Source organism: Pelophylax lessonae, assembly GCF_965119305.1.
Source record: "Pelophylax lessonae genome assembly, chromosome: 2".
Classification (NCBI taxonomy): Eukaryota; Metazoa; Chordata; class Amphibia; order Anura; family Ranidae; genus Pelophylax; species Pelophylax lessonae.
The window spans coordinates 264,896,456-264,968,544 of NC_138769.1; the positions used below are offsets into that span (position 1 = coordinate 264,896,456).

General features: G+C 43.9%; 1 protein-coding gene across 1 annotated transcript; it reads left to right on the top strand.

Moving 5' to 3' along the window:
- The first annotated feature begins 3,505 nt into the window (after positions 1-3,505).
- On the top strand, positions 3,506-50,019 carry NUAK2 (NUAK family kinase 2). The gene is made up of 7 exons (XM_082245678.1): positions 3,506-3,739; positions 26,991-27,111; positions 32,904-33,055; positions 33,259-33,324; positions 36,396-36,515; positions 48,446-48,578; positions 48,738-50,019. The coding sequence occupies exons 1-7, from the start codon at positions 3,590-3,592 to the stop codon at positions 49,688-49,690; spliced, it is 1,695 nt and encodes a 564-aa protein (XP_082101804.1). The 5' UTR covers positions 3,506-3,589; the 3' UTR covers positions 49,691-50,019.
- Positions 50,020-72,089: the final 22,070 nt, after the last annotated feature.

Here is a 72,089-nt window from a genome sequence, read left to right on the forward strand (position 1 = left end):
ATTGTCAGTTAAAGCAACGCAGTATCTTATTGCAAAAAATGGCCTGTCATTAAGGGGGTAAAACCTTCCGGAGCTGAAGTGGCTAAATATATAAAAATGATGCACTATATTCAGAAAACCCAGTTGGGTATTACGCTTCTAGATTGTAAGCTCTAATGAGCAGGGCCCTCTAGTTCCTCCTGTTTTGAACTGTATTGTCTTCCTTCACATTGTAAAGCACTGCGCAAACTGTTGGCGCTATATAAATCCTGTATAATAATAATAACTACATAAATCGAAACAAACTCCAACAAGAGACTCAAACCTCAACTCTAGGTAGGCATTAGCAACATAACAAAGAAAAAACAGATGCTAGCATGTTTCGAGGGTTATACCCTCTTTTTCAGAGCTACCCCTCGAAACACATTAGCATCTGGTTCTGCTTAGTAATGTCGCAGATGCCTATCTAGAGCGGTGGCTTGAGTCTCTTGTTAGAATTTGTTTTGTTTTATGTATTTATATCCAATGCCCAACTGGTTTTGTGAATATAGTGCAGGGATCTCCAATACTTTTCTAAACAAAGGGCCATTTACTGTCTTTCAAACTTTAGGAGGGGTTCGGACTGTGAATAGTGGGACTAGAAAATGACCTAGCATCAGTGGGAGTAGGCAGTTCCCCATCCTTGATATGGGGGGGGGGGGCTGCCCCATCCTTGGGGTCAGTGGGAGGAATAGCGCCCTGTTGTAGGGGTCAGTGGAAAGAATAGCCCATCATCATTGGGGGTCAGTGGAAAGAATAGCCCCATCCTTGGGGTCAGTGGGAGGAATAGCGTCCCGTTGTAGGGGTCAGTGGAAAGAATAGCCCCTCACCATTGGGGGTCAGTGGAAAGAATAGCCCCTCATCGTTGGGGTCAGTGGAGAGAGTAGCCCCTTATCCTTGGGGTCAGTGGAGAGAGTAGCCCCTTATCCTTGGGGTCAGTGGGAGGTGTAGCACCCCATCATTGGGGTCAGTGGGAGGAGTAGCCCCTCATCATTGGGGTCATGGGAGGGGTAGCGCCCCATCGCTGGGGTCAGTGGGAGGATTAGCGCCCCATCACTGCATTGGGTCAGTGGGAGGAGTAGCACCCAGTTTAAGGTGTCAGTGGGAGGAGTAGCGCCCCATTGTTGGTGTCAGTTAGGGATGGGCTCAGGCGTGTTCAGATTGTAGTGAAATCGTTGAGGTCAGTGAAAGGTGTAGCCCCCTCATCATTGGGGTCAGTGAAAGTGGTAGTATCCCATCATTGGGGTCAGTGGGAGGAGTAACGCCCCATCCTTGGGGTCAGTGGAAGGTGTAGCCCCTCATCGTTGGGGTCAGTGGGAGGAGTAGCCCCTCATCGTTGGGGTCAGTGGGAGGAGTAGCCCCTCATCGTTGGGGTCAGTGGGAGGAGTAGCGCCCCATCACTGGGGTCAGTGGGAGGAGTAGCGCCCCATCACTGCATTGGGTCAGTGGGAGGAGTAGCGCCCAGTTTAAGGTGTCAGTGGGAGGAGTAGCGCCCCATTGTTGGTGTCAATTAGGGATGGGCTCAGGCGTGTTCAGATCTTAGTGGCCACCCACGTGAGTAATCCCACGAGGAAGCCGTCACTGGACACTGCCAATCATGAGCAACGTTGTGTATGTACAGCTGCAGGCTGGAAAATGCCTAAGGCTGGCCATACACTATACAATTTTCTTATTCAATTTTCTTTAGATTTACCTTAAACTATGTAGTGCAAGGGCATGCCTGATTGAATACAAATTGAAAGCGTTTAGGTTTGACCCTATATTACATGGTTTTGGTAAATCTAAGGGAAAGTTGAACAAGAAAATTGTATAGTGTATGGCCAGCCTAACTGCCTATGATTGGTGGTGTGCAGCGAAGTTGGGACTACGATCTGAACAAGCCCATCGCTGGTGTTAGCGGGATGACGAGTGCCCCATCCCTGGTGTCAGCGGGAGGACGAGTGACCCATCCCTGGTGTCAGCGGGAGGACGAGTGACCCATCCCTGGTGTCAGCGGGAGGACGAGTGACCCATCCCTGGTGTCAGCGGGAGGACGAGTGACCCATCCCTGGTGTCAGCGGGAGGACGAGTGACCCATCCCTGGTGTCAGCGGGAGGACTAGAGTGGTAGAAACTATGGACCACTGTTGCAAACAGTAGGGGGAATAATGCCCCAACGGCTGAATAAAAGCAAACAAAGGGCCACATCCGGCCCTCGAGCTGCAGTTTTGAGACCATTGGTATAGTACATTGTTCTTATATATTCAATAAATGGCACCTTAAATAATGGTCAAGGCTAGCGCATCTTTCTTGTGTCCTTTCCTTTGATTATACCTGAGATCACCTCTATCCACATGTGAAAAAGAGTACCCAGGATCTGATGGCCCCTGAGGTCCGGGTCACACTTGTGCGATGCGGGAAGGCTGCGAATTCGCAGCCTGTTCCCGCATCGCAAACGCACCCCTGGCAGTTCACACTGCCATATGCGATACGCTGGGGGTGTCAATGGAATGTTAACGACACCCATAGTTTGATCGCATATCGCAGTGCGATCTTTACAGTTCGCACAGGATCGGATCGCACAAGTGTGAACCACTGTGCGATCCGATCCTGATGCGGCTGAAAAAAGGGGCCTGTGCGTCTTTGCTGCGGGTGCAGTGCGAATTTAGCCATACAAAGTGTATGGCTGAACTCGCACCGCACAGCCAATCGCATGTAATGAAGGAGCAGTGCGCTCCGACATTACATGCGATCGCCGCAGCCGCAAGAATGTGAACCGGCACTGAAGCACAATCCGATTACTATGTGCTCCATACATAGGGAACAATAGGGCATTCATTTCCATGGGCTGTCCTGCGCACAATAAAGTAGCTCATACACCTTTGCGTGTTTTGCCAGGTTTGGGGATGCCACGATTATTGAACGGCACTACAAGCAGGACACGTTTTTTGCACATTTCATAAACATACTTATCCACAAACCACTGCAGTGTGAACGCAGCCTGGAGGAACGAATTTCCCCAGAACAGGTACCTTCTAAAACAAAGACATATTATGCAGAGTCTTCCATAGCTTCCAGCTACAAACCACTCAGGTGTAAATGGGGCCTGACTGGCCAGTATGTAAATACACAAGGTCACTACTGCTCCCAGACATTTCCTGTAAACTCCCTCAATCCATTGTTATCAGCTGAATCTGAATGTCTGTCCTTTTGGCAACGGTAATGGGGAGCGAGATAAAAAGCCATTAGCAGCGTTCTTCCTGGTCAGAATCCCCCACCGGTTCCAACACACCTGTCCTCCTCTGAGAGATGTGACGTCACCGCCATCCTGCTCCCGCCCTCACTCCACCAAGCAGGAAATGTGCACTGTAGGAAAGCCCCGCCCCCTCCTCTCACCTGGCGCTTTCCCGTAACACAGTGCCTGAAAACCAGTAAACTGCTACTGGAGGAGGAGCTGTGCAACATAGGTGACAGAAGGAACCAATCGCTGCCACATGGGCGGGGCGGAGGTGAGCAGCGGTAAGCGCTGTGTGTTTTACCTTACAGCATTTCTCAGGGACGTAGCGGACGGTGGAGTTGTCGCTTTTGGACACATGGAGCTGAGGGAAGCCGGGCTTCGGCGGCAGGCGGTGAAGAGACATCTACATAAACATAATTTAAAGCACCGCTATGAGTTCCTGGAGACGCTGGGGAAGGGGACGTATGGCACGGTGAAGAGAGCCCGGGACAAGCAAGGGAAAGAGGTGAATAGCGTTGGAAGTGCTGTGCGTGCGTTATGTGAAAGCGACAAACCTTCTGTAATGCTCGGTGGATGAATAGCCTGTGGGCTGTGTTTAGTGGCACCGTGTGTGCTTGTTTATAGTTTGTGGGCTGTGTGGCACCGTGTGTGCTTGTTTATAGTGAATGCTCATGTTCTCTTTGTGGGATTAACCACTGCAGCCCCAGGAGGTTTTATCCCCTAATGACCAGGCCATTTTTTGCGATACGGCACTGCGTTACTTTAACTGACAATTGCGCGGTCGTGCGACGCTGTACCTTCATAACATTTACGTCCTTTTTTCCCCATTAATAGAGCTTTCTTTTGGTGGTATTTGATCACGTGTGCGGTTTTTATTTTTTGTGCTATAAACCAAAATAGCTGCAATTCTGAAACAAAACCCCCAATATTTTTTACTTTCGGCTATAAAACATTCCTAAAAAAAAAATGAATAATCAATTTTTTTTTTTTTCAACATTTTAGACCAATATGTATTCTGCTACATATTTTTAGTAAAAATCCCAATAAGTGTATATTGATTGGTTTGCGCAAAAGGTATCATGTTTACAAACTAGGGGAAAGATTTGTCATTTTTTATTTATTTTTTTTTTTACTAGCGATCAGCGATTTTTAGCCGGACTGTGACTTTGCGGCGGACAGATCGGACCCCAAAGGTCTCCTTCACACAGGCGATCCGATCAGATCCGCCTGTCAGTTTTTTAGGCGGATCTGATCGGATCCTCCATGCAGCGGATGTCAGCGGAGACACCTCCGCTGCCATCCATATCCGATCCTGTCCGGGAAATCTGGACGGATGGAAACCCTATTTTTCCATCCGTTCAGGGATCGGATCGGATGAGAGCGGACGCCGGACAGGCGGTCCGCTCTCATCCGATTCCCCAATAGAGAGCAGCGGGAGCTGTGACGCCTCCCTCTTCGCACTGCAAGCAGAGACGGAGCTGTCATCCGCCGGCTCAGCGGGGATCAGCGGATCGATCCCCGCTGAGCAGCATGGATCCGCCTACGGAGGCGGACCGTGTGAAAGAGCCCTACCTGACACTTTTGGGGGGACCAGTGACATTACAGTAATCAGTGCTAAAAATATGCACTGTTACTGTACTAATGACACTGGCAGGGAAGGGGTTAACACCAGGGGCGATCAAAGTGTTAAATGTGTCCTTTGGGGGGGGGTTTCTAATTGTCAGGGGGATGGGCTTGCTGGATGAGCACAGATAAGAGGAATAAATAAGATGAACACTGGATCGCTGTGTTCTGTACTGACAGAAAAGTAGTCTGCCGTGTTTACATCTGCAGACCGCCGTTCTCTCTCCACAGGGACCGATTGCGGTTGCCCGGTGGAGATCGCGGCTGCCGGGCCCACTGATTGGCTTCTCCTGTGCCCAATCCGTGCTTGCGCATGCCCCCTCTAGCTGTCCTGCGAAACAACGTACAGTTATATCGTTTCGTGGGACAGATCCGACCTGCCGCAGTATAAGTATGGCAGCTGGTTGGCAAGTGGTTCATTTTATTTTGCTTTATTATAAACAAAATAGGGCTGGAGCAGCTTTGCATAGTAACCAATCCGCTTCTAGCTTCAGACCCCGTTCACACTGGGGTGACCTGGTCGCCGTAGGTCGCCTGCCATAGAGAAGCTGTGGACCCGTTCTAATAGGAGCGACACAAGTCGCTCCGACTTAGAAAAAGGGTCCGGAGCTTCTTTGGGGCGACCTGCATTGACTTCAATAATATGAAGTCCGTGCCGGCTGCTGCACGGTGCGAACTGCGCACCGCGACCTGTGAGGTCACCCCGGCAAGTAGCGTCGCCCCAGTGTGAACGGGGTCTAAGTCTGTTCAGATAAGCTTTCAAAATAAAAGCTAGAAAGTAATTGGTTGCCATGCCCAGCTTCTTCAGCCTTACTAAATCCCCCCTCAAAACGTGCTTCCCTGCCCTGCTGCACATTCTGCTGATCTGTGATCTCTTCAAGAGCCTGGAGAATCCTCTCCATCCTACAAATTATTACATTTTGCCCCCCCCCCCTTCCACTGCAGGGTGCAGGAACAACAGTGCTTAATTTTTCTGGTATAATCAGGCTTGAGCATTATGGCGAATGGAAAGCTAGTTACCAGGATGTGGGATGGTTGTTTAGGTTTGAAAAATGCTCAGGAGTAGATAAAAGGTAAGCTCTGGAAGACAGCAAAGAGCGGCTGCGTGGTAAAGTATAATACGCATGGCTGACTAGATCAGTGAATATGGCCAGCTGCAGACGGGAAGCTTGTACAGATAAGGACAGGCTGACATGGCTTGTAGCAGTTCACATGTAATTGCACATGAAGCAGTTACCTGTGGATGTGATAGATGGGCTCTCCTGGATGCAAGCAGGGCCCACATTCATCCCTAAATGTAGGTAATCCCTCCAGGTGCCATTGCACGTAAATAGATATGGACAGTCTCAGCCTGTCATTGGCTTGTACAGGCTTCTTGGCTGCAGCTGACCAAACCTATTACAGAAATACATTGATCTGGGTGGTGTATGCCCTAAAGCTTGGTACACATATATGCAAATTTGTATATTTTTTGAACTGCGAGCCGCTTGCATTGTGAATTCAGAAAGGGTCTTGTGTGTGTTTTTTTTTTTTTTTCTTCAGCTTTGTTCATGTGCATTTTCAGTGTCAAATTCGCATTTTAATTGCATCTGAGCCGCTGGATGGAAACTGCACCAGACCCTCATAAATGTGAACCCAGGCTAACAGGTAGTGTGCATGATCCCTTAAAGTGGTTGTAAACCCACCTTTATAACTTTTACCAATAGGTAAGGCTTACCTATAGGTACTACATTTACATTGCATGCAGCCGATGACATCATCAGCGCATGTGCTCCGAAGAAACGGCCGCCCGTGCCGTTTTCTTCAGGGCCCTGTGCCGTAACCGGCGGCTCCGGCATGCATGCCGCTCCATCCAGCAATACAGCCGGAGTCCGCAGACCCGAAAGAAAGGCGGGCGAAGATGGATGCGGGGACAACACGGGCTTAGTTTACAGGTAAGTGTCGCATAATGTGCTATTATGCGATCCATACTAGCACATTATGCATTTACTTTGCAGGGAAGAAAACCATGGAAAAAAAAGTTTACTACCACTTTAAAGGTATTGTAAAGTCTAATTTTTTTTTTCTTTATTAAAATAACAAAAATGTCATACTTGCCTGCTCTGTGCAAAACCAGCAGGGGCCCTAAACCTCCCCTTATTGGGTCCCCTGCTGGTGCCCCAGGCTCCTCCTCCTCTGTGCCTTCTATGGGGGGGGGGGGGGGGGTGCACACATGCTCGTTTCAGAGCTGTGTGTGTCTATGGAGCCGCGTAGATACACAGCTATAGCTTTTCCCTGCCCCTCCTCACAGCATTTAACTGACAGCAACAGGAGCTGCCAGAGGCCCTGTGAGAAGATGAGGTAGAGACGACTGCAGCTGGACACAGTGGTGGATCCCTGACAGGCTCAGGTAAGTGTTTAGGGGCAGGGAGGAAATAGTGTATGCAGGGAATGCATTATGGTAAAAATCTCAGCCTTCAGAACCAATTTAAAGTGGACCTAAAAGCTGATAACTGCAAACAGGCAGTTTGTAATTGCAGAAGAGACATGCAATGTCTCTTCTTTAATAAAATGCACTATAATACGCATGCATCAGCAAATTATGATGGCCAAAGATCCGCACCCACAAGAAGCCCAGGAGATGATGCGGACATTGGAATAGTTAGAGAATAGGTGCGTATCCCTGACTTTAGTTCCGCTTAAATACGAAACAGGTTATTGCAGTATGTAGTTCCTGGTAAATTTAGAGGAGATTTTGTTTGTTTATTCAGACAGTATGGCTTCCTTCACACAGCCGATAATTTGCATACCATAGATTCTTAATCACAGGTGTATGCGAACAGCTGCTGCTACTCGGCTCATACAAAGCAATGACTGGCTAAGAGGAGCCATCGCTGATCGCTTCAGGAATGAATATCCGTGTATCTGTCTGCATCCAAGGTTGCTCATCTTTCCTTAAAGCAGTTATATACCCCACTTGGTGATTTTTACCCACAGGTAAGCCCATAATAAGGCTTATCTGTAGGTAAAATGAATCAGTGATCGACCGATTATCGGTGGAGCCGATATTCACTTTTTATTTATTTTTTTAAGTAATGGTATCGACCACAAACTTGCCTATATGACCGATATTTCTTCAAGTGGTTGTACCAGAGTGATGCCTGCAGCTAGAGGCATCACCCCGGTACTGTTGTTCAGAGGCGACGGTCAGTTTTCTTGCAATGACAACCAATGCAGCTGAGCAGCCGCTCGATTCTCATTACAAGAAGCGGGAGGGGACATCCCTCACCTCCCACGCCTTCCGTGGCTCGCCCACATCTCCCATCCCACCAGAAGACCCGAGCAACCAGCTGGTACGTCCACCAACTGGCTGAAGATCCGAACAAAGCTGCATTCGGCTCTGATCGGGTCTTCAATGTAAAAACCCAGAAGTGATGTCATGATATCACTTCCAGGGACAGCGGCGCATGCGCTCTGAAGGTCCGGCTTACCGTGCCGGAATTTCAGAGCTCCTGGCCCGAACAGAGGGCGCGTGGGAGCGACGTTATTACAGCTCCGGCCACTCGCAGCGCTGGAGCCCGCGATCCTGGAAGAAACACTGTGGGAACATGTCTGCTCCCTCAGCGGTGAGTATTTGATGCATACTAGCACATTATGCTATTGTCTTGCAGTTTTTTTTTTTTTTTTTTTCAGCGGTTTACTACCGCTTTAAAGGGGTTGTGAAGGCAGAAGTTATATATATATTTTTTTTATACTAATGCAGGCTATGCATCTCTGCATCTATCATCCCTCCTAACACTTACCTGAGGTCCATCTAGATCCAGCGATGTTTCAGGAGTGCCTCGGCTGTCTGGGACTCCCCTCCTTATTGGCTGAGACTGCCGTGTGACGCCATTGGCTCCTGCTGCTGTCAATTAAAGTCAGTCAGCCAATCAGGAGAAAAAGGTGGCGGGCTGCGGCTCCGTATCTGAATGGACATAGGGAGCGCTGGCTTGGCTCAGGTGCCCTCCTAGCAAGCTGCTTGCTGTGGGTTACTCAATAGGAAGGAGGGTCCAGGAGCGCTGAAGAGGGATTTTTTTTTTTTTTTTTAGGCTTCCTCCTTTCAGCTCTTCTTTAAGGTTATGGGAAAAGTATGTTGGTCTGTTTAATAACTGATTTTAAGAGTTAAATTTAACAGGCAAGTTTATATTTGGTGCTACTGGAATGGTAACCTGATCAAATTAGCTGTTTATGTATATGTTTATAGGGTATGATATGGTTAAGTGTGAAGGTAGGGGCAGCATGGGCATTGAATGATAAGGGTACATGCAGACAAACTACACTTAAGCCCCGTACACACGTAGCGATTGTCGGCCGTAAATATTCGGCCACCGACCGATCGGCCGATTGTCGGCTTGTTAGTATGATGCTTCTGACAACCGACTGCGACTTTTCGGCCGAACAGAATCTGGTGTGCAGGCATTAAAATTTTTGTTGGCCAACACCAGAACGGCCGATTGTTCCTCAGTCAGTACAGAATTCGGCCGACAGACAGCAGATGAGCAAGACTGGGCATGCTCAGAGAAGAAAAAACACACGGAAAGTTAACCATCACATGACATCACTTCTGCAGTCGGCTGTTGTTGGCCGACAAAATTCGTGTGCAGTCTTTAGCACTTTTCAACCGACAGGACAGCACCGGACAAAAGACGGCCGATCGTTCGGCCGATATTCGGTACGTGTGTACGGGGCTTAATTCACTGTGTTTTTGTTCTAAATGAAAGTTTGCAAGGACTCACTGGAGAACAATTTCAGAAGTAGGATATTAAAATTTCAGCAAATCGCAGCTGTGATAATTGGGGTAGAAAACAGCATGGGGGTGTGAAGTTTAAATTGGGGAGCCAAGCAAGGTGAATAAGTGTACTTTGTTTAAAAACACACCTATAGATTTACATTTTGGTGCAAAATCACTGCTTCAGGATCGATAGTTCCAGGCGTCGAGCTGATATAACAAGAAAGGCAGGAATATATTTAAAGGTAAAGTAGGAGCACTATGTGTGCTTTAAAGGCTGGCATTTTACATTTCTTTTTTTTAAGTGACTTCACTTCAGGAGAATTTCTGTTCAAAGCAGATAGTTCACTTTCATTACATTTTTATTGAGTTGTTGTGTAATAAGATAAAGAAATATAAATGGAGCATCTGGAATTTTACATAGGGCAAGTCATCTTTTACATTACAGTTTCACCACATAGTCTCATATAAAGAGGATGAAAAAAAAGTAATAGCTCTGCGTATAAAAGTATTTTGGGGGTTACAAAAAATGATTGTGGACAGTCTATTTGCTTTTAGAAAATCAACCCCTATATATCCCTGATTTAAAAATGTGACTTTTTTTTTTTTTTGCCTTAAACATTTTGTTGTATATGAAGCCTGATTATTGAACTCCCACTGTAAAAGGATGGTAAGTCTACTTTTCTTTCTCAAGAGTGTCTGATGGTGACAAGAATAGGATTCCTTTTAGAATTTGCTCTTCTGTTGCACGGTTACCCACAGTTGGCTTGCAAACATTTTCAGTAGCCAGTAATCTCTGGATAAAGGCTCTGCTTCCTTTATAAAGCAAATTCCAGGCTGTATCCTGGCCTACAGTCACATGCTGTCTGCTTTTAACCCATACCTAACCATTTCATAAGGCACAATTTCTGAAGTAACAAAATGCTATGGTTAGAGTTGCTCCAAATTGAAGGATTGGATTGTTTATTGATAAATGTCTCAAACTGCATTGAACTTTCCTGTGGAGAATTAGGCAGTGACTTATAATTATTTGTGCAACTGTGCATGAGGATACGTGGAGACTTTAGGGATATCCTTTGTTTACAGAAACTCTTTTGTCACATGCCCCTTTGTGTGTCATCGTCATTCATTTGAAATTCCCCTGTACAGTTGTCTGCTATGTCAACAGAATGGTACATTCCCAGGGTAAAACCACGCTTACTGAAAATGAGTTATTTGGGTTTTTTTGTGCGCATAAAGGGGACTTTATATTCTATAGTTGCCTACTTTCAAACCATAGTTATATTTATAGCTATTGGAACAAAAATGATCCAAAGGCTTCATGTACTCTGCCCTACACTTACCGTGGCTGGGGGAAAATGCAAAACGCTGCAAAATTGTACCTCGATTTTTACTGTGCTTTTGTATTTTCTCAAGGCAGGTGGTCTAAATGTTTCCATCCTGAACGCAATTCTTCTGTGTTCAGAAGAGGGAGGCTAAAGCTCACCTAAATACTGCTAAACTCTGCTAAAAGCCTATCTGTACATTGACACGCAGGCTTTTATGGAGTTGAGTTTAGGAAATTTGGCAAAAAAATGCCAAAAGCTCCTAAACTCCATTTTAAGGAGTTGCTAGTGTACATAAAGCCCTAAAATAAAAGTTTGGCCTAATCTACTCTCGGCCACATTCTAAAACAAATCTATCTAACCCTGTAAAGAAGAAGCCGCCATACTTGTCTGTTCTGCAGCCGATCTGGTCCGGTCTCCAGCGGTGGATACTGTGTACAGGAGAGAACCGACAACACTTGGGAAATGTCTGGGAAGTGATATCGCCCATAGAGTTACTATGGGGCATCAATTGTTGGCTGCCTCTCCTGCACACTCCACACACCTATTCTGCTGCCGCTGACAGCTCAGCCTGGGACCGGAACAAAGTGGCTGCAGAATAGGCAAGTATAGTTTAGATGGATTAGGCTTAGAATGTGGCAGAGTAGGTTAGCATTAGATAGTTTTTGGCTCAACTTTTACTTTAAAGTGTATCTAAATCCAAGAACAAATAGTCATATATTTACTGCAAAATGTAATCGACAGTCTGCAGAGTAAAGTGATTCTATTTTAGCTCCGCATCTTATGTAATGTAGGAGAATGGAAAAGCTCAAAGAAAGCTTATTCCCTTTTCCTTTTTATTTTAGATTTTTACATTAAGGCTCCATTCACACCTGGGCGTTTTCAGCTCCAAAAAACGCTCAAAAAAAACGTTTCCAAAATGCCCAACAAGTAAAATCCCATTCATTTAAATGGCCCCTGTTCACATCTGAGCGTTTTAACGCTTGATGCAAAACGCCCAATGCTCAAAAAAGTACATGAGCTTCTTTTTGGGCAGATTACAGGCGTTTTCCATTGTTCTCTATTCAATCTAAAAACGCCTGAAAAAACACCCATAAAAACACCCGAAAAAACGCCTGAAACAAAAACGCCCAGGTGTGAATGGAGCCTTAAGGCCTCGTTTACACTCGCTTCCTACACGTGGCAGTAGAGCCGCATTTTTGAAGCATTCTGAATGCCAAGCAAAGCACCTCCTCACTAAATAATAAAATGGTTCGCTTACAATCCTGTACATACGGGTGACTGTCTTCACTGCTTTGCTTTAAACTTTTTTTTTTTTTTTACCCCATGTCGCTTTTATTGTGCTTTGCCACATCTCAAAAGCCCCATAGAAGTCAATCCTAGTTCTCCGTTCTAGTTAGAGGTGCGTATCCTCACGATTCGATTACAATTATGTCAACGTTTCGATTCTGCAATGCATCACGATTGATGCCCAAGGATTTCATCAAAAAAATTCAAGCAGTCAGAAGAACTTCCGTTTTTTTTTTTTTTTTTTTTTTTTTTACTTTATTTTAGCTGTTCTTAAAAAAAAAAAAAAAAAGCCTAAATCCAGCAAACAACAACTTAAAAGGAGCTCCAGGCTCCCCCTAAAATGCTGCAGGAGGCGGCCAGGGACTGCAGACGTGCTGCAGGAGGCAGCCAGCAGGGAAGTATGATATCTTTTTTGTATTTTACAGAAGAATAATACCCTTTTAGTATCACTTTAAAAAATCATTGGTAAGTCTTTTGGCAGCAACTTAGAATGCAGGTCAACATCACTTGGGGGAAAAAAAGGAAGGTAGGCATTCTATCTGCAAGTATACTACTTTCAGAAGAGTGGATGTTTCCAGGTGGGAAAGTTTTTTATAGGGAAATCTCAGGAAGAACTAGACAGAAAAAAAGGCCCAATGTGATAGGTACACACAGTACACACTGACTGGAGGTACAGCAAAGGTTGGGGATGTGCCACATCTATACACTCGCCCCTTACTTACAATAACCATGTCAGGCTGGTCTCACTTTCGGAGCACTCCTACCACCCCTCCTCCTCTCCTTGCAGCTCATTTCCTGAAGCAGACTCTGTGTCTCATCCCAGGGATGTGATGATAGCTGTAGTGATGTGTGTGTGTGTGTGTCAGCGGCGAGCGGCACGGCACCCGCCCATCGGGGAGTTGAGAGAGCTACAAATCCCGAGGCAGGGGGAGAGCATGGGTGGGACGGCACGCTGACGTGCTGCAGCGCCCACTTCCTGAGGCTACACCATCCAATGAGGGGGGAAAGGCGCCAGATGCAGACAGGCAACCATCTAATTTCATTCCAGTAATGACACTTCTGTGGAGGAGCCAGGATGACTTCACGCGCAATCACGATTAAACTGGATTCCGTATCGATACAGAATCGTAAAAGGCTGCATCGCAATGAATCGATGCGCCAATCAGTTTCAACACCCATAGTTGTTGAGGAGCACTTATTTAGAGCTAGCTTCCCTTTTGTATTGAAGGTAGGAGATAACAGTCCCTTCCGGTTCAGGTGTATTAATCCTGGGAGTGTCTGCTGCTGATTTTACATTTGGTGTGCACTGGAGAACAGCAGGAATGGGAGCAGGAACCAGTGGGGACCATAGTGAACAAACTAGCAGGCAACATACATAGTACACACCATGGGAATGCTATAGAGCAGGGGTGTCAAACTCAATTTTATCATGGGCCACATCAACATTATGGTTGCCCTCAAAGGGCCGGTTATATCTGTAGGATTAGATGTCCAGAGCACCTCATGCCCACCCTTACATGAGATGTCAAGAGTCACCCACCCCCACCCTTGCTTACATCACAACGCAACCCCCTTACCTTGTGCTGCTGCCAGGAAGAAGATGTGGTTGGATCTGGGAAGAAGTGCAGGGTCTGGAGGAGGGCTGGAGTCGGCTTTCAGAGTCTGCTGAATACTGAGACCAGGGGAGGCAAAGGCAAGGTGTTGCGGATGCACAGAGAGGTGCAGGATCTGTAGGAGGAGTTCTGCCTCAGACTGCTGAGAAGGGGGGCAAAGACCAGCCTGCAGGAGAGGTGTGAGGGCCACATGAAATGGCCTGGGGGGGGGGGGGCACATTTGGCCCACGGGTATTGTTTGACACCTGTGCTATAGAGGAAGGTGAGTGGGGACCAGAGAAAGAGATAGGACTGAGTAGCAGAGGATCGGCGAAGCTGGAGTGCCAGAGTGGGAGAAATTAGTAAATGTCACGTGGTGCACAGCATAGGCTAAATGAGTGGGAGGTGAGCAGTAACCAGGGAGAGAGGAGGAGAAACAAACTAGAGGATAAGCAGAGCTGGGGGATCAGCAGTCATGCATACACGTACTTGTGTGATGTTGGTGGCACAGAAGATACTAAAGCCAAAGCAACTTGCCTTTTAAAAAGAGGCCGCAATGGCAGCTGGACTTTTTTCTTAGGAAAGCTTTACATTTAATTTGGTGTTGAATTCATTCCACTGGAATTATTTATTTATTTTGCATAAGGTGCTGAATTGGGATACCCACATGCTTGTGTGGAGATTGGTTTTTATGCACTAGAAACATCAAGCTTCACAAGGGCACGCAAAACAATTGTTTTCTATGTGCCCTGTTCAGGCTTAAATGCAGAGTTTGAATGCGCTCTCAATGAAGTAAAAAAAGTAAACCTATGTTTTGTGCTTTAGAAATGCTGGCCAAAACTCCAGCCAGAACTAAAACTTTTGCAACATTGTACCATGCTGGTAGGATGAACTGGCTTCACACAGATTATGGAAATAACCTGGGGAGGGAGGAGATGCATAGACGCTGAATACACAGCAAGATGAGAGGGTCGTACACTGACTACCCTATCACGGATCAGCATCCATGATAAACGTGGTCAGGTTATTGAAGGGGATACAGGAACAGGCAGGATCAACCAGGTATTGTACAACATGGAAAGGGACAAATAACACTTCAAAAGCACTGTGCTATATATATATCGTACCTTTTTAAAGGAATAGGAACTTTTTTTGGGTACAATTACTATAAGTATCTTGAAACTACAAAGTTATAATTTAAGTGAAAAAACTTTGAGGTGTACATAAGTACACCTCTTTCATATTACTGTATGGCAGCGTGATGTGACAAATTGCAGCATGTTTACAGCACGCTGCAGCCCAGCTCCTGATGGGCTGCAGCTGTTGGGTTTTTTAGTCTGCACACAACATTGCTGAAAGTGAATACTTTTGAGTTTTCATTTGCTGTAGTCACTGTAACGCAGACCCTTCTATTGACTGCAGTTCAATTTTGATAGGGTGTGAAACATTGAGAGATTTTGATGCTTCTGCATGATCATTCATTTTATGTAGCACTCAGGACTAGGCCAGTTCACATAAGGCCTCTTGCATATGATACTTCTGTTTGAGCATCTACTTTTTCAGACTTTTTTTTTTTTTTTTTTCTGTATGTATTTATGTGTATTTTTGCGTATATGCGTTCACGCGCGCAAAAATGTATTCTCGCATTCTACTCTACACAATATGTAAATGGGCATTTGCAGGCATGATGCATAAATTGCTGACCAAAGAACAGAATGTTTTATTAGACCCGGCCCTTGTTACGCGCCTGTGTGCATAGGCACATTACAATTAATGGTCTGTATTTTAGCCCTGTTAAAAAAAAAAAAAAGAAAATCTGTACTGAGCTTTTTCAGGCTTCAGTGTGCAAGAGGCCTAATGGTGTGCTTTTTTTTTTTTTTTTTCGGAAAATTTCTAAATAAATTGTAATAAAACAAACCTCTACATAACTGGTGTGTAGTTAGGAAAACAGGCTTTGAATCTTACAAGCGTTGTGATAGAATTTCCGCTGGATCACGCCCACCTGAAATGAGTCCATTTTTGTGCTGGTTGTTGTCATGCCCCTCACACATCTTATGTAACCTATAACTGTTGCTCTGAATGCTTTAGTTTGGTTTCACAAACTTCTTCCTTCACATAGTGGTCATAGTCAGGTTTTCTCTTTTGTGAAGCTAAATTACTTCTGCATTCCTGCTCTTAGGATTGTTTTCTTTGTTATTTGTCCTTTACATAATGAGAAGGGGAAAAAGTCATTTACACACTCTCTAGACGTCATCACACAGCAGCACAATAAAACCTGCTAAATCTAGTCAGCTGGGAAAAGAAAACATGTGCAACTGCAAAATATATGCATTGACATTCCCTGATGTGCGCTGTGTTTTTGCATGCGCTGCTATGTGTTTACATGTGGTGCTGGAGGGGGTGTTTTTTTTTTTTTTTGCTAGTGTGCCCTTCAGCCACATAACAATGCACTGAAACATGTCACAATGCACTGAAGTGAAATGATGAATAATGCTGTCTGTGTGTTTTTGTGTTTTTTTTTTTTTATTTATATACAGTGAATATAAAGTCTACACACCCCTGTTAGAATGTCAGGTTTTTGTGATGTAAAAAAATGTGATGTTAAAAACATTTCAGAACTTTTTCCACCTTTTAATGTCACCTATAAACTGTACAACTCAATTGAAAAACAAACAAATCTTCTGGGAGGGTAAAAATAAAAAAAATAAAATGTGGTTGCATAAGTGTGCACACCCTCTTATACCTGGAGATGTAGCTGTGTTCAGAATTAAGCAATCGCAGCATTCAAACTCATGTTAAGCCTAGGTTCACATTGAATGCGGGTTTGAAATCGCGCAAGTTCAGTTGAGTTTTTTTGGAATAGTCCAGCCAGAGCCCAGACCTGACTCTGATTGAAAATCTGTAGGGTGATCTGAAGAGGGCTGTGCACAGGAGATGCCTTCGCAATCTGACAGATTTGGAGGGTTTTTGTAAAGAAGAGTTGGCAAATATTGCCAAGTCAAGATGTGCCATGCTTATAGACCCAAAAAGACTCGGTACTGTAATAAATTCTAAAGGTGCTTCAACAAAGTATTAGTTTAAGGGTGTGCACACTTATGCAACAATATTATTTTTAGTTTTACTTCCCTTCACCTAAAATATTTCAGTTTGTTCAACTGAGTTATATAGTTTTTATAGGTCACATTTAAAGGTGAAAAAAGTTCTGCAATGATTTGTCTTTTTTTTTTTTTTTTTTTTTTTTTTTTACATCCCAGAAACCTGACATTTTTAACAGGGATGTGTATACTTTTTTTTTTTTTTATATCCAGTGTGTGTGTATATACATATTTCTCCAATCGTCTTCCAGGACAGCCTCTGAAACCTAGGGCTCCACCCTCCGGATAGGAAACATACCACAATTTAAAAGGCGGTCCTGCAGACCCACACCTCAGTATTAGTGTTTCTTCCGGAAGGATAGGTTGCACATGAAGGAACTGGGGGAGCTCTAGATTTTAGAGGTTGTCTGGTGGAGCTTCCCTGCAAAGTTATGGCTGTACCTTTTGTTGCCTGCACGATCCCTCGGCATGCCTCACTGTGTGAAGAGTTTTCGCCCGGCGTGTCAATTCCTTTGGGAGGAAGAGCCAGTGCTTTCCAGCCTGGTTAAACAGGAAGCTGCATAGGCAGTGGGGCCGGCCGAGTGACGGCATCCGCGGGCGCCAGAGGCTTGTGGTTCCAGCCTAATTTGAAGCGGCGCAGGCACCAAACACATCGGGCTACTGGTGCTATTAAGGTGTGATCAAGCAAGGCTGTGAAAAGACCACCTGGTAGACAGCAAGGACAATTCTGGGAGCTCACAGGCAGAAGAAATGGCTGTTGCTGGCTCCAGCTCCTCTCAGGTAAGCTGGGGATTGGGTCCCTTTTGCATGTACCTGGGAGATGTTTTTTTCTTTTTCTGACCCATGGGCTATTGGGATAGTCTCAGCAGTCAGTGGCACTCTTATGGTTGTATCCTGCACAGTGGTGTATTGGGATCTAATGCTGTTTGCCTCCCGTCTTACCATAGGTTAAAGCCCAGGATAAGACTGAGGTAGTCTGGTAAAGGACAAATCCGTAACGGCATGTCTTTTCAGATTAGGCCTAGAGAAAGTGCTAGAACGCCCTGCGAGTTCCCCCCCCCCCCCCCCCCACAAGGCTGTTAGTGACATGCCTATCCAGAGATCAGGAAAAGGCAGATGCACTTTGTCTCCTAATAGATCTTTTGGACCAAAAAGTCCTCTCCCAAGTTCCCCAGGAAGAGCAGGGACAGGGATTTTATCTACATGTCTTTGTGGTGAAAAAGCCATCAGGAGAGTTTTGCCTGATCCTCAATCTCCGGCCCATGAATCAAATCAAATACAAGACTTCAGGATGGAATCCATCTTTTCGGTGAGAAGCATCTTGAATCAGAATTGTTTTATGGCCAAGCTGAGTCTCAGGGATGCGTATCTCCATGTTCCGATTCACCTGGCTTTTCAAAAATTTCTCAGATTGACAGTCAAGATAGACTCAGAGGTACGCGTTTTAAAAATTTCAGGCTCTGCTGTTTGGACTAGTTTTGGCACCAAGAATTTTTATGAAAATTTTAGCAGAACCCTGGCTCCCTTAAGCTTGAGAGCGATCACAATCATTCCTTGTTTGGACGATCTGCTTTTGATAGCTGCATCTGATCACCAACTAGCAGCGAAGCTGAACGATGTTCAGTATCCTCTTTAGGCATTGGGTTGGCTGATAAACTGAGACTAATCCTGCCTGATTCCAACCCAGAGTGTCTCATACCTAGGGTACGAGATCGCCTCAGTGGAAGGAAAGCTTTTCCTTTAGGGGAAAATTTTCTAAAGATGGACAGATTAGCATCAAAGCTTAAGGACAATCAATCGGGGTCTCTAAAGGAAAGTTTCTCGGGTAGTGGGGCCTTATGACATCCTGTTCTTCCGCAGTTCCCTGGGCGAGATTCCACCAGCGTCCATTGCAGGCAATTTTTTATAAGAAATTGGATCAGAAGCAAAAATTCCTTGCACTTTCATGTTTCCCTGCCCTAGACTCATTGCACCCTCCTCCCATAGTCCTCGGATGTTTCCTATACATCTGCTCTTGGAGCAAGAAATGTATAACGATTGGGACCATCCTAATAGGATTTTTGCTCCTCCTAAAAGGATTTCACTATTGTATCCTATGGGGGAAATGTTTACTAAGTAATGGAATATACCCACTGTGGATGTTGCCATTTCTTCGGTTAATAAGACTTTTAACCTGCCCTGGCGATAATACCCAGGTTTTTAAAGATCCAGCAGGTAAGAGATTGGAATCTTTATTGGAAGCCGCCTTGTGCGGTTGCAGAATCTGCGATACAACCAGCAGTAGCGGCCATAGGAGCGTGTCAGTCTTTAAAGACCATATGAAGTGTCCAAAACCGTTCCTTCTCAAGGAGAGTCTATGGAAGATCTGTCAGATCTGCCTCGCACTTTGTTTCGTAGTGGATGCTCTTACTGACCACATAAGGCAAATTTCACGAGTTGCTCTGACAGTGCACATGCGCAGAATCCTTTGGTTAAAGAGCTGGTCTGCAGAGTTGCCATGTAAAAGTTTTACCGGCTAGTAGGAGTGCACCGATCCGACTTTTCTAGTCCTGATACCTGGCATTGTGTATCTACCGATACCGATCTGGAACTACACACATACACAATATGCATGCGGCTGCAGTACAGAGCAAAGCCACTGCTTCATGTGTATGGCTCCTCCATTCACACTCCGCCTGTGAGCCGGACCTTTACAGAAAGTAGTGGCTCCCATCCCATACTACCATCATAGTACTACTACACCAAGTAAGGGACGGCTGAGCCGGGACTCAGCAAAACCAGATTGGCGGCTCCGTGCAAGTAAGGGACGGCTGAGCCGGGACTCAGCAAAACCAGATCGGCCCATGGATCGGTTAATTTTACCGATCCAGCTATTTTGGCAGTATCGGTGCCAATATCTGATCCTAATAACGGATTGGTGCATCCCTACTGGCTAGCTTCCCTTTTCACAGAGAACACCTTTTTGGTGACGATCTAGATAAGTATACCAAAAGTCTACTTGGCAAAGTGAGCATTACAGCCGGTACAGTGCCTGGAATATCTGGGTCTTCTGGTGGATACAGTACAGGCAAAGATATTCTTGCCAACAAGAAAGGATCTGGTTCTGTCCGTAGTAAGGCTGAGATATTCTTCTATATGTCTTTGCATGATGTTATTGGGGAAGATGGTGTCCGCATTCAAGGCATTTCCCTATGCTCAAATCAATGCCAGACCCTTACAGAACAACATTCTGTCTACATGGCCCGGAAGGGTTAAGACTCTGGACTGGTCCATGTCTCTGGTACCAAGAGTACGTCAGCCTGATTTGGTGGTTGATGACCAGAAATCTGGAGAAGGGGAAATCCGTTACTGGAAGGTGGTGACTACAGATGCCAGTCTCCCCGGCTGGGGAGCGGTTCTGGAGGAAGTCACTGTTCAGGGGAAATGGCCTTGGGTAGAGAGCAGTCTCCCCGTCAACATTCTGGAGGGGAAACTAGTAATCCTGGTAGCTCCGGCATGGCAGAGGAGGGTTTGGTATGCACAAATCCAAAGGTTGGGAGTGACGAGGCCTTGGGCCCTTCCACTGCGTCTGGACATACTCTCTCAAGGTCCGATGTTCTACCCTGCTCTGCCATCTTTAAATTTGATGGCTTGGCTATTAGATCCTAAAAGACCAGACGTGAATGGGGAATTGGAGACAGCATTTTTTAAGTCTATGTATTGAAGAGATGTTCTGCTTTTTTTTTTTTTTTTTTTTTTTTTTTTTTTTAATTTAAATTTAAATGAAAGTACCTGAATTTGATTTTAGCTTCATGAGAGGACATGTCAGAGGAAGAGAGGAAGGGCAGTGCTAGGAGTTAATCCGGTACTGCTTACAGGAGAAGAGTGAGTCATCAGTCTGCATTACTGAAGTAGAGAAAAGTTAGGTCACTTGTCTGGTTGTTTTGTCTGACTTAGCTAAATCTCCGAACTGGATGAACAAAAGAATACAAATTCTTTATTAGGCAAAACATGTATTATTTGTTTTATTTTTTTATTTTTTGCCTAGAGTCTGGCTGTCAAGAACTGGGTTGTAATGTAGTCAGATTCAAAATCAGTTTGTCCCATATACATTAGCATCTAGAGATTAGTCAAAGATAATTAAGTGTTTTTTTTTTTCATATTTTTTTTAAGGTTTTTATGTTTTTAGGCTGGCCATAACTGGTCAAATTTTGTTGTATGGCAATTCCTGATTATCAGAAGTCAATCTCATGTTTAACGTCTGTCGCACGGGAGTGTTGGAAAACTTTTGTGGATCAGCAGCTGCAACCTTCATTGTATTCTGACAGTGAGGTCGTCCTGTCAGAATACAATGGTCAAGTGGGAAGGATTCCTCCATCGACCTTGTTTGAATGGGGGGATCTGTTGTGTGGGGCTTTTTTTTTTTTTCACCTAAACACGGAACATGCGGCTTTGTGTCTCCTTCAGATGAAAGGAGTCCTGGCTCCAGTGTGAGAATGAGTGAGTGGGCAACTGGGTGGAGGGAAGTAGGATGCCCTTTCTTTACAGTGTTAAGGTTTACTTATTTTGCTGCGGTGAATTAACTTCCATAGCAGTGGTGTAAGAAATAACTGAAGATGAGGTACAAGAGTCCAGTGGGTGGAGATATTTAAGAAGCAAGTGTGCATCATGGAACTGTGTGGGAAGGCTGAGAAGAATATGGTGCTGATGAGGGCTCATTCCTTCTGACTCAAAGTTGTGGCTCCCAGATCATTGAAAATTACTGTGGTGTTTTTTTACTTTTCTTTTCTTTGCCAAACATACCCTTTAAAATGCCACCCTTTTTAAATGTCATCTTCCCAATGGATGCATATTGTAAAAATTTCAGTAAAGATCTCGTCCAAAGAAGCGCATGTGTGGTGAGAGCTTTTGATAACTTTACCATACTTTCCATGTGCTGCTTTCTTTAGTAAACAGTGTGGCAGCTCCTGATGCTCGGAACACAAAAAGTATATTAAAAGTAGAAGGTAGAGATGGCCTTTAAGATGTCCCGATAGTGTAGGAGTCTTTGAAGATGCTAAAGAAACCTTTCTTGAGAGAAAAATGTAGGCTGACATTGCTGGTTTTTCATTCTGCAAACACTTCATGCTGACTCTGTGGCTTCAGTATTTTGAACTCCTAGGCCTCATGCACAGTGGACATTTCCAAAACAAATAAGTAGATAAGGACTTGTGACTTTAGTCTGACTTTCCTGATTTGTATAAGTGTCAGAGGCTTGGAAACATGTCAGAAGGAGGCTGCAAAGACAGGCTCCACATTTCCTCCACTTGCTTTACTTTACGTTAATTCGGTTTGGTGTTGAATCCAGACTATCTTATAAAATCACATAAGATGCAGTGTTTGGATGCATAAGTACTGTCTTACAGTACTGGAATACTTGCTCAGTTTCTCTGCTTTAGTCCGTCTTGCTCGTGACTAAGTGAGTCTTAAAATATGCTGTAAGGGCTCTTTCACACGGGCGATCCGATCAGATCCGCCTGCCAGTTTTTTAGGCGGATCTGATCGGATCCTCCATGCAGCTCTGAGGCAGTGGATGGCAGCGGAGACACCTCCGCTGACACCTGCTGCCATCCGTATCCGATCCTGTCTGTGAAATCTGGATGGCTGGAAACCCTATTTTTCCATCCGTTCAGGGATTGGATCGGATGAGAGCGGACAGACGGTCTGCTCTCATCCGATCCCCCCATAGAGAGCAGCGGGGGCTGTGACACCTCCCTCTCCGCACTGCAAGCGGAGACGGAGCTGTCATCCGCCGGCTCAGCGGGGATCGTGGATCGATCCTCGCTGAGCAGCACGGATCCGCCTACGGAGGCGGACCATGTGAAAGAGCCCTTAATGTTGTTGTCATCAGTTCAGTCACGTCAAAATGGATGAAGTATGTATCAGTTTGTCATCAGTTTTTCATGAGTTTATTTTACATTCACTACCAATGCAAAAACAGATGGAAAAAAGTACCATTTGTCAGTTTAACTTCAGTTTTTTGTCCGATCCATTTTTTAACGCAAGAAAAATACAGCTTTGATCAGTTTAAAAAAACGGATGATGGTGGATGTAAATGGATGATCATCCATTTTCCCATGCATTGATGTCTGGTTTTCATCCGTCGATGGATGAAAAAAGGACAAATGGACAGCATGTGTGAAAGGGGCCTTAAAAGAAACAAGAAAACATGTCATTGCCAAATCCTATAATTTTAGTAATCCAGTTTGAGCAGTTTTTCTTATAAAGGTGTGAACAGTTGAAAAGATATGCCCCGTTCGCCATGTCCTAGGAACTGAAATTTTTTAATTTGACCCTTGATGCATGCTGGTTCTGTAGTAGTTTTTTGTGTGTGTTTTTAATATATATATATATATACAAAAATACTTACACTAAAGATGTGTACACACCCTTTTGAAAAATCAAAATTCCAAATGTGTGCTGAAAAAAAAAAAAAGGTTGGGGGATAATCCTTAGCTCCAAACCATGTGGAAAAAAACACATAACAAAGGGACCCCACTGGTGCAGTACCATTTAAATCCACAAAAACAATATAAAATGCCGTATATGTATTTAACTTCTCAAGCGCATATATACATCCAATAAACAAATGAGAGGGATAGGGGAGCTCACTCTAGTCTGAGATGCTGCAGCGTGAAGTACATAATGTCCACGGAGCCAGATGAATCACCCTGCTCACCTCGATCACTCCTTCAGTCTGTCCTGGTGAGCAGGGTGATTCATCTGGCTCCGTGGACATTATGTACTTCACGCTGCAGCATCTCAGACTAGAGTGAGCTCCCCTATCCCTCATTTGTTTATTGGATGTATATATGCGCTTGGCAAGTTAAATACATATACGGCATTTTATATTGTTTTTGTGGATTTAATAAAGTGTTTTAATGGTACTGCACCAGTGGGGTCCCTTTTGTTATGTGTTTTTTCCACATGGTTTGGAGCTAAAGATTATCCCCCAACCTTCTGGTTTATATGAGGACCGCTGTTGCATTGCCTTGGTGGAACACCACAGCCAACAGTAATATACACAGCGAAATTTGCCTTATCCACGAGAGTGGTAGGCAACAAATGAGGGTGAGTTGCTAATTTGACGGGTGTGGAGCACATCGGTGGTGGATCTAATTTGGGTGCCACCCTATTATTAGCACTGGAATCTCACAAGACAATTTGGTTTATCACGTTTTTATAGAAGTTATTTTTTGGACTCGCATTTATTTACAGTATATTTAGTTTTTTGGATTCCATATCCAACATTCATATTGTGGACTTAATTTCTGGGCACAGTTTATTGATGCACCATTATTTGATTTATTGAGGATTGCTTTCATTGTCATGGTTTTCTTTCACTATTTTCAATATACAGTGGGTATGGAAAGTATTCAGACCCCCTTAAATTTTTCACTCTGTTATATTGCAGCCATTTGCTAAAATAATTTAAGTTCATTCTTCTTCCTCATGAATGTACACATAGCACCCCACACTGACAGAAAAACAGAATTGTTGACATTGTTGCAGATTTATTAAAAAAGAAAAACTGAAATATCACATGGTCCTAAGTATTCAGACCCTTTGCTCAGTATTTAGTAGAAGCCCCCTTTTGATCTAATACAGCCAGGAGTCTTTTTGGGAAAGATGCAACAAGTCTTTCACACCTGGATTTGGGGATCCTCTGCCATTCCTCCTTGCAGATCCTCTCCAGTTCTGTCAGGTTGGATGGTAAACATTGGTGGACAGCCATTTTTAGGTCTCTCCAGAGATGCTCAATTGGGTTTAAGTCAGGGCTCTGGCTGGGCCATTCAAGAACAGTCACGGAGTTGTTGTGAAGCCACTCCTTCGTTATTTTAGCTGTGTGCTTAGGGTCATTGTCTTGTTGGAAGGTAAACCTTCGGCCCAGTCTGAGGTCCAGAGCACTGTGGAGAAGGTTTTTGTCCAGGATATCCCTGTACTTGGCCGCATTCATCTTTCCCTCGATTGCAACCAGTCGTCCTGTCCCTGCAGCTGAAAAACACCCCCACAGCATGATGCTGCCACCACCATGCTTCACTGTTGGGACTGTATTGGAAAGGTGATGAGCAGTGCCTGATTTTCTCCACACATACCGCTTAGAATTAAGGCCAAAAAGTTCTATTTTGGTCTCATCAGACCAGAGAATCTTATTTCTCACCATCTTGGAGTCCTTCAGGTGTTTTTTTAGCAAACTCCATGCGGGCTTTCATGTGTCTTACACTGAGGAGAGGCTTCCGTCGGGCCACTCTGCCATAAAGCCCCGACTGGTGGAGGGCTGCAGTGATGGTTGACTTTCTCTGGAGCTCATCCACCGTGATCTTTGGGTTCTTCTTTACCTCTCTCACCAAGGCTCTTCTCCCCCAATAGCTCAGTTTGGCCAGACGGCCATCTCTAGGAAGGGTTCTGGGCATCCCAAAAGTCTTCCATTTGAGGATTATGGAGGCCACTGTGCTCTTAGGAATCTTAAGTGCAGCAGAAATCTTTTTGTAACCTTGGCCAGATCTGTGCCTTGCCACAATTCTGTCTCTGAGCTCTTCAGGCAGTTCCTTTTGACCTCATGATTCTCATTTGCTCTGACATGCATTGTGATCTGGAAGGTCTTATATAGACAGGTGTGTGGCTTTCCTAATCAAGTCCAATCAGTATAATCAAACACAGCTGGACTCAAATGAAGGTGTAGAACCATCTCAAGGATGATCAGAAGAAATGGAAAGCACCTGAGTTAAATATATGAGTGTCACAGCAAAGGGTCTGAATACTTAGGACCATGTGATATTTCAGTTTTTCTTTTTTAACCACTTTACAACCGGAGGATTTTGCTGTCTTCCGTCCAGGCCACTTTTTGCGATTCGGCGCTGTGCGACTTCAACTGACAATTGCGCGGTCGTGCGACGCCGTACCCAAACGAAATTTACGTCCTTTTTCTCCCACAAACAGAGCTTTCTTTTGGTGGTATTTGATCACCTGTGCGATTTTTACTTTTTGCGCTATAAACAAAAAAAGAGCGTTTATTTTGAAAAAATAACAATATTTTTCACATTTTTTTATATGAAATTCCCCCCAAAAAAGATGTAAAAACCAATTTTTTTAAAAGTTTTTGGCCAATTTGTTTTATGCTACATATGTTTGGTAAAAAAAATCGCAATAAGCGTATTTTGATTGGTTTGCGCAAAAGTTATTGCGTTTACTAACAAAGGGAAAGATTTCTGTCATTTTTGGTGTTTTTTTTTTAACGCGTAATGGCGGCGATCTGCGATTTTTTTTTTTGCGGGACTGCGACATTGCGGCGGACAGACCGGACCCCTGACTGACATTTTTGACACTTTTGGGGGTACCAGTGACATTACTGCAGTAATCAGTGCTATATATATGCACTGTTACTGTAAAAATGACACTGGCAGGGAAGGGGTTAATTTTATTGGAGAGGGAGGGGTTAATGTATGCCTGGTGCTTACTGACGTGTAGGGGGGGAGGTGACTATGTGATTCATGGACAGATCGGATGTCCAGCTATGCTGAACAGTCCGATCTGTCACTCCCTGTCACTATGGAGATCCGCCCGCTGTGTTTACACACAGCGGGCGGATCTCCAGACTCGATCCCCGACGATCGGGTAAGAGCAGCGGCGATCGCCGCTGCTCCTCCCCTGGCCCGACTCCCGCTGTGAATGAAAACAGCGGGAGCGAGCCTCCGGCGGCGCGCAAGCGCCGCCCAGAAGGGGAGGAGTCCAGTCACGTTAATACTACGTGACTGGACGGGAACGAGCCACTCTGCCGCAGTAGTATTACCGTGAGCGGTAGTAGAGTGGTTAATAAATCTGCAACAATGTCAACAATTCTGTGTTTTTCTGTCAGTATGGGGTGCTATGTGTACATTCATGAGGAAGAAGAATGAACTTAAATGATTTTAGCAAATGGCTGCAATATAACAAAGAGTGAAAAATTTAAGGGGGTCTGAATACTTTCCGTACCCACTGTATATAATATAATTCTGAAACCTGGATTCAACCATTTTTAATACACCAGTAATCATTTTATATATATATATATATATCTTTCTAGGTGGCCATTAAGTCAATCCGCAAAGATCGTATAAAAGATGAGCAGGATATGTTGCACATCCGGAGAGAGACTGAGATAATGAGTTCCCTCTGCCATCCTCATATTATATCAATATATGAAGGTAAGGATAGCCATTTTATAATACTAACAGATGCTTCTATAGTAGTATATTGCAAACTAAATAGGCAGGCAGGTCCAGTAAGGAAACTGCAGTAAAGAGATGAAAAATGTAGTAGCTCATAATGCCAATTTCACTTATACATAAGCTACTTGCTATGGGGGCTCAATTCCTAACCGGCCAATGTCTGTCTATAGACATGTGCAGCTACTACCCCCCCCCCCCCCCCGTTGCCCCCATGTCTTCTGTGATGACCTTAAAGTAAGGAACTGTACACCATGTTCACTATATGGACCACTTATGTATATACATTGATCATGTTCAAAGAAAACTAACAGAAAAAGTTTTGTCTTTACATACAGTTTAGAGTTCATGATAGCAATCCTGTGGTAATCGGATGCTGCAAGTTAGGTTTTTCCCACTTTTATTAATAAAACCGCACCCCTTGAAATCGGCACACATTAGAGAGTGACATGCTTGTACAGGTCTATAAGCTGCAGGATACAGGACATGGCTGTGCAGGTATAGTTCTCCAGCAAGCCAGTTTAATTCCTGAACTGCCTGAAAACTGAGACTAGTCATGTTTCGAAATTGCTGTTCTGACAGCCTCTTGGTTAGCCTGTTTTAGAACAATAGATCTGTGTGTGACACACACTAGCTTATTAAGGTTTGCTTTTTTTTTTTTTTTTTAAAAAACACCCCCCTTGAGGCATAGAGAACATGGCAAAATTGCCCAACTAAATAATTAACCTAATTTTAGCTTAAATATATAATACACGCACATGCAGTTGAGAAGAGACCAGTAGGGTGTAGGGTAACAAAGTTGGTAAGGTAAAAAAAAAAAAAAAAAAAAAAAAAGCGAAAGGAAACCTGCGCTGAGAAATAAGGAGTCTGACATTGCTGACCACCTCCTAGAAATGCTGGTTGTCTGGCTGTTTCTGTATTCAGTACTTTAAATCACCGATGCAGTGCAAATGTGCAGCCAATCTAGTCAGCATTTCTAATATGCATGTTTGTTGCTGGGTCAGTGATTTAATGAATTGAGGCCTCTGGTTCAACACCATAGCAAGAGAAATGGCATTTTCAGAAGGAGCAGTCATCCTCTGGTTATCTTTTTGTATCACAGAGCCTGTCTGGAAATTGTGATTTGGTTAACCGCTTTCCGACTAGCTGCCATAGTTTTATGGCGGCAGGTCAGCTTTGTCACATGAAACGACATACCTGTACGTCTCTTTGCCGGACCGCAAGCGCCCATTTGCCACAGGGGATTGCTCCCCATGGAGACAGAGCGGCGGTCTGCCGTTGTAAACATGGCAGACTGTTGTTCTGTCACAGACTGTCAATTTTGAACACAGGGATCCTGTGTTCCTCTTATTTAGGAACACGGGTCTCTGTGTTCATGCAGCAAGCCCCCCCCCCCACACACACACAGTTAGAAAGCACCCCCTAGGGATACATTTAACCTTTTTAAAGCCCCTGGTGCTAACCCCTTCCCTGCCAGTGTCATTAATACAGTAACAGTGCATATTTTTAGCACTGATTACTGTAGTAATGTCAGGGTCCGATCTGTCTGCCATAATGTCACAGTCCTGCTAAAAATCGCTGATCGCCGCCATTCCTAGTAAAAAAAAAAAAAAAAAAAAAATTACATAAATCTTTCCCTCAGTTTGTAGACACCATACCTTTTGTGCAAAACAATCAAATTCCACTTATTGGGATTTTTTACCAAAAATATGTAGCAGAATATAGATTGGCCTAAAATTATAAAAAAAATTAAATTTTTGAAATTTTTTTATTTTTTTTTTCATAACTGTCGCTCCTTTTTTTCTTGTTTATAGCGCAAAAAATATAATACGCACAGGTGATTAAATACCTCCAAAAGAAAGCTCTATTTGTGGGGAAAAAAGGGGCATTTTATTAGGGTATAGCATCGCACGACTATGCAATTGTCCGTTAAAATAACTGTGCCGAATCGCAAAAAAATGGCCTGGTCATTAAGGGGGCAAAACCTTCTGGTCCATAGAAACATAGACTGTGTCGGCAGATAAGAACCATTTGGCCCATCTAGTCTGCCCAATATATCTGAATCCTATGAATAGTCCCTGGCCCTATCTTATATGAAGGATAGCCTTATGCCTATCCCATGCATGCTTAAACTCCTTCACTGAATTTGCAGCTGAGGGGGAAAATCATCCAGTCCAGAAGTGGTTAAGCTAGTTATTGTCATTTTAATCAGACTTTCTCTTTGTACTCCTATGTTATGCTGCATAGTCTGAATCAGAAGTGCTCAACTTGTGGCCTGTGAGCTCAAACTTTAGAAGCACAGACCCATGCTCTGGGATGTAATTAACGGGTTGCAGACCCTCCATCCCAGAGCACCAGAGTGCAGGGAGCAGGCACCAGTAAACTTCTGCACCTCACTGTGACAAACAAGGTCCAAGACATGGATGAGTGAGTTTGGGGTGGAGAAACTTTACTGGACTGCACAGAGTGCTGACCACAACCCGATAGAACACCTTTGGGATAAATTAGAGCAGACTGCGAATCAGCCCTTCTCGTCCACATCAGTGCCTGATTTCAAAAGCGCTTCTGGAAGAATGATCCAAAATTCCCAAAGATACAATCCTAAACCTTGTGGACAGCGTTCCCAGAAACGTTGAATCTGTTATAGCTGCAAAGGGTGGGCCAACTCAATATTGAACCCTACAGACTAAGACTGTGATGATAGAGATGTAAATTATTATCATTAAAGTTGGGCTGTTAACATTGACAGGAATGTTGAAGTCACCAACCTATATCATTTATTTTCTTTACTTCCTTTTACTTGTGTAACATGCAGCAATGAGAAGCCATTATATGCTGTCTAGTCCGGGTACTGAAGTACAGAGCGAAAGTACATGCATACAACAGAAAGCACAAACATGGGTCATGCTTATCTATAAAAGAAGATAAGACGGGGCTGTAAAATTATAAGAGTTCAGCCACCTGGCCTACACTGGTAACATTTTATGGCTTGGTGAACTCCATTGCACCTTTTTCTACGCGGCATGGGGAAGAAATTGAACAATCTGCGGCCTCAGTAGATAATTCCCTAGTGATGGAGAACATTTAATAAACTGCTTTGAGCACCATTGGTTTATTTAGTATGTGTTATTGACACTGAACCAGACTTGCTGAACATTGAGAAGAATTGTAGGAAGACGTCCATAGAGACATGTTCTACTGGATTAATTTAGGAGCTATAAACGTTCTAATCAGTAATGGGAAGTGTTAAGTGCAGCCTTATGGCTCAATCGTGGCCCATGTATGTTCACCCCACTGCAAATTATTTAGATATGTACATGAGCTTGAAAACAAAAATGTAATATATTGCAGCTTACTGGTTCTTAGATGTGGTGGCTGCATTTGTTTTTTACTTTTTCAGCTTAGAACATTTTTAGAACAAACAAATGGCAACCACCGAAACCCTATACTGGCCTTTGCAGCAAATAGCACATGGAAGGGCGATGCATGTCAAAAAACAACACATAAAATTTCCCAGCTCACTTGCCAGTCTGCAGCAAACTGACTTGTCCTGTCTTAACAGTTGATGTTTAACCACTTTACAACCGGAGGATTTTGCTGTCTTCCGTCCAGGCCACTTTTTGCGATTCGGCGCTGTGCGACTTCAACTGACAATTGCGCGGTCGTGCGACGCCGTACCCAAACGAAATTTACGTCCTTTTTCTCCCACAAACAGAGCTTTCTTTTGGTGGTATTTGATCACCTGTGCGATTTTTACTTTTTGCGCTATAAACAAAAAAAGAGCGTTTATTTTGAAAAAATAACAATATTTTTCACATTTTTTTATATGAAATTCCCCCCAAAAAAGATGTAAAAACCAATTTTTTTAAAAGTTTTTGGCCAATTTGTTTTATGCTACATATGTTTGGTAAAAAAAATCGCAATAAGCGTATTTTGATTGGTTTGCGCAAAAGTTATTGCGTTTACTAACAAAGGGAAAGATTTCTGTCATTTTTGGTGTTTTTTTTTTAACGCGTAATGGCGGCGATCTGCGATTTTTTTTTTGCGGGACTGCGACATTGCGGCGGACAGACCGGACCCCTGACTGACATTTTTGACACTTTTGGGGGTACCAGTGACATTACTGCAGTAATCAGTGCTATATATATGCACTGTTACTGTAAAAATGACACTGGCAGGGAAGGGGTTAATTTTATTGGAGAGGGAGGGGTTAATGTATGCCTGGTGCTTACTGACGTGTAGGGGGGGAGGTGACTATGTGATTCATGGACAGATCGGATGTCCAGCTATGCTGAACAGTCCGATCTGTCACTCCCTGTCACTATGGAGATCCGCCCGCTGTGTTTACACACAGCGGGCGGATCTCCAGACTCGATCCCCGACGATCGGGTAAGAGCAGCGGCGATCGCCGCTGCTCCTCCCCTGGCCCGACTCCCGCTGTGAATGAAAACAGCGGGAGCGAGCCTCCGGCGGCGCGCAAGCGCCGCCCAGAAGGGGAGGAGTCCAGTCACGTTAATACTACGTGACTGGACGGGAACGAGCCACTCTGCCGCAGTAGTATTACTGTGAGCGGTAGTAGAGTGGTTAAAACCAAGGGGATTTGTTTGCACATGCTTGCAAATGCGTGCGTAGGCTGCAGCACCCACATCATGGCACCCCAGTCTACTGCAGTCCTAATTATACATTTTTGAGTCTCCTGAATTGGAGCACATATATAATAATGGTTAGATCAAGGGCAGGTATGCCTGGAGGGAGCCCACCCCTTCTTAACAGCCAGCCTGCAACAAACTTCTTTTCTGTACCTTAAGTCCCGGTTCACACTGGGCAACTTGTTAGGCGACTTAGCCGCCGGCCAAGTCACGCTCCATTCAGTGCAATGGAACCGTTCTAATTGGAGCAACTCAAGTCGCTCCGACTTGGAAAAAGGTTCTTGCACTACTTTGGGGGCGACTTTCATTGACTTCTGTTAAAGAAGTAATTTGCAAGTCCCGCTGAAGTCACGCTGCACGGGGTGGCTTCAGAGTTGGGCGACTTTGAAGCTGCCCCAGTGTGAACCCAGCATAAGGGGGCAGGGAATTCTCCTCTCTTTTTTTTTTTTTTTTTTTGTTTGTTTGTTTTGTTGTTTTTGAAAACATTTTTTAAAAACTACAGAACACACTATTTTGATTTTTGTCAGCAATGACCGTGTTGCTTCCTGTAGCTCAAAAGAGAGCACAAAGATCCTTATGTAATGGAGATGAACAAATGCAGACCTGCTTGAAATGTATCCTGTATAACTATGGCTTTCCCCATAAACAATATATATATATATATATATATATAAAAAACAATGCTGATACTACATCTAAGGACTGGAAAGCAACAATATACAGTACTACATTTTTCTGTTTTGTGGGGTTTAAATGCATTAACATTTTATGCTATATATAGATAAATGGATCTAAAATATTTTGTCATAAAAATCTAAATCGATTTCTACAAATATTATTGCACAGTTGCTTTTTGTTAAGTTTGGCATCTGCCGAAATAATAATGTGCCGTACATAAGACGGCATGAGAACATTTGAGTACTGCATTTCATGTTTAGTTAAATGTAATATATATTTTTCTACAGAGGTAGTATTAACTACTTATACTGAAAGAACTCCTCAAATATATGGTTTGACTACTGCAGGTGTACCTTTTCACGTAAATAAGGACTTTTTGCCATCTAAATTTATGTATGTGTGCTTATATTTTGCATACTGAATTGATTCTTTCCTCTACAACAGTGTTTGAGAACAGCAGCAAGATAGTAATTGTTATGGAGTATGCAAGCCAAGGTGACTTGTATGATTACATCAGTGAACGCCAGAGACTCAGTGACCAAGAGGCACGGCGATTCTTTCGACAGATTGTATCTGCTGTACAGTATTGTCATGCGGTAGGTATATATATGCTGGCAAATTAAGTTTTTCAGCCTTTCTCAGTTTACTAGCTAATAGAGTACAATAATCCATGGTAATTGGCCTTCCTTTTACTGAAGCCAGACTAGTACAAGATGAATTCCAATTGTGAACTTTACTGCTTGCATGGCTTTACTATTTTATCGTACCATAATCTAAAAAATGCAATCTTTCTTGACAGAATGGGATTGTGCATCGGGATCTAAAGCTTGAGAATGTACTTTTGGATGAAAATAAAAATGTGAAGGTGAGTAGGTTGTTGCATGGTTTGGTACAGTTTTCGCCTGTACTTTTTGTCTTTGTGCATTTTGCTTTTAATGCACCATTTGCCATTAAAGAAAACTAGCCAAATTTTGGTCCACTTTAATCACAGAAGAACCGCTTGTGACATGTACTTGTGTGTGTGTGTGTGTGTGTGTGTGTGTGTGTGTGTGTGTGTGTGTCTCTAAACCATGTCCCCCATGGACACTGTGATCTGAGAGGCAGAAATTGGACTCGGTAGGTCTGGGTACTACCTGGAAAACTAAAGGCCTAAAACAAAAAAAACAAGTTGACATACAGCTTGATATTGAGCAAGTTTATGGATTATTCCTTGATCCAATTTTTTTAAAGGACACACTCACCTTTGGGAACCTGTTACATGTTCCACCCTTTTTAGGGTGGAAAATGTAACCTGTTCCCAATGCTGCAGCCACTGCCTGATTTCTGCCTGTATGGGCAGAAGTTCCTTTGCAGCAATCGGCTTGTAGTTCTTAATGAACTACCATGGCGCTGTGAAGCACCGTGGTAGTACATGGATTTTTCCTGTCAGTGTATCTGCTTGTCCGCATGGGATGTACGAGCACACAGATACACTGACAGTTCTGCAGGAAACCTTCATAGCACCAGCGATCTGCTGATTGCTGGGGCAATGCTTTACAGGCTCCATAAATAAATGCATACATTTCAAATAAAAAAAAAATTATTTTTTAGATGAACTTTATCCTTTAACCACTTCATGTTAGGATGTACCTGTATACCCTCAAGTTTAAGTGGTTGTACTGAGATCATGGCTGCAGCTGGGGGTGGGAAGAAGGTACATCTGTACTGATCTCGGTTTGATCCGCTGCATTTGAGGGCAGAGGTGAGATATGGGGTGTATTCGATCTCAGATCTCTCAGTAAAGAGTACCTGTTACTGCCCGGGTTATCACAAGTGAATTTACCAAGCTGATAAAATAATAAACTGAAAAAAAAAATGTAAAACACCCCCGTGCTTGTGTACAAACGCATACGTAGGTCCTGCACAAATATAGAAACGGTGATTGAGCCACACATGTGAGGTATTACCATGAATGTCAGAGCGAGAGCAATAATTCTAGCATCAGACCTCCCGTGTAACTTGAAATTGGTAACCTGTAAAGGCTTTTAAAGCGGTTATAAACCGCTGCCCTTCTTTCTTCTTCTTCCTCCTTTCTTCGTTCTTCTTCCTCCTTTCTTCCAGAGCCACGATGACATCACTCCCATGGGAGCCACTGGTCACGGCACTGGGCTCTGGAGAAACAGCACAGGCGGCTGTTCCTTCACAGTGCATGCACCAGTGGTTTTTACTGGCTGCATGTACAGTTAATATCTCCTAAACGGTGCACGTTTAGGAGATATTTACACTACCTATAGTTAAGCCTTATAGGCTTACCTATAGGTAAAACTTAAAGATGGAAGTTTACGTCCTCTTTTAAGCATCACCCATAGAGATGTTGGATACCTTTTATCGCCGTTCCACGGGTGTGCGCTTGTGACAGGTGGTGAAGAGACATTGTTGCACCCTCACTGCCCCTTTTAACCTTTAGAAATCCGCACAACTGCACATTGCAAGCGGTTGTGATGCAGCCATATTTAGTTGAATGGATTGTGTTTGATGGGTGATACTTCCCACTGTGCATAAAGGGTGATCGTTTTTGCTGCAGTAAAAATGTCAACTGCCTTTGCAGCTTGGGGGGGGGGGGGGGGGGGTCAGGATGTGCTCAACCACATGTAATGCAGCATTTACAGAAATAAAATGGGCAGTAAGGAGGTGATTTAGGTGTGGAGGGGCGGTAAATATAAATACTTGGCTAAATCCCATGTTTTTATTCCCCCCTCTCAAAGTGTAAACTAGCCTTTAGACAGCTGGAGCAGTTTACTTAAGAAGAGTAAGCCAAACTAGTGCAGTAGTTTCCACGAAAGCTACAGAAATTGCTTGTTTGCAGTGACTGACTCTAGAGTTGTGCAACAAAATATTAGGGCAAGGATCCCATCATTTTTATCCATGCCATTTTCATTAGTTTAATATTTTAAGTATTCTTTTGATTCAAAAATCAGAAGCAAAGTCATATTAAATATGAAACAAACAATGGATATCCATTACTTTTGTCCGTTTTGTCAGTTATTTCAGAGAAAATGATTAGTTATTTTTCCGTTGAAGGATACCAACAAATTCGTCCATATCTTAGCGCACATTATGGAAAGAACTTTGGGAGGGACAAAGGTTTCCCTTTAAGAACAAAAATCAATTGTTTATTGATGTCTGTCAGGTCCAATCAACGTGTGTTCTTGGCATGTCCTTAGTCTATGTGGGAGGATAAAAAAATACCAACTTCCTTTTTTGGTATTGCATAGGTAGAATTTCTTCATGCACTTTACTCAATGATCTACTTTTAAATGTAATGTCCTTTGGTGAAGGTTCAAGAGTATTGAGGCGTATATTTTCTTACAGAAACTTCCTGCTATGCAATCGCTGCCATAAAGCTTTAAAAACTGTATTATTCAGAAGTTGGGAATTCCCCCTACTAGCAGTGCTAGCTCACTTTTTATCTTGACAACTAGTAAGACACTGATAACACGCACTAAAAAAAAAGTAATTACTTTACAAGACTGGTATTTTGGCCCCTAGAGAATGAATACTATGCAAAAATGCCAACCAATTCGCCTATACGGTACTGTAGCAACAAGTTAATACAGTCCGCAAGCTTTAGGGATTTTGGTTAAAGTAATTTAGAGCAAAGTACTTTGATAAACCCATTGCAAGGTGCTTATTTCACAGTAATGTCATTGTCCTGTACAATCCTTCCTGTTTTTTTGCTGTTGGTGAACTTTACCCTTGCAGTAGGAGACATATTTAAATGTCTGTTGGCAGTGTTCCACTATCTATCTGTGCAAATACAGGAGGGAGGGGTGTTTCTAGTTCATTTATTTACAGGATCCTAAATCAAGCAACATACTGTTAACCCGTTTAAGTCTTATGCCACCACACTTATTTACCTTTTTATATTCTATACATTTTTTTTTTTTTTTTTTTTAGATTGCGGATTTTGGACTTTCTAATATCTATCATTCAGATAGATATCTGCAGACGTACTGTGGTAGTCCCCTTTATGCATCTCCTGAAATTGTCAATGGCAGACCTTATATAGGACCAGAGGTAAGATTGTGTGTTTGTCCTCTCACCCACTCACAATCCATTTTTTTTTAATGTAGTTCAGCTGCTTTCTGTAACGGAAGCCTAAACACATTTTTATGCCTTTGAGACATACCTGCATTTTTTTTTTCTTACCACATCTCATGACTGCACATTTGAGACCCACCTAATACAAACAGGATTTTTTTTTTTTTTTTTTTTTTTTAATGCTTATGAATGCTGTTCTGTGGCAGCAGAGCTGCACCTAGTTATTTTATAAAGTGGAGTGAATAATGTACATACAGTATATCTTATCTACCTCACTGTATATTGCTTGCACGCATTTTAGCAAAAGTAATTCACAACATGCTATAACTTGTAGCAAGCAGTTGTTCTCATTTTATGAAGGTCCATTATACTTAATTTTAATTGTCTCACTAAGCAGTTGCCAGTCCCAGGACGCGGGTAACCTCCAGGGACAGTCGACCCCTGCCTGCAGGTTCCCTCCTCCCATCCTTAAATTCCTCAGTGGGCTGGGCTTCCCCACTCCCTTTCCCCCCTGTCTGGACCTAGAGTCTGGTGGGGGTCCCAGGGCAGAGGATGCAGCGGAGACCCTTGTGGTCTCCTCCGCTATCCCCACTCTAAGGTTCCTGGAATAGTGTACGTCCTTGCCCTGGTAATCTGGAGGGGTCCCAGTGTAGGAGACCCCTGGGTGCATGCCCTACTTTTTGCAGTGTGGGTATAGTGCAGGGGGGTCCCAGTGCAGAGACCGGTGTAGAGTGCGCTACGGAGTCTCCCCCAACGCGTGTCCTACCTTTAGGGAGGGACCCCGTTGCAGAGGGTGCAGGAAAGAACCTGGCAGCATGCTTCAGCATCTGTAGCTGATGGCAGCCATTTTTCCTTAGTCTACCTGGTCTCCAGCTGGCAGCCATGTTTGTGTAGCCTGATGTCACGGGGCCATTTTCCCTTAGTCCGGGAGGTGCTGGAAACAACCAAAGCCTTGTGGGAATGCCGAAGCTGCTCCTCTTTTTTTTATTATTCCTCAGTTTCCTCTTCCTGTGTATGGGACATATGAACAGGGATGGCGTCCTTGGTGATGCTGGGTCCGAATTCTCTGTGCTCCTCGGATCGGTAGGGGGTCCCTGTTATCTCTCTCTGCTGATGGGTATCCTTAGCCTTGGAGGGATCCTTTAGTGGTACCAAAAGAACGTTTTTGTACTGCAAGGTCTTCCTTTCCTTATGGAGCCTCATGGAGGTGGCAGGTCCCTCGGAACCCCAGCTTCCCATGGTTGCACCAACGGTGGTCCTGCAGTCCTTAGTGTCCCAGGTGGAAGTGGCGTGTGGACAAAGGTCCAGAAGGAAGCATCCCCCGCCTTTCCCTGCTCAGTCTGTCTCATCTGATTCTGACCCTTATGCCGCCATGGACGCAGCAGGTCCAGGGGGGCCTAATATCATACCCCCAGATCCTTTCGATAGTGAGGATGATTCCTCCATGGTCACAGCAGCGAATTTAAAAAGCACTGGTAGACGCACTCATCACTACAGTGCGTGAGACTTTAAAAATGGAGGATGCGGCTGATGTAGCCACGGACGTGGCTGTGTCGTTTTGGTATACACAAGTCACCTTGCACTCCAAAAGTGTTTTCTTATGTACCTTATTTTGACAGGTTTTCCTGTAAGGAGTGAAAACAAAGAAAATTACCCTTTGTGGTCCCCAAACGTTTTGCTGCACGTTAACCTTTTGAGGAGTCACAGGAGCGGTGGACCCTCCTGTTTCCAGGTTGAACAAAGCTACCATGATCCCAGTAGAAGAATCCCTGTCCTTTACGCACCTGGCTGACAGAAAAGTGGAGGCTGTGGCACGCAGCATGTTTACTATTGCTGGTTAGGCATTGAGGCCAGCCTTTGCCTCAGTCCTGTTGTCTCAGACCCTAACTGAATGAGCCAAGCTTTTGTGCCAGTACAGCTCCTGTGCTGTCCAGACTTTCAGCGGTGGTGATTAGGCGCGCGCTGTGACTTAAGAATTGGTCCGCAGACCAAGGCTCTAAAAAAGCTCTCATTGATCTGCCCTTTCAAGGCGATCACCTGTTTGGGGCTACCCTGGATGACATCATTAAGGGCATCATGGGGGAGAGAGAGTACCTTCCTGCCATATTCTAGAAAGGGGAAGGAGCCTTGTCGCAGAAAGGGTCCCTCCTCAGCACATAGAAAATTATTTTATGCTTCTGGGATGGAGAATGAGGGAAATAGATCCTTCAAATCTTCCCAGGCAGGTTCCAAGCATCCTTGGTCTGGTAAGCCTAGAGCTAGCTTCTCCGAACCTGCGGACAAGACCCCTTCAGCATGCAGGTGTGCCCCCATTATTGGGGTGGGGGGGACAGCTTTGCTGGTTTCCGGCCTCGTGGACCTCCTTCATGAGCATCAAGGGTATCCACAAAATGATTCTTTTTGGGGTACCCAGAAAGGGGGACAAAGCTTGTCCTTTTCAGGTTTTTTAGGTCCTGAGTTTCCTTGTGTGGGTTTGATTTCTTCAAAGGTTCAGGCGATGTCTGAACTACCGAAGGCCCCTCTATCCCTATTCAGGGAATTGGTTTACCTAGGTCTGATTCTAATTCTGACCAGAGTGTTCCTTCCTCTGGACAAACTTCAGGAACTACAGGCAGCGATTCACCGGCTGCTGTCACACATTTCTCTCTCCCATTTTTGCAATCAAGTTCTGAGTCTGGTGGTATCCATCTTCAAGACCTTCATAGAGTTATATCTGCACAGTCCTACATGCAGCTCCTATAGCAGGTTTGGCTCCACAGGAGGACACGAGGTTCGTGGTGAGATCACGTGTTCCTCTGGCAGACGCCGCATGTGTCCACGGTAAGGCCAATATCCTTGGCTCTGGCTTCTTCCGCAATTCCTGCGAGGAATCAAGGGCAAGGTTCTTTCAATGACTCTGGTGGCCATAAACGTCCCCTGGGTGCTTCCTCTCAGAAGATCGGTTGTCCTAAGGGCTGATCCACCATCCTGCTTTACATCCGCTGGTTTTAATGGCTTAGCTATTGAAAGCCAAGTACTGAGAGATAGAGGTCTGTCTGGATCATTGATCCCTACTATGGTAAAGGCGAGGAAGTTGTATTCCAGCAAGATTTACCATCGTATGTGGAAAGCGTACATTTCTAGGTGTGAGTCGATTGGTGCTTATGCTTGATCCTTTTCTGTGGCTGGGATCTTAACCTTTCTTCAACTGGGCGTTGATCAGAAGTTGGCCTTGAGTACCATTAAGGGCTAGAAGTCTGCCTTGGCAATCTTATTTCAGTGACCCCTAGCCACGTACTCTTAAGTTCATACCTTCATTCAGGGGGTACGCAATGTGGCTCCACCTGAACGGTCTCTATTGCCGCCATAGGATTTAAATTTAGTACTTTCGGTTCTCCAGAAACCGGCATTTGGGAGTATTCAGGAGATTCCCTTGCCTACATTATCCCAGAAGGTGACATTGTTGGTGGCTATTACCTTGGCCCACAGGGTATCAGAATTGGCAGCATTATCCTGTCGCAGTCTTTATTTAGTGGTCCATAGGGATAAAGTGTTTGTTCCTCCTCCGTCCACCATTCCTGCCCAAAGTGGTCTCTGCTTTCTATTTGAGAGAGGACTTTGGGTTGCCTTCCTTGTGTCCCAAGCTGGCTCATCCCAGGGAATTTGTCTAGGAGAGCAGCGGCCATTTTCTTGTAGCCATGCTGAGCGGCCTCTAGTGTCAGCACGGTAGTTTCCTGCTCCCTAGGATCGGCGTGCTGCAGACTTTGGCGCTCATTCCTCTTCTCTCCCTGCTCGGCTTAGAGGTGGTGGTGATGAGTCCTGGGGGGGTATCTCCCAGCCTGTTTCTTTCAGTGCAGAGGTACTGGGACTTGTAGTCCCAAGGGTATCAGCGCTGAGGGGGTTGTTGTCTTTAATTTACAACCTACTTTATATATTTTTTTCATATGTGATTCTCCGATGTAAGTGCGAAAATCTCACTGTAGCACCGGGGTATCGTGGAGCCTGCAGAACATATCTCACCACCGGACCCACTCGATTAGCCTCGGGGTCCCACTCGGCTATAGCGGCCATGACTGTGGTCCTTTTCTCAAATAAAATTTTATTGAATGAACAATTGAAAAATTGTGCCAGCAGTACGATCTCCAGCTCAGTCAAAATACAATACAACATACAGATTTAAAAGCATAAAAGTTTTCCATCCATAGAAACATAATAAATCGTAACCATTAACATACACGACTTGCATGAATATGCCCATAACCCCACACCCCATTACCCAAGGGTAACCTCTAAAACCATCTTGTAATTACCCTCTACCAATGACCAGCCAGTCCATAGTCAAGTCCACTGGTGCTAGACCAGGTGTGTCTAAGCAAGGTGCCCGTTGTTTGTTGAATTTATCATAGCAGCTTCTGTGCTGAAAAATATTTTTCTAATCGAAGGGTATCCCGCATATGAACTAACCATTCCTTCGAGGTAGGGGAGTCTGCAGAGATCCAATGGTAAAGTGGGTAGGTCACTCAGAATTCCCAGCACACAGATTTTTGTATCCTCAGGTTTATGTTCCTTAAAGACATTGGCAATGGTGGCAGTGACCTTTTTCCAATATCTATACAGCTTTGGGCAGCGCCACTTAAGGTCAATCAAGTCTCCACGGTCTCATTACATCTGGAGCATGTAGGGGATTCCCTTCTTCTCATGCGGAATAACCTCACTGGGGTGTAGAGGACCCATAGGAGTAAATATAGCTGTGACAGACGCTGTGCCACTTTCAGGGAGAACTGCTGGACTGCCCGGAGAGTCGTCTCCTGGTCCTGCAATCTTTAGTGTCTAAAGTGGACATGTTTTTGCAGAAAAAAACCTGGCAAAAAGTGCCCTCCGCCTTCACAGGTTTCATCTGACTCCTTAGACTGAGGCTGAGTTGGCCGCCGCGGACGCAAGTCACCTCATGGGGTCCGCGTTCACGCACTTTGAGCATTCTGATGGTGAGGATGATTCTTCTTCCACCACCACGCTTGTAGAGGCACCGATTGTGTCAGTGCGAGAAACTTTAAAAATGGAGGACTCAGCGGATGCTACGTCGGGCTGCTCCGGAGCAATTTAGCACCCGCAGGCTATCCAGAGCGGCTAAAATGTTCCCTTCCCTTGCTTACTTTGCCAAGATTGTCACTAGTCAGTGGGGTCTCCGAAACACATGGCTGGGATACCTAAAGCATTTTGCTAGGAGGTATCCTTTTGAAGATTCTCTTTTGAAGAAATTGACAGTACCACAGGTGGTGGACACTCATGTTTCTAGGCTGAATAAAGTCGCGTTCCTGCCAGTGGAGGACGCTCTGTCCTTTTTAAGGATCCCGCAGATAGGCTAAATCCTTGGTCCGCCATCTTTATACCGTGGCGGGTTCAATCCTAAGACCGGTGTTTGCTATACCCTTGGTCTTTCAGACCTTGACAGAGTGGGCAAAACTTTTACGCCAGAATTTGAAAGAGGGTCAGCACTCTCATGCAATGGCGGAGCTGGTGGACCAGTTGATACAGGGGTTGCAATACATTTGTGATGCCTCTTTGGATGCAGTTCCGTTAGCCTGCAGAGCGTCGATGACGGCGGTGACTTTGCGACACATGATCTGGTTGAAATGTTCGTCTGCGGACCAAGCCTCCAAAAAGGTTCTGACGGATCTTACTTTTGTAGGGGACCATCTGTTCAGAGCCTCCATGGAAGAGCTCATTAAGGGGCTCACGGGAGGCAAGAGCACTTTGCTTCCACAGGTTTCTTAAGCGGAGAGCATCGCCACAAACGTGGTCCTGTTTTTTTGGCTCACAAGCGGCCTTTCATCCTACAGGGTCACAGGACAAGGGGTCTAAATCCTCTTGTGCCTTCACAGGGGGTTCCAAGAGACCCTAGGGTGATAAGCCCAAGGCATGTTCCTCCTGCCTCGCAGGCAAGTCCACCTCCACCAAAAGGGATGCCCGCACCCGTTTTAGAGGTGGGGGGACGTCTTTGTTTCTTTCCAGACCCATGGACCTCGTTCATCCAAGATAAGTGGGTACTCGAGTTGGTCCGGTTACAAGATCGAGTTTCGATCCTTGCCCCCGGCAAGGTTCTTCCCTTCAAATTTGCATCTGTCCGTCGATCGGCTTGAAGGCCTTCTAAGAACGGTACAGGATTTGTTGTCACAAAGGGTAATAGTCCCAGTTCCAGAGTCGGAATGTTTTCAGGAGTTTTATTCAAACCTCTTCACAGTACCCAGGAAGGAGGGGAAGGTTCGTCCAATCCTGCATCTCAAGGCCCTGAACCACTTTGTGTGGGTTCAGAAGTTCAGAATGGAATCTATTCGCACTGTTGTGGCTCATCAAGAGGACTTTCTAGCCTCCATCGACATCGAGGACGCTTACCTGCATATCCTGATCTATATGGGGCATCAGCGTTTTCTTCACTTTGACATAGGCGAGGAGCACTATCAATTTGTGGCATTGGCCTTTGGCCTCTCCTTGGCTCCTCGGGTGTTCACAAAGGTGTTAGCCTTTATCAGACAGCGGGGGGTTTTTGGTACTGGGGTACCTGGATGATCTTCTGAGGGCAGAATCGTCATCTGTCCTGCAGGAGGATCTGGACTTCACAGTGAGATCTCTGCAGGAGTTCGGCTGGACTCAGCTTTGATCCCGTCCACCAAGTTGGACTTCCTGGGGCTGACTCTGGATTCAGCCTGAGCCTGGGTGTTCCTCCTGGAAACCAAACTCTAAAAATTGCAGCATGCGATTCGGCTCCTGTTATTCAACCATTGGTCGTCTTTTAGAACTTGCATGCAGGTGCTGGGCCTGATGCTTTCCAACTTCGAGGCTGTTCATTCGCCCAGTTCCATACCGGACTTCTGCAAATGGAACAAGGATCCACAGTCTCGGGACAATTTGATCCTGTTGAGTTGGGGTGCGAGAGGATCTCTGCTTTGGTGGCTCTGCTCCCCGGCGCTTCGACAAGGGAAATCCTTTCTCCCTCTGTTCTGGACAGTGGTTACCACAGACGCCAGCCTGTCTGGGTGGGGAGGGGTCCTGGGTACGGCATCAGCCCAGGGCTTCTGGTCCCGGGAGGAGTCCAGTCTGCCGATCAACATCCTAGAAATTCGAGCGATCAGGCTTTGCCTGTCCCAGTGGACGGATCGTCTGCAGGAGTGTCTAGTGAGGATTAAATCGGACAATGCCACTGCCGTGGCATATATCAATCCCCAAGGGGGCACAAAAAGTGCCATAGCCGCCAAAGAGGTGGCCGGTATTCTAAGGTGGGCAGAACGCTTGGTTCCAGCGATCTCTGCTGTACACATTCCAGGGGTGGAAAATCGGTATGTGGACTACCTCAGTCCCTTCACCCAGAAGTGTTTCAACAACTAGGTCTCCAGTTGGGGGGGGGGGGGGTGGGGGTGGCCCCGATGTGGACCTGTTGGCCTCTTGTCTCAACTTGAAGGTTCTAAGATTTGTTGCAAGGTCTTGGGACCTTCTGGCAGACGCCGCAGGCGCTCTGGTGGCCCCTGATTTATGCCTTTCCTCCAATAAAACTTCTTCCAAGGCTTCAGCGCAGAATCAAGGCAGAAGGGATTCCAGTGATTTTTGGTGGCCCCAGACTGGCCTCGTTGGTACTGGTACATGGGTCTGGCAAGACTAGTAGCCAATGCCCCTTGGCAGCTTCCTCTCAGGCGATCTTCTGTCTCAAGGACCAATCTTCCATCCTGCTTTACGGTCGCTGGCTTTAACAGCCTGGTTATAGAAAGCCAGGTATTGAGGGATAGGGTGTTGGAATCGGTGATCCCTACTCTGTTAAAAGCTAGGAAATCTACTTCTCTGAAGATTTACCATCGAAATTGGAAATCTTGTATTCGTGTGAGTCTAGGGGGATTGCCCCCGTTCTTTTTTTGGTATCCCGTCTACTGGAGTTTCTCCAAAGAAGTTTAGATCAGCGTTTGCCTCTGGGCACCATTAAGGGCCAGATTTCAGCTTTGGCAATTTTTCTTCCAAAGACAATTGGCTGCAAATTCCTTGGTTCACAGTTTCGTGCAGGGGGTTCGCCACTCGACCCCGCCGGTGCGTTCCCTGGTACTGTTGGTTCTTCAAAGACAGCCCTTTGAGAATATTTGTGAAAAAACTCTACTTGTCTCAAAGTGGCTTTCTTGGTTGCTATCACTTCTGCACACATGGTCTCTGAGCTGGCTGCGTTGTCCTGTCAGTCACCTTACCTGGTGGTTCACAGGGACAGAGTGGTGCTCCGCCCATGTCAATCGTTCCTTCCGAAGGTCGTTTCGGGGTTTCACTTGAATGAGGACGTTGTGGTCTTTTTGTTATGTCCTAAGCCAAAGCACCCGAAAGAGATTGCTTTGCATTCTTTGGATGTGGTCCGGGCCATCAGGGTGTACTTGATGGCGATTGAGTCTATTCAAAAAGCGGATTCCTTGTTTATTCTTACAGATGGTGCTTGTAAGGGGCAGGCTGCATCTGCTGCGTCCATTTCCAGATAGATCAGCCGAACGGTAGTGCAGGCCTATTCAATTAAGGGCGCATTCCACAAGGGTGTTTAGTGCCTCCTGGGCCTTCTGTCATCAGTCGTCGGTGGTCCAGGTTTGCAAAGTGGCCACCTGGGTGTCTGTACACACACGTTCTACAAGGTGAATATTTTTGCATCTGCAAATGCTGCCTTTGGCTGCAAAGTTTTGCAGGCCGCTTTGGCAGAGGGTGTTTGTTTTTTTTCTGTTAGGTGAGCTCCAGTTGTTCTTGGTTGGCGTGGTTTAGCCCTTCTTTTTGGGAATGTTTGTTGCTGTTTCTTTCCCACCCCCTCATTCTAATACTGCTTTGGGACGTCCCAAGTACAATGAATAAAATATTCCAGTGCTACGAAAAGTGAAGTGGCAGCAATAAACACTGATAAATAGGTGCACTACAAAAAAAAAAAAAAATTACCGTAGGACAATAATATCAAAGGTGCAGTAATCATCCAGTGATGAATTAGTGAAGTATGTGCACGAAGGTATACGAACAAGAACTGCAAGTAAGATGCTCAGTGCAATGTAAAAAAGAAAAAAATTATATATATATATATATACCAGAAATGTTTTTTGAAGTGCCAGAAAAATATTAAGTGGACAGCTAACACGAAAATGGGAAGAGTGTCCCTAGATTAACAGGTGGTGTTATAACAAAGCTTGCGCTGTGCTTCTTCACTTGGTGAGATTCAGTGATGACGTGGGATAACTGATCCTCCACCCAGTGGAGGAAGTCCTGATGACGCCATATCCGGGCGAAATGCATTGAGGGTCCAGAACGTCACTTCCGGTTTGCGGTAGCCTGAAGCGTGGAACGCAGCTAGCAGTTCCTGCTTATCTGCACGTTTGTTCATGCTGTCTGCAAGTGCCATACAAGGCACTTTTAAATGGGAGTCCTCCATTTTATATTTTTTAACACAATACTCAATAAAACTTACTGCACCATGAGAATTTTTTGAAATACTGTGGATTGATGTCCCTTTGAGCCATACACAAAGGAGATATATTGGCTAGAGGTATCCCTGTGCCTCCACCTAGGAAGAGGTGGTCACTTTTAAAGACAAAGGAGTTCTACGAGCACTACAGGTCCCCAGAGGCCTAAGTGCATCTGGTAAGTGGCCACAACTCACTGGGTGGAGGATCAGTTATCTCACGTCCTCACTGAATCCCACCAAGTGAAGAAGCACAAGCAAAGATTTGTTATCACACCACCTGTTAATCTATGGACACTCTTCCCATTTTCGTGTCAATATCCACTTAATATTTTTCTGGCACTTAAAAAATTTTTTATGGGTGGCTTCACATAGGAATTTTTATGTATTTATTATTTTTATTATATCTATTTTTACATTGCACTGAGCACCTACTTTGCAGTTCTTTTTCGTATACCTTAGTGCACATACTTCACTTATTCAATTCATCACTGGATGATTATTGCACCTTTGATTTTATTGTCCTACGGTAATCTATTTTTTTTGTAGTGCACCTATTCATTAGTGCTTATTGCCGCCACTTCACTCTTCGTAGCACTGGAATATTTTATTCATTGTACTTTCAGTTTATATTTATCATACTTATACGTTGTTCCTCACAGTGTTTCACGTCACAGCTGGTGAAATTCACAGTTGATATTGCATTTCAGTGCTGGTCTGCTGTATTATATTTTGTTGGTCTATCTATGCCCATGCTATAGTGACCCCTGTGAAAGGTTGAGAACCGCTGGGCTAGATAATACTGCATACCCTTTCACTGCGAAATGAGGTGGACTCTTATTGGACTTGCTTCCAACTCTTATTCGACCTGCATCCAATTTGACTGTGCAGTAAAATCAGCGGAAGCAATTTCAGTTTAGGAGAGAAGCCTGTACAACTGCAAGACTGAAATGAGAGCGGAACCATCGCTCTTTTTCGGTGGCCCTGATTTTGACCTTCTTTCACCGGAGGGGGGGGGCTGGTTGAGCAGAAACTGGTCTTGAGTACTATCAAGGGTCAGGTGTCGACCTTCTTTTAACAGCCCTTGGCCACGTACTACCTGGTGTGTGTACTTTTCTTCAGGGAGTTAGGCCCTTGACCCCTCCAGTGCAGTCTCTGTTGCCACCTTTGGACCTCAATTTGGTGCTCAGTCCTCCAGAAGCCTCCGTTTGAGAATTGTCAGGAGATTCCTCTGCTTACGCTGGCCCAGAAGGTGGCCTTTTTGGTGGCTTTCACCTCAGCGTGCAGGGTGTCGAAATTGGCGGCGTTATTATCCTGTCGTTCACCTTACTGGTTGCTCACAGTGATAAGGTGGTTCTTCGCCCCTGTCCATTGTCCCTTGCTCAGGTTGTCTCTGATTTTCATGTACCTGGCAGCTACGGAGTCTTTTACGAAGTCATACTCACTATTTGTGCTCACGGATGGGCCTCGGAAAGGGTTGTCCGTTTCCTCTGCGACCATTTCCAGATGGTTTAGACAGATGGTGATTCCGGCCTATTCCATCAGGGGGTCAGGTTCCCCCTTCTCCTGTCAAGGCACACTACTCGGGCACTCGGTGCCTCTTGGGCCTTCTGTCATCAGGTTTGCAAGGCGGCCATCTGGTCGTCGGTGCACACTTTCACAAAGTTATATAAAGTGGATGTGTTGGCATCTGCGGATGCTTCCTTTTTGGTCGCAGGGTTTTGCAGGCTGCTGTTTAAAGGACCTGGTCCTCTTTGAGGGTGTATTTGTTTTTTTTGTTTTTTTCCAGCAGAGGTCCAGTTGTTTTAGTTGAGCTGTTTACCTGGTTGGCTATATTTAGCCTTGGGCGTTTCTTTTCCCTGTTCCCACCCCTCATGTTTAACACCACTTTGGTTAAGAAGATCAGGAGCTGTGCCCGTCAATAAACGAAAGAGAAAATGTGATTTTTGACTTACCGTAAAATCCATTACGCTGATGTTCATTGATGGACATAGCACCCACCCCTCTGTGGAGTTGTAATTCTTTTGACACTGTAACAAAACTGAGTACCTTTAGCAGAGAGAGTCCCCTTGGGACTGCCCATAGGCGTAGCCAGACTTTTTTTTCTTGCCTAGTGTCCTACTCCTGTAGGGGGCAGTATAACCCAATGGTTAAGAAGATCAGGAGCTGTGTCCGTCAATGAACATCAGAGAAATGGATTTTACAGTCAGTCAAAAATCAAATTTTTTTTTTTTTTTTTTAACAGTTGATCAAATATTGCATGATATAAAAATGCAACTGCCATTTCATTCTACAGGGCTTCTGTTTTCTGAAAATATAATTTGATTTATAAAGTGTTTTTTTCATGCAAACCTTATTTTGTGGGGGGGAGGGAATCTTAAAGGAATTAAAACAAATGGGTCATATTTGCTTATTTCTTTTTATTATTTTACCTTGTATCCAGGTGTGTAAAAGTTTTTTTGTGCTGTTGTAGGTGGATAGCTGGTCGTTGGGAGTTCTTCTCTACATTTTGGTTCATGGCTGTATGCCCTTTGATGGGCAGGATTACAAGAAACTGGTAGCTCAAATCACCTGTGGAGCTTACAAGGAGCCAAGCCAGCCATCTGGTGAGTAACCTGTTGGTATCTGACGCACACGGTCTGGTTATTTTTGTAACACTGAATCACTCCTACAGCAAACACCTGGCAGACGTGTATCTATATCTAAGTCAGTCTTCTATTGACCACTGCTGACTTTAAATGTACGTTTTCTTTTTTTCTCTGCAGATGCATGTGGCTTGATTCGTTGGCTCTTGATGGTGAACCCAGAGCGCAGAGCCACACTGCCAGATGTTGCTTCTCATTGGTGGGTGAACTGGGGGTACCAACAACCATTGAGTGAACCAGAGCATACGAAAGAATCTGATTCACCGTTTTCTATTGGTGGATGGTTTAGAAGATCTTCTCGTCCATTGTGGGATAATGGCTCTAAAATGCGCTCTTTCTTACGCCAGCATCTTCCAGGGACAGCTTTAACTCGTCAACGCTCACTCAAGCGTTCTAAGAGGGAAAATATGAGCCAAACAATATCAACACAGACTCCCCAGGAAAAACTCTCCTCTGTGCCAACGGCTCCCAAAAAAGGTATTCTAAAGAAGCCTCCACAACGTGAATCTGGTTATTATTCTTCTCCAGAGCATAATGAGGGAGAAGGGATGAGTGAAGAAAATGATGCATCCTGTTCTATTTTTGCCACTGAGGCAAGTATTCCCCCAGTAGTTAGTAAAGGCACAGAAGAACCAGTCATCAGAAAAGGTATTCTCAAGCGAAATGGCAAGTTCTCTTCTGCTGGAGCAGCTCCTGAGTTGTCTTTTGATGCTGCTGACTGTTCTTTAAAAAATGAAAAGTCACCTATATGCATGCTTACTCATGAGAAAGTACCATCTTCGATCAGCCAAGAAAGTATCCTTTCCACTGAGTCATTTGAGTTGTTGGATTTTCCAACCAGATACAGAGAGCGACCAAGACGTAAAATGCGATCCATGAGAGCTAGTCTATCTGCTGAAGATCTTTTAAACCTAAATTCAGAGGATGACTTTGGATCCGATGGACCCAGACTCTGGAATATGGCTAGCTATCAGGCACGTGTAGCAGAAAGCTGCCTATCCTTGAGTGTATCGGAAGAAGAGGCAATGCAGGTTTACAGGACAGCGGTGCTTATTGGCAGAGAACCAAGCTGAAACCAATTTTTTGGTTTATTCAAAATGGTGAATCTCTTAAAGAGGTGTAATGAGAAAGCAAACTAGATGCCTTACTAAAAAATGACTGTGTCACTCGTGAGTTACAGGTTGTACCAAGTATGTGGCCTTAATGTTGACTCCTTTAAAAGCACAAAAGGAGCTCATTGTGCATCCTGGAATTGGGAGTCTGCCGATTTTAAAAAGTTTGACAAAATTGTACTGAACAAGTACTTGTGATGAACTGGTGTTTTTCTTTATGGATTTTTTTCCCCCAAAGAAATGGCTAACTGGGTTTTAAGAGATGCTGCATATTTCAGGTTAATATTGGTGCCAGCTGCTGCCTTTTTAAACTTGGTGTGTCGCAACAAGGTGTGAGTGTATTTTTTTTTTTTTCTTTTTAATGTACTACCACTCTGTTGCTGGAGACCTGGTGAGAAATTTAATAATGAGTGACTGACTGTGACTGCTGAATTTGTTTTGCTACCCCTTCCTTCTTGAACACAAGGGCAGCATGGAAATGGAAATACACCATTTTACATCCTGCTAGAAGAAAACAAAAAGGGATTTTATGCAGGGATTTAATTACATCTAACACAAGTGTCTGGCACTAAACATATATAAGAAATGTGAAAATGTGGTTAGACTTCGTGAGAGCTGCTTTCAGCACTGATTAATTTTATTTGCACAGATATCCTGGCTGGTACTCAAATGCAAGTGTTTTTTTTTTTTTTTTTTTGTGTGGAAATGTGTGCATGTGGTGTTTGTAGCTACAGCTGAACTTGCACGCATTTTACTTTTTCTCTTCTGAATGTAGATATATATTTTTTTAAACTAAATTTGAATATAGCTTAGTGCATAAATATAGCAATAATTGCTTTCCCCAAATGTGGTTTTCATTTTGATTATGTATTTATTTTTTGCATTTTTGTGAGAAAGTAATGTTCATGCAAAGATGTGCATTCTTTTTAATCTGATTTTCCTTATATTTTATGTCTATGCTAGATGCTCAAATTGCAAAAATAATTCATACCCAGATTATTATAATTAGTGATTGTGCTATATATTCCCTGGAATTTGGCTCTGGATTAATGATCTGAAATCCCCTGACTTTCTTATCTTTAGACGGATCTATCCTAGTTGCATTCTTTCCACCTAAAGCACCAAATCACATGGATGTTTAAATCGCCATGTTTAGAGGACTACAGTGTGAGTTTTGTATGCAGCATGAAAATGTGGCGTAAACGGGTGCATCTGGAGTCATACAAGTCATTAAAAGAAATGTACACTTCTACACACATGTACACAATACTATTTTAGGCTTGTAGTTTAATGCAGGATTTTCTGCTAGCGCTTCATCTGGAATCTGTGTTCTATGCTGAAAATACACACATATGTCTATGTGAATGAAGCATAAAGCCTAACAATTTTTTTTTTTTGGTTTTGCCTAACCGATGTAAACCCTAAAACATTTTGCTAGGGTGGGGAAGGGTTACAGCTTATGACAAGGTTTGTATTTCTGCCTTTTCCTGTTCTGTCCCATCCCAGTGTCTATCTCACCCCTCCTCTTCTGCTTGAGCAGCCAGAGGAACAGAAAGTGGAAACAATCTCTTCAATGGGGGGAGCATTTTTTTCCCCAAACGGGAAATATATATATATATATTTATAAATAGTGCATCCGGAAAGTATTCACAGCACTTCACGTTTTTCCACATTTTATATTACAGCCTTATTCCGAAATGGATTACATTTTATTATTTTTCTCAAAACTCCATAAACAATACCCCATAATGACAACGTGAAAGAAGTTTGTTTGAAATCATTGCAAATTTATTAAAAATAAAAAACGGAAAAAAAAATCGCATGTACATGAGTATTCACAGCCTTTGCTCAATACTTTGTTGAAGCACCTTTGGGGCCAATTACAGCCTCAAGTCTTTTTTAGTATGATGCTACTGTGCTTGGCACACCTATTTTTGGGCAGTTTCTCCCATTCTTTGCAGGACCTCTCAAGCTCTTATCAGGTTGTGTGGGGAGTGTCTGTGCACAGCCATTTTGTTGAATTGGGTTCAAGTATGGGCTCTGGCTGGGCCAAAGAACATTTACAGAGTTGTTCCGTAGCCACTCCTTTGTTATCTTGGCTGTGTGCTTAGTCGTCCTAAATTATATTAAGGGGTGCCGCACTCCCAAATGCTAATGTGATCGTATCCCCTTAAATCTGTTTGCATAGCAATTTCCAGAATCAGCGTATCATATCAAACCATATACATAAACAAAACAAACCATGCATCAGTCCATAAAGTGTCCTTTGGTATGAAGTTTGTTGCATATGCTCAATCTTTCATAAAAGAAAAACAGGCTTGTGTTCACATATTCAAATGACTGCTTCCTTAAAGCGGAGTTCCGGCCTATTTTGCAACTTTAGTGATTCCTGGAGTGCTCACTATGCTGACCAACAATTGGGCATTTTCAATTTTTTTCGGGGGTCACTTACCTTATTTTCAGGGCATTTTTGATTGTACTTCCTCCTTCTCCCCCCTCTGTGGCCACCGACATCCTGGGAGCTGTTTGTCATCGCTCCCAGGAGGCTGGAATTAGGAAGAACTCCCAGAACACTCCCTGGAATCAGGAAGAAGGACACAGCAGATTACACTGTGGCTTCAGATGCCCACATCCAAGATAGCCGTACTCGGACAGTGTTTTTAAAAGTAAGATTTTAACTAAAATCCAATACTATACACCTTGTAAGTATGAGAATAGCGGTTCTGTAAAGGGCGATGGATTAGTATTATAGGGGTCTTTTTAGTTAAAGGTATTTGAGTCCGGAACTCCGCTTTAATCAGTGTTCACCACCATGTGCTCCAATCATCCACATACATTAGTGATAATCCTTCATCCGATGTGCCCTCACCTGGGGGATAAGACCAACCAATGGTCTATATATGCGCTTTTGTCCCTCTCTGAGTATCTGTTTTATACTGTTTCACTCCTTTAGTGGCAATCTTGAATTTAGAATCCTCCTTCTCTTACACTTGTCTCCATACACCAAAATCATAAAGAGAGAAAGCTGGACATAGTGCTTTATCTTTTAAAACTACCGGATTATTAAACACTAAATATAAAAACACTCACATTTTCCTGGTGCTTAGAGTGCACCAAACTGTAAAAAGCATTCAGTCCTCACAGTGCAGGTATAAGACAATCGCAGTATTTCCACGGTATGCCCACAATGCGCGCCTACGTGTTACGCCACAGGGTCACGTGACTTCCTCAGGGAGATATAACTGCTGTCACACTGTGCCAACTTTTGTATAGCACGATTGAGCGCCATTTTCCTAATGCGCTGATTTCATGGCATCATAAGGTGCCATTTTGCCTTAGTCCTCGGACCTCTAATGGCCAGTGTTGGCACCATTTTGCCATGGATCCGGAGCTCTATATACTGCTTTATACGCAACACATGGTGAGATCCGATGTACAATCTCATGATCTTGTCGGTGTTGCATATATGAGTCCCCAAGAGACACCCTGCCATTGTGTCAATCGGAAAATGACATACGATATACAATGAACAATATTCCATCCATTTAATTATTACAATGTGTGGTTCACTTTCAGTGTTCTAGAAATCATGCTATTATATACTATCACTTTTGCTAATACACACAAAGTAAAAAGATAAATAACAAAATAATAAAATATTTTAAAATAATAAATCCAGCAGGGTCTACTTGTATACATAAATGTGTATAATATGCAAATTGTAAATTGTGATTTGTTAAAAAAAAGAAAAAATGCGATTTTTGAAAAAAAATTTATTTTTGAAATCTGATTTAAAAAAAAAAAGTGATACCACAGTGTCATTAGGGCTAAGTTTTAACTACTCCTATATAGATGTGTCTAACGATTCCCAAATGACACCTATATTTACTTAATATAAACAAACTTCCCCCCTTGTTCTAATCTTTATTCCCCCAGTATTAACATAAATAGAGGCAACCAATATAAAATTACATATATCCCCATAGCTAAGATTACATTTTAGGGAAAACGTGTTAATTTTAAGGTAGAAAGCGAATAATTCTCTCTACCTGTACAGGTCCTTCTCAAAAAATTAGCATATTGTAATAAAGTTCATTATTTTCTGTAATGTACTGATAAACATTAGACTTTCATATATTTTAGATTCATTACACACAACTGAAGTAGTGCAAGCCTTTTATTGTTTTAATATTGATGATTTTGGCATACAGCTCATGAAAAACCAAAATTCCTATCTCAAAAAATTAGCATATTTCATCCGACCAATAAAAAAAAAAGTGTTTTTAATACAAAAAAAGTCAACCTTCAAATAATTATGTTCAGTTATGCACTCAATACTTGGTTGGGAATCCTTTTGCAGAAAGGACTGCTTCAATGCGGCGTGGCATGGAGGTAATCAGCCTGTGGCACTGCTGAGGTGTTATGGAGGCCCAGGATGCTTCGATAGCGGCCTTTAAGCTCATCCAGAGTGTTGGGTCTTGCGTCTCTCAACTTTCTCTTCACAACATCCCACAGATTCTCTATGGGGTTCAGGTCAGGAGAGTTGGCAGGCCAATTGAGCACAGTAATACCATGGTCAGTAAACCATTTACCAGTGGTTTTGGCACTGTGAGCAGGTGCCAGGTCGTGCTGAAAAATGAAATCTTCATCTCCATAAAGCTTTTCAGCAGATGGAAGCATGAAGTGCTCCAAAATCTCCTGATAGCTAGCTGCATTGACCCTGCCCTTGATAAAACACAGTGGACCAACACCAGCAGCTGACATGGCACCCCAGACCATCACTGACTGTGGGTACTTGACACTGGACTTCAGGCATTTTGGCATTTCCCTCTCCCCAGTCTTCCTCCAGACTCTGGCACCTTGATTTCCGAATGACATGCAAAATTTGCTTTCATCCGAAAATAGTACTTTGGACCACTGAGCAACAGTCCAGTGCTGCTTCTCTGTAGCCCAGGTCAGGCGCTTCTGCCGCTGTTTCTGGTTCAAAAGTGGCTTGACCTGGGGAATGCAGCACCTGTAGCCCATTTCCTGCACACGCCTGTACACGGTGGCTCTAGATGTTTCTACTCCAGACTCAGTCCACTGCTTCCGCAGGTCCCCCAAGGTCTGGAATCGGTCCTTCTCCACAATCTTCCTGCAGCGTTTTCTGCCACACTTTTTCCTTCCCATAGACTTCCCACTGAGGTGCCCTGATACAGCAATCTGGGAACAGCCTATTCGTTCAGAAATTTCTTTCTGTGTCTTACCCTCTTGCTTGAGGGTGTCAATGATGGCCTTCTGGACAGCAGTCAGGTCGGCAGTCTTACCCATGATTGAGGTTTTGAGCAATGAACCAGGCTGGGAGTTTTTAAAAGCCTCAGGAATCTTTTGCAGGTGTTTAGAGTTAATTAGTTGATTCGGTTAATAGCTTGTTTAGAGAACCTTTTCATGATATGCTAATTTTTTGAGATGGGAATTTTGGTTTTTCATGAGCTGTATGCCAAAATCATCAATATTAAGGCTCGGTTCACACTATTGCGATGCGGGAAGGCTGCGAATTCGCAGCCTGTTCCCGCATCGCACACGCACCCCCGGCAGTTCACACTGCCATATGCGATCCGCTGGGGGTGTCAATGTAATCTTAACGACACCCCCAGTTTGATCGCATATCGCAGTGCGATCGTGCAGTTCGCACAGGATCGGATCGCACAAGTGTGAACCGCTGTGCGATCCGATCCTGATGCGGCAGCAAAAATGCCTCCTGTGCGTCTTTGCTGCGGGTGCGGTGCGAATTTAGCCATACAAACTGTATGGCTAAACTCGCACCGCACAGCTGATCGCATGTCATGTCGGAGCAGTGCGCTCCGACATGACATGCGAACCCGGCACACGCAGAAGTGTGAATCGGCTCTTAAACAAAAAAAAGGCTTGCACTACTTCAGTTGTGTGTAATGAATCTAAAATATATGAAAGTCTAATGTTTATCAGTACATTACAGAAAATAATGAACTTTATCACAATATGCTAATTTTTTCAGAAGGACCTGTATATTTATGTCACTCAGGAAGCATCCCAGATCAAATTCTTTGTTGATGCCTGTTAGCGCCAGGGCGCTGAGCTCCTGAATTCACTTTGATTCTTTTTTGCTCAGCTCCCTAATTTTATTGTCACCCCTACAGTGGCTTTTATGTGTTTCAATGGCTCAAAATTGCATGCCCTTCCTACTTTTGTTATGAACCTTACGGAAAAGGATTAGAAAGGTGGTGTTTTACATATCCCTTATACATGTTCTTTCAGTGCCCTTTTCGTTCTTCTTATTTATAATAAATTACATTGGCATTTGAATCCCTTGGGTGTTGCATGAGATAAAATACCTAATAGTATATTCCTTTCCTGTATGGTCATTTGTTTATGTACACCAACGCCTCATATTTCCATCTATTCTGCTGCAACTATAGCATCTTCCATACGCATAAAAGCCTTTACCATTAAAAAATGTAAAACCTTTTCTTTCTGGGGGTTTATGATATTTTTCACTAGTTTATCTCTTTAGTGTCTGTTTTTTCTTTTTTTTTTTTATAAATTAACATGGGCTCCTTGGGTATATGATTTTTTTTTATGTTTATCCAAAGTCCATATTTGCCAGTGTTTATGAATAATTCGCTCACCTTGTTTATATTGCATGTTGTATATCGCATGTTATTTTTTAGAGTCGTTACTGATGAGTGGCTTCTGTCAGGCCACTGTACCATACAGGCCTGGTTGGTGGAGTGCTGCAGAGGTGGTTGTTCTTCTGGAAGGTTCTCCTCTCTCCACAGAGAAGTGGTGGCGCTCTGTCAGAGTAAACATCGGGTTCTTGGTCACCTCCCTGACTAAAGGCCCGTACACACGTACCGATCGTCGGCCGAAAAGCGTCGGCCGACGACCGATCTGCCGATTGTAGGCTTGTTAGTATGATGCCTCCGACAGCCGTCAGCGCACATTCTGCCGACAAGAATCTGTCATGCAAGCATTAAAATTTGTATGCCGACATCAGAGCGGCCGATTGTTCGCCAGTCAGTACAGAATTCGGCCGACAGACCGCAGATTTGCAAGACTGGGCATGCTCAGAAAAGAAAAAACACAGGGAAAGTTAACCATTACATGACATCACTTCTGCAGTCGGCTGTAGTCGGCGGACAAAATTCTTGTGCTGTCTTTGCACTTTTCAACAGACACCGACAGCCCGGGGACAAAAGACGGCCGATCGTTCGCCGACGATCGGTACGTGTGTACGGGGCTTTAGGCCCTTCTCCCCCGATCACTCAATTTGGCCAGGGCAGCTAACTCTAGGAAGGGTCCTGGTGGTTCCAAACTTCTATCTATGAGTAATGGAGGCCACTGTGCTCATTGGGATTTTCAATGCTGCAGAAACTTTTCTGTACCCTTCCCCAGATCTGTGCCTCGATACAATTATGTCTTAGAGGTCTACAGACAATTCCTTGGACTTCAAGGCTTGGTTTTTGGTCTGACATGCACTGTTAACTGTGGTTTCTTATATACACAGGTGTGTGCCTTTCCAAATGATGTCCAGTCAACTAAATTTACCACAGGTGGACTCTATACAAGTTGTAGAAACATCTCAAGGATGATCAGTTGAAAAAGGGGACCCACCTTAGCTCAATTTTGAGTGTGGTGGCAAAGGCTGTGAATACTTTTGTACATCTGATTTTTTTTTTTATTATACATTTGCAAAGATTTCAAACAAATGTCTTTCACGCTGTCTTTACGGGGTATTGTTTGGATTAAATTAATTATTTTCCTCAAAATTCTAACAATTTGGAATAAAGCTGTAACCTAACAAAGTGTGTAAAAAGTAAAACGTTGTGAATCCTTTCTGAATGATATAGATTTTCACTGCACACTTTCTGCAGATGTCCATTGTGCTGAGGATACAGCAGACCATGGAACACCACTGCTAGTGGCTGCATCTGGCACAGGTCTTATGGGCCATACACACTATACAATTTTCTTTAGATTTTTTTCCTTTAGATTTACCAAAACCATATAATATGAGGTCAAATCTAAACACTTTCAATTTGTATGAAATTAGGCAGGCACTTGCACTACATCGTTGAAGGTAAATCTAAAGGAAATCTAACAACAAAAGTTGTATAGTGTGTATCTAGCTTTAGGCTAGATTCACACATTCTGATTTTCTGAAAGTCAATCAGTGGTTCCTTTTTTTAGAATACAATCTAACCTGCTGTCAGGCATTCAGGGGGCAATCCTGCTGCCTACTGAATGCCTGTGGTGTGGTATGGGTTTCTTTTTTTTTTTCTGAACAGCTTTCACACCCCTAAGCTTCAGTTTGGGAATGTTAGACTCTGAGCTTAATAGGAGCGCTGACTTTAACTTAAGTTGTGAGTAGGCTTTAGCATGCTTTCAACAAGCTTCAAGTTGTGCTGGAGCTTACTGAAGCCTGCTAGCCACTTGTGATGCTCAGCGCTCCCATTTTTAAGATGCTAATACCATGTCTAAACTGGAGCTGACTGGTGCTGTAGATACCTCAGCAAAGCTTGCCAAAATTCTGCAAATGCTTTGTAAAAACTTGCTGTTCACACTAATGCCCCATACACACGTGCAGATTATCAGCAGACTTTTGTCTGCACACTTACATTTTCTATGTAGTGCAAGGGCCTGCCGGATTGCATACAAATTGAAAGTGTTTGTTTAGATTTGACCTCATATTATATGGTTTTCGTAAGTCTGCAGATAATCTGCACGTGTGTATGGGGCATAAGCTTCTACAAGTTGAAGCCTGTGTGCACTAGACCTAAAGGTCACTATCTGGTACCTTCCTTTCGGACTTTTCCCTAATTTTGGCAACATGTTTACCACCTATAAGAGCATCAGTGCTAATACTGGCAATCCCCAACAACTGGACCTATATTCCGGCTGTGCTTTGTGCGACCCCAAGTTTAACCATTTCCAAGCGAAATCACTCGTGTACATCTTTCTCTGAGCTGCCCTCTTCTGCTCTCTCCAATCTATCCTTGGTTCTTTCCAGAATAGCTGCAGCTAACATTTGTGGTTCACTATCATGAACACTTCTTCAAGAGGGATCTTGACTTCGTTGTCCAAGGTGTTGGATCAGGCCTTGATATCCTGGCTAGGCCATAGGGGTTCTGATTCACTTACACAGGTGTCAAACTGGCAGCCCTCCAGCTGTTGCGGAACTACAAATCCCATGAGACTTTGCAGTCACAAGTATGACTCCCATATGCAGAGGCATGATGGGATTTGTAGTTCTGCAACAGCTGGAGGGCCGCCAGTTTGACACCCGGAGGCCATTCATTCCTCTGATTCACACTCTGGAGCAGTCAGAACCTAGAGAAGCTGTACATGGCAACCAGTTAGTGTCTATAGTTGTACTTGTTTAGTTAAGCCTTCAAAATGAAATAATTGGTGGCTATGCACATCTGATCTGATTCTTACTGAATCCAAATTCTCCTCCAGTTCAGAGCATGCAGCCACACCGTAATCATGTGATCTGAGCGCAGTATGATTTTAGCTGAATAATTTTGAAGCAGCTGAAATTGTGTCGGACCACACCAAAGTAGTGTGTGCACTACTTTATAAAAGGCACAACAGCCATATCACCGGGTACTGCTGTACTTGTGCAGGCAAACACACTACAGTTTCGACCTGCATTTGTGGTGTCAAGTCAACACTGACACCTGCTGCAGATTACAGGTGCAAAGCGTTTTTTAATGTGGTGCTGGTAATGCACTGAACACTGGTTTCCTGCACCGTATTCTGGTGTGAACTGGCCCTAAAAATGCCACTTTTTGGAGTGTTTGACTTTTTTTTTTTTTTTTTTCCTCTCTCTGCGTCTAAATACCCCTCAATGTTGGCCTATGGGTCCATGCACACATAGGCATTTAGAGGCAGAGAAAGCTGCCAGTACAGCAAAAAATACTTGACGCGCCTAAACGCTCATTAACAATAGACGCATTTAGTGCTTGAGTGTTAATTTCAATGGCCAAAATAAATTATTCTGACCAATTAAATGAATTAACACCCAAGTTCTTGACACTCCTAAACACATTTACAAAAACACGACTTTAAGCGCTTTTTTTTTACCTGTTTTTTTCTTCTGCCAGGACCAAGGCATTCACCTGAGCTTGGCAAACACCTGCATGAGGCTTTAGGCTTAAGTCATTTGAGGCCCAAGATCCTTGCAAAATGCACTGCCACAGGTAAATCTATGTAAGGTCTAAATCACAAATTTGGTCTATTTTAAATCAATCCCAAAATCCCTTCATGCTTATAGCACTTGAAGACTGGGCTTGTGCGGCAATGGTTTATATACTGTATACACAAGTGTGTGGAACAAGCAGAAAAGATATATCAGCTTTGATATTTTTCCTACTGTATATTTTGGTCCAGAATTTTCATGAAATTAAAAGCAAAAAATAAAAACCCTGAAGTTTTGTGTGTCTGTCTGAAAATGTAAAAGAAACCTGTATTACTCCAGTAACAAAGGTTTGATGTATGTACTGGTAGCCTTAAATATTCTCACCAAGTTTCTGTATGTTTAATAGCTGCTTAGGCTGGTGTAACACTGCACACTTGGGTTCTCAGCCCACACAGTGGTATGCTATTATTTGTGCAAGTTGGGAAGGGGCAATTCTCCTAACACTTATTTGTTTTCAGAAGTTTTAGAAAAGCTGCTAAATTTGCTCATCCTGCATATCTCTGAGACTACAAATTCCTTAGGCTTTCTACTGTGGAGAATGAAGCCTTGGTCTCCTAGAGCAGGATACAAGTGCTAACTGAAGGAGAAAGAAGGGGCAACTTTAATGGGTTGGTACCATTATTTGAAAATAATGGTCTCTGGGGCTCACATGTGGCAGCAGTGTTGAACTGAAGTACCTTGATTCCACCAGCAGAAACAAGAGTGAGGGAAGACCTTTAGCTGGCTCCCCATGTTGTCAGAAAGTGGGTATGTCTTACTGAGTATGTAAGTGGGCATGATTTGTTAAATGACAGTAACAGCAGAATCAAAAAGGTGACCATACCTTGCATGCACTGTTGCATTTCATATGTTATAAGAGACAACTGCTTTTATTTTAATATATGTCATTCACATTCTATCTACCGAGAATGTTGTGCAGACAGTCTACTCAGCATCACAATTTAATGGCACAATTTGCCTATTCCAGGTTTAGTACAATAAATGGATCTTGACTGACAGTAGAAAAGTTATTATATTCTGTCCAAGCGCAGCCTCAGTCAGACACTTTAGCATTCCCATTTTTAAGAGTGAAGATTGAATTCTGAATTATCTAAAAGAACAAAAAAGGCTGCAGTACTGACAAGGAGGCAAGTTAGGAGCCATAGGCCACTAAAGAGTGAACAGTATAATAGTTCTTCTGTGGCAGAGACCCTGCAAATTAAAAGGAGTTGTAAAGTCAGAAGGCTTTTTATCTTAATGCATTCTATGAAATAAAATAATAAACCTTCTAGATATAGCAGCTCCCCCCCCCCAGCACCCCTTAATACCTGAACCCCCTTTTCTCTCCAATGTCCACGAGTCCCTTGAAGGTCCAGGACTCACTCTCTCCTGATTGGCTGAGCCATTGGCTCCCCGCAGCTGTCAGTCAGCCAATCAAGAGAGAGGGAGGGCGGGCCAAATGGCAGCTCCTTATCTGAATGGACACTGAGCTGCAGCATGGCTCGAGTGCCCCCATAGCAAGCTGCTTGCTGTGGGGGCATTCGATGGGAGGGAGGGGCCTGAGTATGGGAGGATTTGGGCTGCTCTGTGCAAAACCAGCTGCACAGAGAGGTAAGCATAACATGTTTGTTATTGTTTTTTTTTTTAAAGGAAAAAAACAAGACTTTACAATCACTTTAATTTGTGTGTGGGACTGACAACACATTTGAAATGCAAATAAAAACCATAACCGCAGTAATAACAACTAGCTGTGATGCACCAAGACTTTTTTTTTTTTTTTTTCTTCCAACCCTTCCTGCATTTACTTTTCATACCTCCTGCCAAACCAGGATTGCTAACATTCTGCTTATTTAGTAGCCATCTTTTGCTCCTACAACCTTTATAAAGGGACATTGGGTCAGAAGGCATTCTGCATTCTGAGATACTGGGTTATGCTGGCATCAACAAGAGAATTTGACTCTGGCAACAAAGTGTTTTGTTTTTTCCAGGGGGGGGGGATATAAAGATTGGGTGGTGTAGAGTAAATACACACTGAATGTGTCATACCCTAAAATAGGCAATGCCTTTACAAGTTGTCAGTTTATAGGTAACTGTGAATTATAGCCATAGAATTATTGCTCTCCCTCCAACATTCGTCACAATACCTCATCTGTGAAGCAGTTGGTGTTTACATACAAATGCTGGCCAGTGTTAATTTCTTAAGAAGAAAAAAAAAACACCTTCGTTATAACTTTCAGCGGCATGTTTCCATTGACGAAAACGAAACAAAAATTACCCCCCATTTTCGCCAATTGACAAAAACTATGATGAAAATCGATTCCCATTTTGGTCAAAGAATGAAAATATGAGGGAGGGATGTTTATCCATGAGGTCTCTTCAGAGCTCTGCCTGTAAAGCCTGTGAGTGTTTGCCCTCTCAGCAAGCAAGGTAGTGATGGTAGCATGCTTGGTGGTATGGCATGCTTAGCGATGCAGCATTACAGGCCCCCCAGACAACCCCCCAGAGTACTGTGTGCATTAGCCTCTTCCAACCACTGTCCAGAGCACTGCAGCATTTACAGGCATCTTCAGACCATTCTCCAGAACACTGTGTGCATTACAGGCCACCTCAGAGCACCGGCCAGAGCACTATGTGCATAAAAGGCCTTCTCAGATCGTCCAGAGCACTGTGTGTATTTCAGGCCTCCTCAGACCACCGTCAAGAGCAATGTGTGCATTACAAGCTTCCTCAGACCGGCCAGAGCGCTGTGCAGCACTTGCGGGCCGCCTCAGACCACCGTCCAGAGTACTGTGCATTACAGGTCTCCTCAGATCACTTTAGTTACTGTCTACGCTTTGTCCAGAGAGACCTTGTGCCTGCTAAAACCTACCCTTTTGAATTCCCAATTAACTACCTGCTGGCTTGGGTTAGGCAAGTCTTCTCAGATCACTGTCCAGAGTGTCTGTGTAGTTTGTTCTTAATACTATAAATATTAGATTTTTTTTTACAGCATGAGTATATAATAGGTGTGGAAATTCTAGAGAAATGCTTAAATAATAAATTACAATTTAAACTCATTACATTTTAGTCAACTAAAAGCAATTCAGATGACTAAAATACGACATCCTAAGATGGCATTTTAGTCAAAAGACTATGACTTAAACTAAGTTGACATTTGATGCCAAAATGAACACTGGTGCTGGCCCTACACTGTGCTTTTTATATGGGGATGGCAAGGGTGCTTTAAAAAAATTATATGGTTATATATAGTAATGTTGCTTTGTGCATTGGATCATCCATGGACGCTCACCTTGGCCACCATGATAAGTGAAGCCTGGAATTTATTTACAGTCGGGTCACCTTGCAGTGTAAGCTTTTCAAACTTGCCACTAAAATTCAGCCACTCCGAGCTCATTCTCCGGTAGATGACCAGGATTTGATGCACACTTTAACACCACTTCCACATAGAGCCCTTATAAAGGTACACTGGTGCTTCCTACCACCCTTTCGGCTCTGTTCACACCTATACGTTTTTTAATGCTTTTTGCAGAAACGCACTACAGTCTATCTAACATGGTTTCCTTAGGGACACGTTCACATTTATGCTTTTTACAGCCGCTGCGTTTTTGGAAAGGGTCAGGGACTTTTTTTTTAAAAGCAAAACTGTGCGTTTTTGGTTCAATAGACTTCAATGGAGAAGCTTCTTTAACAGTAAGAAAGCGAGGCCAGAACACATTGGCACCATAAAAGACGACAAAGGAAATTTGGCCACAGGGAAAAGGCGGAAGTGTTAAATAATTTCTTCTCTTCTTCTCCATGGCTAACAGAAGATAGACTAAACTAGAGAAACTTAACATAAATAAATCACCGGGACCGGATGGCTTGCACCCGAGGGTTCTTAATGAGCTCAGCCAGGTGATTGCCAGACCATTATTCTTGATCTTTAAGGATAGTCTACTGACGGGTATGGTGCTAGCTGATTGGAAAAAAGCCAACGTGGTACCAATATTTAAAAAAGGGCTGAGATATATCCCTGGTAACTATAGGCCGATCAGCCTAACATCAGTAGTCTGCAAGATTTTGGAGGGGATGTTAAGAGACTATATACAAGACTTTAGTAATGAAAACAGTATTAGTAGTAATCAGCATGGATTCATGAAAAATCATTCTTGCCAAACCAATCCATTAACCTTCTACAGTGAAGTGAGCTGCCACCTAGATAAAGGTAAGCCTGTGGATGTGGTGTATCTGGACTTTGCAAAGGCCTTTGACACCGTTCCCCACAAACGCTTACTGTACAAACTAAGGAATGTAGGTATGGACCATAGGATGAGTACCTGGATAGAGAACTGGCTCCAGGGGAGAGTCCAGAGGTTGGTGATTAAGGGGAGTACTCGGATTGGGCGGGTATGGAAAGTGGGGTCCCCAAGGTTTTGTCCTGGGACCAATCCTGTTTAATTTATTCATAAATGATCTAGAGGAGGGGATATCTAGTACAATGATCTAGAGGAGGGGATATCTAGTACAATCTCAGTATTTGCAGATGATACTAAACTAAGCATGCCAATATCTTCTATGCAGGATGTGGAAACCTTACATGCGGACCTGAACAAAATAATGGGGTGGGCAACTACATGGCAGATGAGGTTTAATGTTGAGAAATGTAAAGTAATGCACTTGGGAATCAGAAACATGAAAGTAAGCTACTCACTAGGGGGGAAACCTCTGGGTGAATCTAGGATGGAAAAGGACCTGGGGGTTCTGGTGGACAACAGGCTTGGCAGTGGCATGCAATGCCAAGCCGCTGCAAGCAAGCAGAATACTGACATTAAAAAAAAGGGTATTTACTCCAGAAATAAAGAAATTATTCTACCACTCTACAAGACTCTGGTCCGGCCACATCTGGAGTATGCTGTCCAGTTCTGGGCACTGGTCCTCAGGAAGGACATGCTGGAACTGGAGAGAGTCCAGAGAAGGGCAACAAAAATAATTAGGGGAATGGAGGGCATTGGCTATGAGGAAAGACTGCAAGCACTGAACTTATTCTCTCTGGAGAAGAGACGATTGAGGGGGAATATGATATCAATGTACAAATACTGTACTGGCGACCCTAGCATAAGTAACAAACTTTTTAGAGAAAGGGAATACAATAAGACACGTGGCCACTCACTAACACTAGAGGAAAAACGGTTTAACCTTAAAATAAGTAAGAGGTTCTTCACTGTCAGAGCAGTAAGTATGTAGAATTCTCTTCCACAAGCAGTGGTATTAGCAGGGAGCATCGATAGTTTCAAAAAACTATTAGATGGGCACCTTAAAGACCACAACATACAGGGGTATACAATGTACGGTTAACAGCAAACACACACATCATAGGTTGAACTGGATGGACTGATGTCTTTTTTCAACCTCACAAACTATGTAACTATATGTAACTATGTAGGGTGGGGGGGCTGGGCCGGGATCTGGGGTCCCGCGTTATTTTTTTCATGATTTTTGTTGGTTTTTCTTTTTGCTGACAGCTGATGACTCATCGGTTGTTAAGAAGGCGCTTGCTCCTTAGCAACCAGCTATACACAGTGTGTTAAAGAGAAAAAAAAAATACAAAATGCATGAAAACTGAAAGCAAAAACGTAGGTTTAAAAGCTCATCAAGCGCAGCTGCATAGATGTGAACCTAGACTTAAATTCATTTTTAGCTATCCCAATGCGCTGACTTCCCTGACCATTGACTTCATTGCTGGTCACCAGAATCTACTGCCAGACCTGACCTCTGACCAATACCTTGCCTGCCTACCTGCATTCAGCTATGCGCTCTGGATTGTTCCTGTAGCTATCTTCCCACTTCAGACCTGCGTGCTGACTTTTTTTGGTCGCCCTAGTCCTGAGTAGAGTGATCCCCGGGATCGCAACCTGGGGTCAGCATGCAACGATGCCCATCTCCACCATAAGGAGCTCTGTTGAATGCTGGCTGGCCTGTAGACTCCCTGCCCTGGAGAAGTTTGCATCACCTGCTATCATGAGAGACCATCCTCTCCCAGAGTCCCCAGAGCCCACATCAGCATACACCGACAACCACCACCTTGACAAAAGGTTTTTGGGCCATATGTTAAAAAATATGTAAACACAACATTTGGTATTCTTGATATGTGCCTGCTGTACCATGTACTTCTGTGAAAAAGTATCCTGTTTGTCACAGATCAGCTGCGGAGTTGATCTGTGTCTTACTGTCTGCATATGTTGTTTACCTTTTGCTGCTGTAGGTCTCCTGGCACCTGTGATTCCACAAGCTTGTGCTCTGCTCTTGCTGCACTGACTTAGCATCTATGGGTGTTGTCCGCTTCACCTGATGGTTAACCACATAACGACCGCCCACCGCAAATTTACTGCGGCAGGCAGCCGCTGCTGGGCAAAGTGACGTAGGGGTACGTCACTCGCCCACGAGCCTCTAGGGGACGAGCGTGCGCCGCTGGAGGCACGCTCCCGCCCCCGCCCTTTCCCTGACATCCCCGCGCGAGTGACCAGCGGCTCCGATGTCCACCGGGCACTCGCGATCTCCCGCTGGAGAGGGCGAAAGGCAGACGGCGGATGTAAACACAGCCGTCTGTCATTCTCCCTGATGTAACTGCAGAGACTATACGATCCTGCTATGTAGGATCGTATGTCTCTGTGGTTACATCACAAGCCACGCCCCCCCACAGTTAGAATCACGCCCCTAGGGATACATTTAGCCCACTAATCACCAATAACGTTAACCCCTTCCCTGCCAGTGTCATTTTTACAGTAACAGTGCATATGTATAGCACTGATTACTGTAGTAATGTCACTGGTACCCCCAAAAGTGTCAAAAATGTCAGTCAAGGGTCCGATCTGTCCGCCGCAATGTCGCAGTCCCGCAAAAAAAATCGCAGATCGCCGCAATTACTAGTTAAAAAAAAAACAATAAAATGACATAAATCTTTCCCCTAGTTAGTAAACGCAATAACTTTTGCGCAAACCAATCAAAATGCACTTATTGCGATTTTTTTTTTACCAAAAATATGTAGCTGAAAACAAATTGGCCTAAAAAAATATGAAAAATATTGTTATTTTTTCAAAATTGTCGCTTTTTTTGTTTATAGCGCAAAAAGTATAAATCGCACAGGTGATCAAATACCACCAAAAGAAAGCTCTGTTTGTGGGGAAAAAAAGGATGTCAATTTCATTTGGGTACAGCGTCGCACGACCGCGCAATTGTCCGTTACAGTCACGCAGTGCCGAATCGCAAAATAGGCCCTGGTCTTAAACCCCTCCGGGGCCTAAGTGGTTAATAGACCTTCCTTCCTGCTACTTTCTGTCCAGCCTCCCATATGTCGCCCTATTTAAATCCCACTCAGACCAGTTTCTGGTTGTTTGCGCAACACTTGTTCCTGAGCCCCTTCTGTACAATCATTCCTAACCTGTCTTCTCATGGCCTGATCTCTTGTGTACCGACTCAGCTAGCTTTCCTGATTTTGTCTGCTGCCCGCCCTGACCTTGGCTCATTATCCGGCTCTCTTTTTGCTCCATCCATCCATCCGTGCCTGCACTATGTCTTTGGGTACTCTCCTAGCGAGCAGGGTGAACCTGGGGGTCATGACCTGAGGTCAGCATGCAGCTAAGTCCAAACTCCCGTGAAGGGGTCCCTGGCAGAACACCAGCTGGCCCTTAGATTCCATGCCCTGGGGGATCCCGTGTCACCTGCTTGCCTGTGGGCTCACACCATTAGTCCCGTGACACTGTTTTCTTTGTATTGCTTCCTTTGTGTGAAATACCTGGTATTCCTGACAGCCCTTCTGTTTTCTTGTTAAAACTGACCACACTAGGCATGATAGCACAGCATTGTCAGTTTTCTAGCTGTGCTGAGAGGCCTGCTCTCCTCTAACGATCAGATTTGTCAAGACACAGCTCTCCCCTTCCTTACAGCCATTCACAGGGAAGACCAGTGTTCTGCTGTTTCTCCTCCCTCAGCTCTCTAAGCTCCTTATGCAGCTGAGAACAGACATTGGATCCCTTTAAAAAAAAAAAATGGTATTTATAATGTCTAAATTTTATATGTTTAATGTATATAATGTATGTTTTTTACTCCAATGTTTTGCCTTTCATTTCTTATTTAAATTGAATGGGTTGTTCTACAAGGTGATGGTTGACATATACTTTAAATCCTTTGAAACTAAAATGGCATTGATTTGCTGCTAACAATATTCTTGTTTATTCATATCTAACAATGATCTGCTGAGCCAGTACGATTTTAATTGGAGTAAAATGTGTACAGTACAAATGTGTACAGTATGTTCCGATAGCAGACTTGTTGTTCTTGTTTATGTTTAAAACAGTTTTTCACACAGAAAAATCACCATTAATATAACATAAATATCGTATTCCTACACAAACCAAAATATAGAAGAGAATGTCCTTTGCTGTACACGCTTTTCTAGTAGTGACAATGTCATGTGTCTGCTCTATGAAGACAGGTGATGGGCTGTATTGTCTATAGAGTGAGTCAGCACCACACCTCTCTCATTTTTATCTTCCAGCCTTCTAAAAACACAGTGAACATACGTAATTTCAGGAGGGTTCGCCAGCTGAAAATGTATTTGGAGTGTAAACTCAGGAAGTAAAGTCTTGCCCTACTATAATTACATATTTTGGACACACATTATTAATAATGTTATCCTTTTACATTTGCAGTTCCACGTGGCTCACATGTTACAATCATGCAGACCAGGACCTTCTTTAATATTGATTGGACCCTGGGCACACATTTTCTTGGGCCTTTTTGAATCCATTTATCAACTATTTGTAGGTTCATGGGGCCAATGCTTTGGGCCCCACAACAATGACTGGACCCGGGGCAACTGCCCCTTTTGCCCTGCATTAAAGACGGCCCTGATGCAGACGTGGAAGGAGATCTCCTGAACTGCAGGGGACACTTTAGGATCATTGAATCTCATCCCACTCTGCCAAAAATTGAGAAATCTACTTAGGATGGGGATACTCTTGATGGAGATGCTGCACATTGATCACAATGTGGCTATGTACTCTGTTGACAAAATGTTTTTTAAAGTGTAGCCATGCCTAGTGGTTTTTACATTCGCAGTGCAATATAAGGTTCTGCAGTACCAAAATGCAGATCTTGTAGGACTAGAATATGTAAGCTGGCAACATAGGTGTGGATCTTCATTCCTTTGGGCAGGTGTGGTGGCCAAGAGCGATGTTTCTAATGAGGTATACTGTCAACAGTGCTACACAGGTTCAGGCAATGTTTGGTGTAATGACAGATGGGAACAATAACTTGAAAATGCACATGTCGCATGTTAGAGAAACAAGCAAACTGGCACATGTTTTCTAGCACTAAATTCAATGGGAGGGTCACTAGGCTAGTAATTAAACAATTTACTGGTGGGTAGCATATGCAAGATCAGTTCTACAGGTGTAAAAGGATGTCCCATTAACGTCTTTGCTAAATTATTGTGGCACTCCCTGTACTTGGAAAGTCCTTTTTAAAGAGCCTATTTGCAAGATTATCCTGCTAAATCAACATAGCAATTCAGGAAAGATGAAACCGGTTGTCATTTTCTGAAGCTGGGTATACATGCATGTTTTTTTTTTTATATTCAGCTGGCGGGCTAATGAATTTCCCCATCCACAGAAGCGAGTCCCCATCCTGCAGCAGTTGATCGAATTAAAGTTTTCCAGCAGTCCCATTTGCCAGAAGTTGATCTACAGATCAACTTCTATTGGACAGGTAGGACCACACACAGATGGAAATTTGGCCTGTCCCTGCTGAACTTGCTGAAATTTGAGCTTTACTGTAGGTTCTTACTTTTCTTACTGTAGGTTCTGAAGAAATTCAGTACAGGGTTTTGATTAAATTGTATGTCTAGCTAAAACTTTTTTCTTCATTTTGGATAGAGTAGGAAAAGGGTTAGCACTTAAAACCTGACAGGAGTTCTATCTGTAACTCCATTAGTGAGATTTCCCCTTACTTCCTGTCATGCTAACAATGTTTTACCAGATAGACTATGAAGAGAATTCTTCAACAGTAAAATAGACAGACATAAAAATGTTTTTCTTTAGTAGAGTAGAGGAAGCTTGAAACCATTGTCAGATGTTTTCATATGTTTGTAGCACCCTCTAGTAGGCTAGAAGTAGTGTAGGGTTGTTAGTGTAGATTGTGTTAGAGTAGGCAAATTTATTTTAGCTCAGGGCTAAGCCTGAGCTATGGAATCTGAGTCAGGGTTCAGTGACTCAGGGCTGGATGACTCATCTAGCAGCTCTCTCTGGCACTTCCCCCTGGTCTGGAAGTTTGTAGAATCTTCCAGAACTGGAGGGTGGGAGTAAGGAGGGGCTGACATGCATATTTATGAGGCCTCAGCCAATCCTCAGTAGTGGGGCTGGCAGGGGCCAGAGCTTACCTCCTAAATAGGCATGAGCCATGCCAGCAGGGGCAGTCGGGTTGAAGATGGAGATGCAGTGCTAAGGAGACTGTCTGAGGCCCTCAAGGGTGCCCCTTAGTCTGAGGCGGGGGGAGGGATGACTTCCAGGCCAGGGCTTGGGTGCTGGAGGATTCCTGCTAAAACACAGAGGAGGAAGTCTTCTTGGAGGCACCAGAGCAAGAGAGGACAGAGTGAGTAGCATAATGTACAGTGGCTGGCTGCTCTGATATCACTGTATGTCAGTGCTGTAAGCCATTATCTTTGATCAACACCACACCATTACAATGAAATCAGACCAGTGCTCCCAGTCAGTGTCCTTGATTAGCACCACACCAATCTTATTGTCCTTGATCACCGCAGAAACAGTTATAGTGTCCCGGATCATTGTCACACCAGTCATATTGTCCCTGATCACTGCCACACCAATTACAGTGTCCCTGGTAACTGTCACACCAGTTGCAGTGTAACTACACCACTGTAAGCCAGCAATAGTGTCCCTGATTGTGGCCACATTAGTTCTAGTGTCAACTGAAGAGTATAAGTCAGCAGCCGGGTTCCTGATTGCTGCCACACTAGTCCCCAGTGTCACTAGATCAGTGCAGCCAGCAGCATTGTCCCTGATCACTGGCACTCAGAAAATACCTTGGACTCTGTTTTCCAAAACCGGGTCATTTTGTAGGTGTTTCTACTGTCCTGGTGCTACAGGGCCTTCAAGAATGTGTTAGGTAGTCAGGAAATTAGATGCATAATTTATGCTTCTTGAAAGCCCAAAGGTGCTCCTTAGATTTTGGGCCCCTCTTTGTATCTAGGCTGTGAAAAAGTGTCCAATTTTCATAACTTAGATATGTGAATTGTTAGATTTTAAGACCATGTTTTTAGTTCAATCTTTGTTTATTAGAAAAGAAAGAAAGTACACATTTTTGTAATACAGAGCAGAAAACAAGAATAAAGAACACAAACAGATATGGCAATTTCAGCATATATCAGTATGCAACAACAATAGCGTGTCTACCGAGAGAACCTCCAGGTCCATAGGGACCCAAGCTGAGTGAAGCGGCACATGAAAAGACCTGTCATATCCCTGGCGGGTACATCAGACAAGTAATAAAAAAAACAGTGGTATAACTCAGTGCAACAGGTATCCAAACTAGAGAGGCTACCAAGTGTTGAGGTCAGAAAGCAATAGGCGAGAACAGAGGAAAGATCACCATCGTGGTCAATGACATATCTGTAAGGACAGAGAAAAACGAGGGCGAGGGACAGCAGGAGCAGAAAGAGAAATGAGGAAGGACCAATAAGTACTGGTAAAGAGGAAAAATCAGAGATGGGAGGGGTGCTGCGCACATCCCACTACGGTCCACCGGTCCCAGGTAACACTGCGGCATTAATCCAGGACTTGAAGGCATCTGAACACCGGAACATGTCCCAACGCTCTTCTCTGCCCCCCTCCCTCGCCAACAAATTTTCCATGTCCCTTATTGCATCCAATTCCAGCGTCCACTCCAGCCTAGTGGGTATATGGGTGGTTTTCCAATGTCTGGGGATCACAGCCCTGACAGCTGCCAAGAAGAACCTGAGAACATCCCTCTTAATAGAGCGGAAGGAACCAGGCACCAGAGATAACAAGGCCAGTTCCGGTGTGGCAGAGATCGTGGTCGCCCGTAGCTGGCAGAACAGAGCAATGATGTCGGCCCATAGCCGGTGGATCTGAGGACAGTCCCACCAAA

Coding starts and splice junctions, on each gene's coding strand:
- NUAK2 (XM_082245678.1), top strand. CDS start 3,590: ATGGAGCTGAGGGAAGCCGGGCTTCGGCGGCAGGCGGTGAAGAGACAT. Junction 33,056..33,258: donor CTGTACAGTATTGTCATGCG/GTAGGTATATAT, acceptor CTTTCTTGACAG/AATGGGATTGTGCATCGGGA. Junction 33,325..36,395: donor ATGAAAATAAAAATGTGAAG/GTGAGTAGGTTG, acceptor TTTTTTTTTTAG/ATTGCGGATTTTGGACTTTC.